The sequence below is a fragment of the Coregonus clupeaformis genome, unplaced genomic scaffold (assembly GCF_020615455.1).
Source record: "Coregonus clupeaformis isolate EN_2021a unplaced genomic scaffold, ASM2061545v1 scaf0159, whole genome shotgun sequence".
Lineage (NCBI taxonomy): Eukaryota > Metazoa > Chordata > Actinopteri > Salmoniformes > Salmonidae > Coregonus > Coregonus clupeaformis.
This window is the reverse complement of record NW_025533614.1, coordinates 194408-249962: the sequence shown is the minus strand read 5'-3', so window position 1 is coordinate 249962 and position 55555 is coordinate 194408. Positions and strand designations below refer to the sequence as shown.

Genomic DNA, 55555 nt, shown 5'->3' with positions numbered 1-55555 from the left:
GGGAGAGAGCCTAGGGGTATGCAGGGATAGGGTTCACATGGGGCGAATGAAAATAAATGCTTCAGTGATGCAGCAGGCCTCAAGTCAAGCTGGGACACAAGCACCTTTTCCAAGCAGCTGATACACTTTGAACTGATCTCCAGGTGCAGTTTAATATGTCATCATATTCCACAGTGCAGAGATCAAAGGAGAATCTGTGGATGTCAGTGGATACGCCAAACCAAATCTGTCATTTCTTAACAATTTCACAAGGACCACTGACCTGCCCATCTCCAATAGTCAGGCTAATTCTGCACCGGTCCGTCTGAAATGGAGACATATTTGGGGATTACCATACAAGAAGTCTACTGTAGTACCTGAGATCTGCCTAACACAATCCCCTATTATGTAAATTAAAATAGAGTATGTAAGCTTTTCTTTGACAGAAATCTCAACAAGCCTAAGAAAAAGTCATATTGCAATGCATCTGAAACCATCCTAAGGGAGCATGAAACATCTCTATTGCATTGGAATAGCCTATATATTCAAATAGCGTAGTTGTTTAAGGAGACAAAGCCAGCCATATATGTGTGTAAATGTGAAATTACAACTGGCCAATCTCTTCACATGTCTATAGGTTATACTCTGCTGCCAACCTGTGGTGGAAACATGAAATAGCCCTAAAGTTAAGAAAACCACCACTCATCAACATGTTATAAAACCATGCCAGATCTTTGAATATGCATTGTTTCTCTGTTTTTGGTAACATTTACTTTCCATGTTTCATCTGGTAGATATTTGTCTCGTATGTACTTGTCTTAGAATGTGATGTGGTAAGAATGCACTGTTTGTGGCTCATATTTCAATTATGCTGTTGGTATGGCAACACATTTTACTTAGACACAGGCAATGATGGTTCTTTATTAGATTAGATAGTTCATTACTTTCTGTTGATATTTGCTTTGTAACTACATTTAATTACAATGCTTTGGTTCATTGAAATTCTGTTTTCCAAGAATACACAAACATATTATTTCTGAATAATTGCATACTCACCAGATTGTTACAGAGTAGCATATCAAGTTATTCCTAAAGAAATAGAACAGTCATGATTAGGTCATTACTGTAACTAACTATTTCTAATAAAATGTCAAAGTAGATAGGCCTACAAGGTCATTAACAGACAGACTTCTTTGTGTTGATTGTTTGCTATGTGGTTAACATTCTTGACTTGGCACATTACAAGAGTTTCAAAGAGGAGTCCAGCAAAAAGATTCGAGTTTACTGCCCACATGTGTTGTGATACAAAATATCTTCCTGCTGACTCTATTCTATTTTGCCATTCTATTTTGCCATTGGCTGAATCGTTGCGTTATTCTGTAGCTTCCTTTGATGCTTCATGTAATTTCATTGGATATAGCCTATATTGTCTTCCCCATGTTCATTGGTCCATAAATGGAACCGAGTTATTCTATTTGCTAGAGGCTCAAAGCCTTGATCTCGAAAGCACCCAATTGGTTCAGAAACTGGGTTAGTGGTGCAACGATCATCACAGGAGGAGGAAAGTAGGTCAGTGTATTACTTCTGCCTACCGCTGTTCCTATCTGCCTCAGTACACATGTGCTGCCTTTCCACACGTAAGTAACATACTTTGTTATATGTTATGCAAAAGCCCTATAACATATTTCCTTTATTAAACATTGTGAATTTGGTATACTGTGTGCATTTCTTTACTCGTATTATGGGTCTCAATTGGCTGTCTATTGCCATTCCCGAGAGGCGCAGTCATCGGCTTACAGTGTAACTTAAAGGCACACAGTGTAATATAATGCAGTGAGCAAAATGCGATTTGTAGGTTTCTAACCTAATTTAAACATCTGAATGACCGTATGTAATTTTATTTGATTGGGAGGCTATTTTTGTCTATTTGTACATTGCGTGATTTGTCTGAACTTCCCTGCCACGGCTCGGGATTCAATGAGGTCATAGCTATGTTGCATAAAACAACTAGTGACGCGCTGTTGATTACCTGTTACAATCAGTTGCCTTTTATAGGCCTATATAGTCATCCTTTAATTAACAGCAACAATGTTTCTCCTCTATATGAGCAATGCAAGGCAGGTGTTGGGCTGATATTGATACAATGTAATGAAAATATCCTGCACTGGATTCTGTTCAGTTTCAGATTATATCAAGTCAATGTGACAGTCACTGACAGATTTCTTGCCATTTGGAAACGACTTGCGGTCCATTAGGACTGTATGTTTCATTATTGAATGACCATTGTCATTAGGCCTATATGCTCGACACGTCCTAGTGCAGAATAGTCTAATAATAGCCATATATTTCTACCAAGCTCCATTGTTAGTGAAACCAAATACTATTTTGCTATAATTTGAACAAATCCCTCTGCTCATAAAAGTAAGGCTGTAAAAAAAATCTATATTTGTGAAAGTTATGTTGGTCTATTCATTTAGCAGACAAGAGCGATTTACAGTTAGTGAGTGCATACATTATTTTTCATATTGGCCTCCCGTGGGAATCGACCCCACAACCCGACATTACTGCTCTACCAACTGAGCTACATCCCTGCCGGCCATTCCCTCCCCCTACCCTGGGCCAATTGTGCACCGCGACCAGGGACCCACAAATGGCTACGTACACATCCAGGGATTGCTCATTTCAACCTCACTTTTAAAACATTACTCTTCAGGCTATTCTTAAAATCTGAAACAGCTATTCCTAAAAAGTCAACAAGTGTATCATAATGTAACAGTAATAACATATATCTACTTTTTAATTTTACATATATACATGGGTAAATAGAGCCATTGTCAAAATTAAATTGTGATTGCTTGTCTTTACTAACTCCTTGATGACAGTAGTAGGCTATAAAGTCATTTTTTGTTTTATGAAATATTTACCTGTCATACTGCCACGTTAGGAAAGTGGATTCTATTGGCTACTTCATACCATTTAGTAATCATCCTTTACTTTAACCAGTTGCATCATGTCGCATTATGTGTGGCCTCGCTAGCTTTTTTTTTTGTTCTTTTTTCTTTTTTTTTGTCTTTCTTTCTTCATGTTGCCCTCATCCCAATAGCCATACTTTAGGTTTCAAGGAGGGATTCACAGAAAACATGGCATCAATTTAACACACTCCTATATATATTTTTTTTTATATCCTAATATCTCTCCCTCCATATATGCTCCTCTCAGTGTTTTCACTGGCTTTCTCTGCCTACAGTACTCTCAAAGAATATGCAAAAAATTCAAGCTGCTTTATGTCAGTCAGAATATTGTAAAACATGCTTAAAACCAACAGCAAATTTGCAAAAGAGCAGCATATGCCGAGGGAGAAGAAAGGAGAAATCTACCTTGAAATTCTATACATGGAGTGGTTTTATTTGCCCCCCAAGTTTTCTGAGCATAAAAAAATATATATATATATATATACAGTGCCCTTGGAAGTATTCAACCCCTTACTTTTTCCCTTTTGTTACATTACAGCCTTATTCTAAAATGATTAAATAAAACCAATTCCCTCAGCAATCTACAAAATACCTTATTTACATAATATTATTCTATGAGACTCAGTTGAGCTCAGATGCATCCTGTTTCCACTGCTCAATCCTTAATTTTCCAAGCATCACGTCCTGGAGGGAACTTGCACCATCCCTCGGTAACATGTGGTGGCACATCATACTGTGGATGTTTTCCAGCGACAGACTGGGATTGTTGATAGGCAAAGATAATGACAAAGTCACAGAGAGTTCCTTGATGAAAACCTGCTCCAAAGCGCGCTCAAACCTCAACTGGCGTTCTCCTTCCAACAGACAACACCCTCACACCAGTCAAGACCCCAGAGTGAAACTTGGACAAGTCTCTGAATGTCCTTGAGTGGCCCACCCAAGCCTGACTTAACCCGATCAAACATCTCTGGAGAACCTGATATCTGTGCAGCAACACTCCCCATCCACCTGACATTATAATTCTATTCATTAATCTTATGCCAGGCTGTGGTGTGATATTTCAGTTTTTAAATAAATTTAAAACATTCACGTCATGATGATATTTTGTGTAGATTGATAAAAAACATTTAATCAATTTTAATACCGTAACTAACAGAATGTGGAAAAATCAAGAGGTCTAATTTTCACTTATATTTTTTATTTTTTTTTATTATCAAAAGTTTGAAGAATGCCAAGAGTGTGCAAAGCTGTCAGTCAAGGCAAAGGTGTGGCTACTTTAAAATCTCAAATATAAAATATAGTTTGATGTTTAAGACTTTTTGGTACTACATATTCCTTTTTTTCTGTTTTATGTCTCCACTATTATTCTATTAAATTAATAACGAAAAACCCATGATTTAGAGTTTGTCCAAACTTTTATTCTTATATATATATATATATATATTACTTTTATCAATACCAATTTTCAAATTCTCCCACTTACAAAATAGAGGAGGGCCTGTAATTTTCATCATAGGTACACATCAACTTTACAACCAGACAAAATGAGAAAAAAATTCCAAAAATCACATTGTAGGATTTTTAATGAATTTATTTGCAAATTATGGTGGAAAATAAGTATTTGGTCAATAACAAAAAGTTTCTCAATACTTTGTTATATACCCTTTGTTAGCAATGACACAGGTCAAGCGTTTTCTGTAAGTCTTCACACTGTTGCATAGTATTTTGGCCCATTCCTCCATGCAGATCTCCTCTAGAGCAGTGATGTTTTGGGGCTGTGGCTGGGCAACACGACTTTCAACTCCTCCAAAGATTTTCTATGGGGTTGAGATCTGGAACTGCTTCTAAACTTCCACTCCAGGGCCTTGAAATGCTGCTTCTTCTGCAAGCCACTCTTACCGTTTATTGGTGTGTTTGGGATCATTGTCATGCTGAAAGGGCCAGCCACGTTTCATCTTCAATGCCCTTGCTGATGGAAGGAGGTTTTCTCTCAAAATCTCCACATTCTTTGTTACTGTTCATTCTTTCCTTTACAGGATCCATTGATCCTGGTCCTTTGCAGAAAAAACGCCCCAAAGCGTGATGTTTCCACCCCACGCTGCAGTGGGTATCAGTGAAGCTCATTCCTTCTTTGGATGCAACTCAGCATTCTTTGTCCTCCAAACCATACAGTTTTTACCAAACGGTTATATTTTGGTTTCATCTAGCCATATATGACATTCTCCCAATCCTCTTCTGGATCATCCAAATGCACTCTATTAGGCTTCAGATGGGCCTGGACATGTCTGTACTTAAGCGGACCACGTCTGGCACTGCAGGATCTCACAGATCCCTGGCGGCGTAGTGTGGTACTGATGGTAGGCTTTGTTGCTGGTCCCACTCTGCAGGTCATTCACTAGGTCCCCCCGTGTGGTTCTGGGATTTTTGCTCACCGTTCTTGTGATCATTTTGACTCCATGGGGTGAGATCTTGACGTGGAGCCCCAGATCGAGGGGAGATTATCAGTGGTCTTGTATGTCTTCCATTTCCTAATAATTGCTCCCACAGTTGATTTCTTCAAACCAAGCTGCTTACCTATTGCAGATTCAGTCTTCCCAGCCTGGTGCAGGTCTACAATTTTGTTTCTGGTGTCCTTTGACAGCTCTTTGGTCTTGGCCATAGTGGAGTTTGGAGTGTGACTGTTTGAGGTTGTGGACAGGAGTCTTTTATACTGATAACAAGTTCAAACAGGTGCCATTAATACAGGTAACGAGTGGAGGACAGAGGAGCCTCTTAAAGAAGAAGTTACAGGTCTGTGAGAGCCAGAAATCTTGCTTGTTTGTAGGTGACCAAATACTTATTTTCCACCATAATTTGCAAATAAATTCATAAAAAATCCTACAATGTGATTTTCTGGATTTTCTTTTCTCAATTTGTCTGTCATAGTTGACGTGTACCTATGATGAAAATTACAGAACTTGCACAATTGGTGGCTGACTAAATACTTTTTTTCCCCACTGTATGTATATTATATATATATATATATATATATATATATATATAATTTTATCTTTCATTGTTGGACATGAAATACTGTAAAAATCATCTCCAAGTGATTTCAATTGAGGAAATCTGTTCCCAAGTATTCCCACGCATAATAGAGAGAGCAGTTTGATATGATTATGTTTTAGTCAAATATTATATGTGTTTGGGCTTCTTGCGTTGAGATTTGCAGTCTACAAATTATTTGTAGCTTAAATATGTTCCGGCCCCCGAACAGCCGCTCAAGAAAAAATTGTCCAATCATTTGAGCATTAGCTTTTCTCAACCAATAATAGAGTAATAATACAGTAATAATAATTCACAAAGTCAAAGGATGACACGAGCGTAGTAGGCTAGGTAGTGCTATAGCTGCCACCTAAGCCTAGAGCTGACCGGTCAGAAATGTTGTATTTTGTTAGACTATTGTGAATGGTTGTCCAGCTGTCTGCTTTGTCCATTCCCTGAGGAACACACAGTGCTCGTTAATCTCTGTTGCTGATTTTCTTTAACCCAAAATGGTCTCACTCCCCTTGAGTTGTGCATGTGTTTTGTCCATTCTGCTGACATGCTTGTTATTTTCCTCTGGAGTTGTTTATGAGCGTAGCTGAGCGTAGCTATAGTTTGGATTTTTCTGACTCAGAACACTTGAAGGTGTAAACATTCCAAATTAAAAGAAGGCATTGCTCTTATCCATGTACTCCAATGATGATATGAGTAGGAAGGTTAAAAGTCGAAACAGAAAGTTGTTCTGTTTATGGTGCGGATAAGTGTGCATTTGTGTCACTGACCTATAAATAAGGGGTGTGTGTGTGGAGCAATTAGAGCACATGCTAAAATAAGTGGTCTCTTTTGTATACATTTCCCCAAAGAGCCGTGATAGTATGGTAAACATAAAGATAAATAGGCCTAGCTGTTCTGTGCCTAATTACAGGAATTACATCAGGTACTGGGCTGTCTGTTGTCCATATTTTACTGTGTGACATTCAAAATGTAGTACTTTGTGCAGAACTACTGCAGTATGATTAGTCTTATAGGCATGAGATATTGCATGGCAGTGATTATGATCCCATTGCTAATACTACCCTGTTGGGGCTAGGCATAGAGGAGAATCTGTGGACATCTCCTCTACTCACACTATCTCCAGATCACCTCCCATCTGTCGCCCATCTAAGCTTTCTGAACAAGCACTTAATCAGAGCACCACTCGCTGTTACTACATAGGCCTAGATGAGTCGCCACTCCCAGCTGGCCAGTGTGTTTTACACTGTGACCTGACCTCTTGTCCTATCTGATCCCTCTCTCTCCTCTCTAGGTACTGTGCCTGTCATTGCATCTGTGAGAAAAAGCCCAGCTCTGACATAAGGAAGCCAGGCCACTTCCTTCACCACCCATCCAGGTATGTGGACACACATGGTTCTGTGTGATTTCATAAGAATTGACAGCTGCTCTGAAATGAGTTCACAACCTTTGTTTGAAGTGAATCACCAATGACATTTGTGACGCACAGCTTCCTGCTGTTTCACTTCAAAATGCCCACATGAGCAGTTGGCGGGGAGAACAGTTAGGGATGAATTAAGTTATGAGCACAGTCAGTCAGTCATACATAAGCACAGTCATGTGTGAGGGCGATCTTCTCACCCACAGTTCCCAGCTATATTGTTTTCTTGCATCTTATTAACTTGAACTGGAGTCTTATTTCTGATTTTTTAACATGGCCTCTAACCATCTATTCCACCAACGCTTTAACATCTCCTTCTGTCTATCTTTCTAGCGTGGCTCTTAGAATGCTCTGTTCTGAGTAAAGGAGCATACTGAGAAACGGACAGCTTGACTTACATAGCACACATAGGCCATGTCATTACATGAGCCAAGCCTGAGCTTTCCAGAAAGGCACGCAACAGACTGGAATTACAGACAGCCTTACAGCGCTATGATAATGCTGCTGAGCGCACAGTACACTCTGTTTCATCTGACCGTGACAGAAGTATGGGATCACGTCAGGGGAGTGGCTTAAATAGGAACACATTTAGAACAGTGACATAGCATTGAGAACATTATGAAAGGGAGAAGTTCTTGCATGGCAGACAGTATCATAGTGCTGTGTAAGCTAACCATGCGTATCCAGCTGAGCTGACATACTGTAGTTTCATCCTGACCCTGTTACCAGGGGTTCTGCTTCTTCCCTGCTTCTCCTCATCTGATCAAGGTTTTTATTTCCGCACAGCTTAAATATAAACCTTTTTGTCACTTAGATACCATAGAGGTCATGTGCATGAAAACATTAGAAATGATCAGAATCCACCTTAGTGATCTTGTAGTGTTGTAAAATGGATAGTGTTGAGTGTTACTGAATATTATGTGAATGTCATGGAGATGGTAAAAGTATACACAAGTATTTTCATTAGACTTTGATGAGTGATGGTGTGAGGAGAGGTGTGACCTGCATGCTGTCAGTGGGTTCTGTGTAGCGGAAAAGGTTCCCTAATTGGCAAGCGTTCAAGAAGGTCCTGCTCCACTGTATCCGGGCAACCAGAGATGTGTTAAAACTAGCTAAGCTGACCTTAAAGCAGGGTTTCCTTTTTCTCCTTTTGTGTTTGAGTATACACTAAGTATGCCCTCAGAACAGCCTCAGTTCATTAGGGCATGGACTCCACAAGGTGTAGAAAGCATTCCACAGGGATGCTAGCCCATGTTTACTCCAATGCTTACCACAGTTGGCTGGATGTCGTTTGGGTGGTGGACCATTCTTGATACACACAGGAAACTGCGTGGAAAACCCAGCAGCGTTGCAGTTGTTGACACAAACTGGTGCGCCTGGCACCTACTACCATACCCCGTTCAAAGGCACTTACATATTCTGTCTTGACCATTCACCGTCTGAATGGCACACATACACAATCCATGTCTCAATTGTCTCAAGGCTTAAAAATCTCCTCACCTTCATCTACACTGATTGAAGTGGAATTAACAAGTGACACCAATAAGGGCTAACAAGTGACAATCAATCATAGCTTTCACCTGGATTCACCTGGTCAGTCAATGTAATGAAAATAGCAGGTGTTATTAATGTCTTGTACACTCAGTGTAGGTGTTTTAGCCTTCCTTTGGCTTATGTGACAAATGAACATTTACAAAAAGGCTTATTCTCAGGAGTATTGTTGTATGCAGCTTACAAAAAAACATGTAAAAAAACATTGCAAACACACAGTGATGAATGGTATAGAAGCAAGTCCTCTTTGCCCGGTGGATTACATAGTCAGCTCGGATGTCTGTTGTGACATATACCAGAGTGAGGGGTCAGGTTGTAGTGTAGTTGACTATGGTGACGGTGACAATAACAAAGTTCCTGGCTGCAGGCAAGAAATTATGGGGTGTAATTAAGGTTTTGTTCGATGTAATCACGCTCTGAAACTGTCACATCATACGGAGAGTGGAAAAGAGCTGGGGAAAAATAGGTCAGTGGAGAATCAAATTACAACGAGAAGACTTTCAGGCACAGTGGAGCAGAGCATTAGTTCTGGTCTGATTACAGGAGCAGGACAAGGCACAGTGACCTGAGGTGGCTGTGCTTTTTAAGGTATTTTTGTGCAACCTGGTCACAGAGCATTCCGTATTATTATGTACGTAAATCCATGACACTCCATTTAGTATGATATGTTAAGTTCCATATGGTATTAATTAATTTGTGGATGTCCATCACCCATTTCGTATGATATGTTACGAATTACAATTCGTATTATATGTTACGAATTAGCAAAATGTATAATATGTTACAAATTTGCTAAACATACAATATGTTACGAATTTGAAAAAGGCATGATATGTTACGAATTCTAGCAAGGTGGCTAGGTAGCTAACGTTAGCTAGCTGGCTAACGTTAGCTAGGCTAGGGGTTATGGTTCAGTTTAGGGTTAAGTTTAGGAGTTAGGTTAAGGTTAGGGTTAGGGGAAGGGTTAGCTAACATGTTAAGTAGTTGCGAAGTAGCTAAAAAGTAGTAAGTAGTTGCTAATTAGATAAAATGTTGAAGTTGTCCGTGATGAGATTCGAACTCGCAACCATTGGGTTGCTAGACGTTCGCATTAGACGTTCGCTTTATACTTTCGTTAGGAAAAGGCCATATTACTGGTTGGATTATATAAACAATGCAGATATGATCAATGCAGATATGGGTTCTTTATGAAATGTGACCCCTCCTGACAATCTGTCTTCCTCGGTAACATTGTCATTGTTTTATCTGAATTAGCCTTTTATATTAAGGACTAATCTCACTAAATTATGTCTCTGACTGACACCTAGGTTTTTGTAGCATATGCTACATTATGTTATGAACACTATTCCAAAGCATCCGTTTTTAGTAACCCAAGGTTTTCATTGACGACAAAATAATTCTGGTTCATTGTTGCTGGAGGTCAAGTGAATTATGCTTCTCAAAGACACTCTTGATTGTTGCCTAAGGGAGAGAGAGAGGCTTGAGCCTCAGCTATAGCTTTCACCTTATGTAAGACCTTATCATTTCAATCTCAAACCATAGAGATATGAATCGGTCCTCTTACATCACCTTTACTGAGTGGGCCATCTACAGTATACATCAGCACAAAGTCCAGGTTGTACGGCAGCTGCTCAGGTTCAGAGGGCTTTGTTATATGATGCTGCTGTGGTGTCCTCATGCCTTGGGTATATAAAGAGGACGTCTGACTCTTCGCTGAATTGCCTTTCAGATCTGGTTCACTGCTAGAAAGAAACCGAGTGAGATGTTTTGAGGATAACTGGCCTTATGAATATTTGTGGTGAGTGTCACACCTTCTTTAAAACAACCACAGTTAATTTCACTTTTTGATCAATTGTCTTTGTCTAGGAATTGAGATTTTTACGTCTATAGTGTCCTTTCATAGAAGTCGCTTTCACGTCAACTGACCTTTTATTGTGTGTTATGGAGTAAGTGCTGAAATCATTGTGTTTTCTCTCTATAGATGATCTAATGGCAGACCAAAGAATGGACATTTCCTCCACGATGAACGAGTTCATGTCTCCTGGCTCCACTGATCTAATCAGCTCGATCGGCACACCCGGCATGGACTACACACGCAAGAGAAAAAGCAGCACCACAGATTACCAGTAAGCCTGACTCCTATACTGCTTATAGACTTTGTTCTACTTGCCACCTGAAGATAGTGCATGTGCCAATCATCTTTATTATATTTCTATATTTCTTAAATCCATTCTTTTACTTTTAGATTTGTGTGTATTGTTGTGAATTATTAGATACAACTGCACTGTTGGAGCTAGGAACACACGCATATCGCTACACCCGCAATAACATCTGCTAAATATGTTTATGTGACCAATACAATTTGATTTCATTTGATATTCATGTCATGTTAGGTCTGGTTTAGTGTGATCACATTTTTCAGTTTTTCATTTATGCCATTTTGTGACAGATTTGTATGTTTGCATGCAGCTTTTTGATGAACTATATGGAAATATCTTCTTACTGTGTGTCAAAGGTTTCCACTTAAAGTTGACAAGATAACTACCTACCTAGAAATTAACAACCAATGGTAGCATAACCTTGATTTAGATTAGAATAATCAGTATACTTAATTTGAATTGTAATATACAAACTTCCTTGCTTTCACAGAATTGATGGATTTTCTTTTGAGTAAGTATCAAATCAAATTATTTTACATTTTAGTCATTTAGCAGACACTCTTATCCAGAGCGACTTAAAGTTAGTGAGTGCATACATTATTATTTTATATATTTTTATTTTTCATACTGGCCCCCCATGGGAATCGAACCCACAACCCTGGCGTTGCAAACGCCATGCTCTACCAACTGAGCTACATCCCTGCCGGCCATTCCCTCCCCTACCCTGGACGACGCTGGGCCAATTGTGCGCCGCCCCATAGGTCTCCCGGTCGCGGCCGGCTACGACAGAGTGGCACAGCTAGCACTGCGATGCAGTGCCTTAGACCACTGTGCCACTCAAATTATGAATGTTCAAGTACATTTGTAGTAGAGGAGCCAATCACATGTCTGATTAGTTGGCCCTCTGTGATCCTTGTTTGGTCGGGATTGGCCTGCAAATTGAGGTTAGACACTAATGTGTTCCCCATATCAGGTAGAGAAAAAACGAAAAAATGTATTGTGTATTGTGAAATTCCTCATCCCCAACTTAGGTCAATCAAAATGAATGTGTTATTATAATCAGTACCCTGAGAGTGACCGGTCAGTTAGTATGTACTGTATGGATCGCTGTGAATATGGGAGAGCCAGTCATGCTATAGTGTAGATTTTAATAGCTAGAATTAGGGTAAGCATCAAAGCATGAAGGGGTGCTACAGTAACAATCTTGAAGCAACAAGACTGTATTACAGTTGTGTTCAAAAATGTATTTGCTGGTATTTAGTTTGATGACAGGCCTTAATTTAATAGAGAGTGCACCCTGATTTGATGTATGATGGATGATACATTATATTGTTGTCTTTGTAACTCATTCACTAAAGGCACAGATTTGTTTTTACCTGCTTTAGTGAGACTTAAGCCAACAACTCTGTGGGAATACCTTTGGGTCAATTTTGTAGAGCCAATCATATTTTAAATAATCTTTATTTGAGGCTGTTGAATGCTATTATAGTATGGAGTGAACAAGTCTTGTAGTGACACAGGATATGTAATGGGTCATGACTTCATTTCTCTTTTGTGGTTTGTGAAAGGACAGTAGGGCTGAGTGGGATGACAGAGTAGATGTTCAGCTGTGAACAATATCAGAGGTATTAGTGGCACAAGGTCTTTCGCCTGAATCCACACAAGAATGGTCTCAAAGAAACCTTGTTCATAATTTTGTATTAACGTTTCTATAAACTATTCATATAGCTTTGGTAGAAGCTAATAGCTTGCATTAGTAATGTTGATGTTTCATGTCAATCAAAGGCTCTCCATGTTTTTTTAATTATTAAAAATTCAAATGACTTCTCACTTTAGTGTTTTGCTTTATTCATAATTACATTACATACTGTATTATCATTATTAAATAGTTGTTGTAAAATAATTGTTTTACTATATTTCTTTGTACTAATGTTATTGCTTCTCCTCAAAGGGATAGCATGGACACAGACAATGATAGACTTGGTGATCATCAAGGCCGGATTAAAAATGCCAGGTAACCAAATGTTTCTATCTTCCATAGGATGACATAAAAATATTTGTGTTTATATTAGAGATTAGTCTTGTTTCTGTAAATACAGGCAGACTATGGATGTGTTGATTCGTTTGTCTGTGTTAAATGCTCTTTGTATTGCTTGGATGGCAGGGAGGCCCACAGTCAGATTGAGAAGAGACGCAGGGACAAGATGAACAGCTTCATAGATGAGCTGGCCGCACTAGTGCCTACCTGCAACGCTATGTCCCGTAAACTGGACAAACTAACGGTCCTGCGCATGGCTGTCCAGCACATGAAGACCTTAAGAGGTGAGGCGAGAAGGATTTTAGTAGGACTGCTGCCAGAACAGTGCAATGATGACAACCACCACCATGCAGCTGATCAATAAAGAGAAATACAATAAATAAAAATTACATATTGATCCGGTTGTGTTACATATGAGCTTTTTCTGACTCACAGGTGCCGCTAACCCCTACACTGAAGCTAACTACAAACCAGCCTTCCTGTCAGACGACGAACTGAAGCACTTAATACTGAGGGTGGGTGTCCTTACTTCCATAGACTGTATGGTGTCCTCAGAGTGCGTTTCATGATGAGTATGCATGTGTGACTCAGTATTTATCTTTGTCTCTTCTTCTCTCTCTCATCTCTCCCTCTCCCTCTCCTCTCCACAGGCATCTGATGGCTTTCTGTTTGTTGTTGGCTGCGATCGAGGGAAGATACTGTTTGTTTCAGAGTCAGTCTACAAAATCCTAAACTACAGCCAAGTACGTCCTCTCCAATATGTTGCAGTTTTTTCCATTATCCAGAATGACTTACAGTTAGTGCATTCATCTTAAGATAAGTAGCTAAGACAACTACATATCAGTCAGTACATTTTCCCACAATAAAGTAGCTATCAGCGAAGTCGGTGCTAGTTGGAAAAAGTCAAGTACAAGTGTTAGTTCACGAAAGGCAAGGGTGTTATTTATTTATTTATTTTTTTATGGCGTCATTTATGTAACATGGACTTATCTTACAGTACTCTCTCCCTCTCTGTGCAGAATGACCTGATTGGCCAGAGCCTGTTTGATTACCTGCATCCTAAAGACATTGCCAAAGTCAAGGAGCAGCTGTCCTCGTCGGACACGGCGCCGCGGGAGCGCCTCATCGATTCCAAAAGTAATGCACCCTGGCCTCTAGTTACCCCTACACAGCTAGCACAGTGACACACCCCTCAATGTATCCCCCTGTACCGTGTGTTCCTCAGCATTTAAATGTCAGAAGCTAAATGTAGGGTAGTGCTATTTTTATATCAAGACACGCTGGATTTAGGGTAAATATAAACAGTCAAACAATTTCTGTAAATTCAACCAATTTTTTGTAATAGCAAAAAATTATGTATTGTAGCTTTATTTGCCAGAGTAGGACTTGATGCAGTATATATTTATAAAGGATCATGGGTGCTCTGTAGCTCAGCTGGTAGAGCACGGCGCTTGTAACGCCAAGGTAGTGGGTTCGATCCCCGGGACCACCCATACACAAAAAAAAATGTATGCACGCATGACTGTAAGTCGCTTTGGATAAAAGCGTCTGCTAAATGGCATATTATTATTATTATTATTATACTGTTCCTGTCGTTGCAGCATAGGTTAAATGCTATATTGTGTCTGGTCCCCAGCTGGCCTTCCAGTAAAGACAGACATCACCCCCGGCCCATCCAGACTCTGCTCTGGAGCCAGGCGATCCTTCTTCTGCAGGATGAAGTGCAATCGGCCCCTCATCAAAATGGAGGACAAGGACTTTCCTTCCACCTGCTCCAAGAAAAAAGGTACCTGTCTTTTCCTTAAATTTTTCATCTCCTGTGATTCATTTTAGTTAACAGTTCATTTGGTTTCGTACCAATAGACTACCTACTCATTGATGTCAGTGACAGCTCCAGAGTAGGGCTAGATGATGATGAGGATCTATTCCCTGTATCCGCAGCTGACCGTAAGAGCTTCTGCACAATACACAGTACTGGCTACCTGAAGAGCTGGCCGCCCACCAAGATGGGTCTGGATGACGACAATGAACCAGACAACGAGGGCTGCAACCTCAGTTGCCTGGTGGCCATTGGACGGCTGCATCCCCACATTGTCCCTCAGCCAATGAACAATGAGATCCGTGTCAAGCCCACTGAGTATGTCTCGCGCCATGCCATCGACGGGAAGTTTGTCTTTGTCGATCAGAGGTGAGATTTTTTAGGGCATGGATGCAGTCATACAAACATGTAGCAAAGGATGTACCAGTTGGCCGCTACACAGTGATGTCCTGACACCTGGCTGGACCTTGTGGGCAGTCCAGAGCTGGATTTACTGTAGAGTGACAGCTTGTGTGTGAGTGAGGTGATGTCCAAATATAGCATCAGTAAAATGTTCCAGATGGAGGTGTAATGGAGGCCCAGAGGGCAGACAGGATTCAGAGTAGATATGTTGACAACAAATACTCCACTGCCCCCTGACAAAACAATCCCATAACCTCGCCATGTCACTGATACTGTTTGGTACACTAGGAAGTTCTAGATAATGTCACAGGGTGCTATGTGATTGTCATAGGGCTGGGCAATATGGACAAAATATCATATCATTACAAAAAAAAATAACAATGACGGTATTTGATGTTTTTGAAGAATAAAAGTTCTAAATATGCTTTCTGAGTAATTCATGACCCTAGGATGGAAACACATAAATTATAAGTGATTTCAATGGGGCTTTCTCCATTTATACGGTTCAATCCAACTCCAAACAAAAATCATTTTCAGCATTTTCATCCATTTCTGCATTTCCTGCACTTTTATGATAATTTCCACACTGTGACACGCAGCATGATCTGGGCAAAAAAATCTAGGCCTAGTTAATTGTACTGTTAGAATCATGGAAATATAATGATTATTCGAATTCTATAGTTGGTATATAGTGGGCAGAACCTTGAATACATTGTTGTTTGACATGACAACAAATTAATAAGCCAGTGAGGAATTATCGATAGGTTAAGAACCAAAGTTTTCATCAGTGTTTCCAGGTGACTCTAATTAGATGTTACATGACATGTTTTCATACTTCATGTAGCTAGCTAGCTAGCCAACATATTATTTACCATCCCACTGCTACTGTTCTAGATGACTGTTGGGAATATACTAGTAGACAAGGCAGTGGTTTTGGTTGGGCACTTGGAAAGCTTGCTGATGAGAGTGGTTTGAGGGAGTTGGAGGTTGGCCCTTCTGTGTTGATAGGGGATGTTCCTCCATGGTTACTCCCAGATCCTGTTGTTGATCTAACCTTGGTAGAGAAAAGGAAAGATTGGTCAGAAGTCAGTGATATAGGGAAACTGGTTGACAATTACATTGGTAGAAGTTTTTATGCATTTTTACCGCTTTTCACAGGTGGATCCAAGAACCCAGATAGTGGGCGCACAGGAGCAGGCGTTTACGTTCCTGAATTTGATGTGCAGATATGTAGAAGACTAACAGATTAACTGTCAGTATACTCAGTTGAACTGTTGGTGATAGTAGTTGCCCTCCAGAGGGTGGAGGACGTACAACCTGTCAGAATTATAGTGTGCTCAGATTCCCTATCTGTACTGAATAGTTAATCATCTGGAAAATCTAATAGGAGTGACCTTCTATTGGAGGTATTCATGTTATTATGGAGAATTGAGAGACTGGGTGTAGTAGTGAGATTCTGCTGGGTTCCAGCACATTTGGGTGTGGAAGGAAATTACATTGTAGACCAGTTAGCCAAAAGAGCTTTAAATTGAGATATAATTGATATTAATGTTCCACTGGGTAGAGGTGAGGCCAAATGTAAGATCAGAGCCATTTTGATAGATGTGTGGTAGAAGGGATGGGACTCTGAGCCCAAGGGCCGGCATTTATATGCCTTTCAAAGAAAGGTCGATGGACCAAGTTTCAAAGGTCAGATTAGGAAGGAAGAGGTGGTGTTTGCTCGATTGTGCCTATGACATTGTACATCGAACTCGTCATTACATCTGGTTGACAAGCATGTGAATGGTTTGTGTCTGGAGTGTATGGTCGATGAAACGGTGGAGCATGTGTTGTTATATTGTTGTAAGTATATTGAAGAGAGGGTTATTGAGGTTGGATGGGGTTGGAAGGGATTTGGGGGAGGGTCTATTAGAAGTTAGTAGGATTCTTTTTTATTTTCTCAGAAGTACTGAGTTAGGTAGGAGGATTTAGAAATGTGGAGCTAATGTTGTAAACCGTGATTGACCACACACTCCAGCATAGTAGGTGGCGGCATCCACCTTTAACGTTTGTTTGCGGAACGCCATTATATCATAGAAGGAGAAGCCAACATATATTCATACTTCACCTATTTCTCTCTGATAACATACCGTTGCACAAACATGCTTATCTTGGCTTACACCGGCACTGGTACCAGGCGGTGTTAGCTAACTAGCTAAGTTTGCTCTGACTCTTAGTACATTTAGCTAGCTAGCCACTAGCCAGCTAACTAGCGATAAGCATTAACAGCTAACACAAATTATTTTAGCAACACCTTGCTAAGAAAAGACAAACTAGCAAACAGTAGTTTGCAGACAGCAAGATACACAAACAAATTGAGTAAATATAGAACGCTTGTGGAAAGTAGCATGTCACCAACATTGTTGCATCCATCTGACCATGCAGAGTGAAAAACAGACATTATACGCACCAGAGTTGCGTATTACATTTAACAAACCAAACATTGAAATACCGTTATAGAAGTTAAAGTAAAAACTCAAACCGGTCCGTGCATCAATACCGGTATATATTCAAATATGGTATACCGCCCAGCCCTAGAATGTCATGGCATTGGTTATGATCAAACAAGCAAAGCAGGGGGGAGAATATTATTTTATTTGTATACAATAAAAAAAGATGTGAGCTTCTCTTAAAGATGTCCTAAATACCACCGGCCTGCATTGATAGTCAGTACTTGTGATTAATACTGTTCTCTTTTGTAGGGCCACTGCCATTTTGGCTTATCTACCCCAAGAGTTGCTGGGTACTTCGTTTTATGAGTACTTTCATCAAGATGACATTGGGCACCTTGCAGAATGTCATAGACAAGGTATGTATCAGATTGAACAAGGACACCAATATAACACCAAAGAGCAAAGTATTAGACTCAGTGATACATCCCTGAGTCTTAGGCCTTACATGAGTAATTTTGTAATGGCTGGTAATTTTGTCATAAAAAAATGATTGCGCTAATAAGCCTGTGGCGAGTAGACTGTGATATGAATGAATCTAGAACCTGGCAGGCTACCATTTGGCATGTCACAGAGGTCAAGTGTGCAGATATCATGCCTTATTGAGCTCACCCCCTGGCTGCCGGCTCTGTTCTCAGTGCTCCAGATGAGGGAGAAGATCAATACAAACTGCTACAAGTTCAAAATAAAAGACGGCTCCTTTATCACGCTGAGGAGTCGCTGGTTCAGTTTTATGAACCCTTGGACCAAAGAGGTGGAGTACATTGTCTCCACCAACACTGTTGTCTGGTAAGTAGCTACACACATCTGTTTCTGCTAGGACTTTCTTCCATAGCCTTCATTTAACTAGTCAATGCATAATATTACACTGTATTCATTTTATTAGGGTCATATAAATGTAAGATTTCATACAGCTGATTTACATTTACAATGCATTATTGGAACACTTGCATCTTTATTACTGTGTCTTTCTACAGCTGTAGGGTTATCTATGCAATGGATGTTAATAAACTGCCCAATGAGGTGTGAAGTGACGAGCATGCTCAGTGATGATGCTCACTCTCTCTTCTCTCTCGCTTTCATTGTCTCACAGCGGCAGTGTGCCTGAAGGATCTGATGGCATCTATCCTCAGCTCGCCGCCTCCCCCCAGAGCATGGACAGTGTACTCACAGACGGTAAGCCTGCCCTCCTGTGCTCTCACGAAGCAGTTCACCTGCTTGGATGAAGTGTGACTGTACTTTGATAAGTTGACATACATTTTTTTGTGCCTGGTATGACTAAGTAATTGTTTTGTTTCGGAAATGTGACTGAGCTTTTGCGTTTGTTGGTTGCAGGAACCGGGAAGCGGGCCCTTCAGACCGTGCCTGGCATCCCCGGTGGCACAAGGGCAGGGGCGGGCAAGATCGGCCGGATGATCGCAGAGGAGGTGATGGAGATCCAGAGGTGAGAGGAACCATGTGGATTGTGTTTTGATTGTATTGTCAAACAGAAATTGACATGTCTGTATGGTCATAACCATACCATGATCATTGACCCCCAGTGCATAATGGAAACGTCTGTGTGTGACTGAGACTGTATGGGGCTGTGTCCTGCTGTTTTTACCCTGTATTTTTACTCTTCCAGGATAAGAGGCTCCTCGCCCTCCAGCTGTGGCTCTAGTCCTCACAACTTCACCAGCACTCCACCCCCAGACATGTCGTCCCCAGGGGGAAAGAAGGTAAGAGCTCCCACCTGTCCTTCCCACTCTCCTCCACCTCAACCCCTCCCATCTGGGAGGAAGTCTCCTATTCACTCCACTGCTCATCCATGTGAAGTCAGTAATGAGCACATCGGGTGGATATCTTTAGTGTCTGTTGGTGGCTCATACTTGAGGATGCAATGGTGATTCCTTAATGTCAATTCTATCTTGATTCTTTCACAGATACAAAACAGTGGAACTCCAGAACATCCCTCAGCAGGGATGATACCGGGACCAGACTCCATAGGCTATCCATACTCCAACAACTCCAATCTAAGTATGTATTTTTCCCCGCTCTGAACTCTAATCTCGATTACAGTTAATGAAACTATCCACATAAAATCTTTAATATTTAACCCCTGTCCTTACCCTGTTTAGGTGATAATGCTCACATTGGCATTGACATCATGGATGAGCCAGGCTCCAGCAGCCCGAGTAATGACGAGGCAGCCATGGCTGTGATCATGAGCCTCCTGGAGGCAGACGCAGGGCTGGGAGGCCCAGTGGACTTCAGTGACCTGCCCTGGCCACTGTGAGGACTGTCAGGCTTAGGCAAGGCCTCCTAAATGGGATGAACATGGTGGAGTAAGGGCTGGGTGTTACAGTATTCACATTGTGTCAGTTTGTGACCAGTACCAGAGAGCCATATCAACAGGGCTAATGCAACTGTAGCCTCACAGTAAGGCTGAATGCAGGCGGGCCCTGAAAAGGAAGGAATACTAGGCCTGGGATCGGCCATGGTGTACAGTCCGCCTCAGTGTGGTTTGGAAAAGTGAAACTGCCTCATTACTCCTGTAGTATTATTGTACCAGTTATCTGGGTTTTTCTATGTCCATTCACCCTCACAGGCATTGAACCCAGCTCTTTTATAATGGCATTAGTCTGTTTTTGTGTGTTTTCACAGAAAATTGTATCATACATGTTTATTCTATGAGAATAATTTTATCTAAATATATGTACGTTAAAGTGTATTGTATCAGCAGTGAATTATTTTTAAAAGAAAACTTCCTCTATTGTTTATCTCCATTTTTGAAAATACGAAACAGGGCAGTATGTAGCCATCAAGTTACCATCCCGTGGCATATCACTGCTAAATCAGCTGTAGGGATTTTACGTTGTTGCTACAACGTGGAAATCCAAGGTGCTACAATATGTTGTGTGGGAATACAGTGAGTAATCTGTTTGCTTGCCAACAATAGATGAAACGTAACAAAATCAGAGACTAGTTCCTGTGCCAGAGTTGCTAGGAGACTGGTTGGTATTGTCCACACGACTTGTGATGTTTGCATATTGTGGGGGCACACCATTTCTCATCACCCACTCACCTTCCTGGACCATCTCACAGCCAGAGGCGTCCACCCCCACACAGGATGTGCTTTACTACTGAACCCCGGTAAATATTATGGTTCCCTAGCAACAGGCAGACTATCCAAATGACCCATAAAAGGAAAACTTTCCTCCTGATCTGAAATCAGGTCAACTCAAACCACATAATTGCAGGCTAGGTATTGCACATGTATTAGGCTACTTTTTCAACTTTCAGTTTGAAAGTCTAAGGGCTCTATTCAAATCTGTATCGCTGAAGCGTTACAGATCGCGCGATAGAAATGTAAAGGTAATTTAATTGAGCCAACGTATGCAGCGTTTACCATGAATTCAGTGTCCGCTAATGCAGGAACATTTCCTTTAAATTTCAATCACGCTGTAAAGATGAACTTCCACGATACGGATTGAATAGAGCCCTAGGTTAGGAAGTCAAGTCTCTGAAATGATAAACAAATGGTTTAAAAATAACCTCTACGTCAGGGATCATCATCTAGACTCAGACGCCAGTTTGGTAACCCTGCTCTACGTAGAGGGATAAGAAGGTGAAAGTAACACCACTTTCAACTCAAGTGCTATTAATGGTTAATAAGCATAATGATAGCAATAAAAACTCCATACAATGTAGTGATTTTAATGTCTTTATGTCATGCTGAATATCCAGGGAGCACAGAGCACAGCATCCCATTACCAATCCTATGACGTCAACCAACCCAACCGTTACATGTTTCAAAGGATATCTGAGGGGAATTCAACAGTATTTTGCACTGAGTGGCGATGAAATCAAAGGCTTTGCCCCATTCCCCAAACAGTTACAGTATTCACTAGTCTTGCCATCCAGGAAGTATGCCCAGAACCGCACGTGAAATAAAAGGGGGAGAACACAGTAACACCACACAGTGCACAGCCCAAACTCATCAAATGAGGTACAATAACCATTGTAAATAATAATAATATTATTAATAATAATTACAAAAGTGGGTTTGCTAAATTTATTTCAAACAATTAACAGAAAAATAAACTCCTTTGGTCAAGTAAAAAAAAATAAAAGAGGAGAAATATGCCCTTTTGCCAGTCTAGTTTTTACAGTCGACCAGGTCCTTGAGGCTCTAAGGCTGCGGAGGAGGTGCCAAGGCAATATGGTTATGATGCGCCTCTCGCTCCATGCTGCAGTACGCTGGGGAGGGAGGTGTCAGGGAGGGGGCAGTCCTTAGACTGCGGGCGAGGGGGCGTCTGGGTCGCCGGGATCGTTGTTGTAGTTGTTGCTGTATTGGGGTCCACTGGGGGGCTGGTTGGGGAGGATGTCCAGCTCGTCCACCTGAGGGCCAGGGTGCATGTTGACCAGCTGGTCCTGGGGGATATCTGCAGCAGCTGCAGCCAGGTTAGTGATGGACTTGCTTTTGACACACTGGAAGTCAACATGGCGGCTCTTGCCCTCCTCCTTCTCCCAGGACATGCGGATGAAGGGCCTCTGGACGTAGTTGTAGATGACCTCAGGACGGCCACCAGGACGCTTTTTCACCTTCTCTTTATACGTGGGGTAACCTACCAATACATGGTGCAGACAACAGAGCCAGTGAGTTCACAATGCTGAATCGAAATATAAATGTTTTGCTCTGAACCCCAGCAAATACATGATAAAACCATCATCTTACCTTCAATGCCTAATCTTATTTTCTTCAGTCCTCTCTCCTTTAAAACTGATTTGGCAACATCTCGATTTTCTATATACTTGAAGAACCGGTATAGTTTTGTACTGTATATTACTGCAGAGGAGAGAGAAAATAAAATGTTGTGAAACACAAAGCAACTCATTATCAACAATTGGTTTTTAAGCAGTGTCAATTAAGTTTGTCACTTTAGGTAAATGTACAGTCTAAATCCACGGCAGGGATTACTAATTAGCGAGAACAAATTTTTGGTATCTTATTAGGATCCCCATTAGCTGTTGCGAAAGCCACAACTACTCTTCCTGGGGTCCACACAAAAACATGACATAATACAGAACATTAATGGACAAGAACAGCTCAAGGACAGAACAGTACCAGTCAAAAGTTTAGACACACCTACTCGTTCAAGGGTTTTTCTTTTTCTTTATTTTTACTATTTTCTACATTGTAGAATAATAGTGAAGACATCAAAACTATGAAATAACACACATGGAATCATGTAGTAACCAAAGAAGTGTTAAACAAATCAAAATATATTTTATATATGGGAGAAGAAAAATAAATGTATGCACTCAATAACTGTAAGTCGCTCTGGATAAGAGCGTCTGCTAAATGACTAAAATGTAAAAATGTAAAATATTTGAGATTCTTCAAATAGCCACCCTTTGCCTTGATGACAGCTTTGCACACTCTTGGCATTCCCTCAACCGGCTTCACCTGGAATGCTTTTCCAACAGTCTAAAAAAAAAAAAAAAAAAAAAGTGTTCCCACATATGCTGAGCACATGTTGGCTGCTTTTCCTTCACTCTGTGGTCCGACTCATCCCAAACCATCTCAATTGGGTTGAGGTTGGGGGATTGTGGAGGCCAGGTCGTCTGATGCAGCACTCCATCACTCTCCTTCTTGGTCAAATAGCCCTTACACAGCCTGGAGGTGTGTTGGGTCATTGTCCATTTGAAAAACAAATGATAGTCCCACTAAGCCCAAACCAGATGGGATGGCGTACCACTGCAGAATGCTGTGGTAGCCATGCTGGTTAAGTGTGCCTTGAATTCTAAATAAATAACAGACAGTGTCACCAGCAAAGCACCCCCACACCATAACTCCTCCATGTTTTACGGTGGGAAATACACATGTGGAGATCATCCATTCACCCACACCGCGTCTCACAAAGCCACGGCGGTTGGAACCAAAAATCTCCAATTTGGAGACCAGACCAAAAGGACAGATTTCCACCGGTCTAATGTCCATTGCTCGTGTTTCTTGGCCCAAGCAAGTCTCTTCTTCTTATTGGTGTCCTTTAGTAGTGGTTTCTTTGCAGCAATTTGATCATGAAAAAATTTTAATAATGTATGCACTCACTAACTGTAAGTCGCTCTGGATAAGCGTCTGCTAAATGACTAAAATGTAAATGTGTTGAAGGCCTGATTCACACGGTCTCCTCTGAACAGTTGATGTGGAGATGTGTCTGTTACTTGAACTCTGAAGCATTTATTTGGGCTGAAATTTCTGAGGCTGGTAACTCTAATGAATTTATCCTCTGCAGCAGAGGTAACTCTGGGTCTTCCATTCCTGTGGCGGTCCTCATGAGAGCCAGTTTCATCATGGCGCTTGATGGTTTTTGCAACTGCACTTCAAGAAAATGTTCCATATTGACTGACCTTCATGTCCTAAAGTAATGATGGACTGTTGTTTCTCTTTGCTTATTTGAGCTGTTCTTGTCATAATATGGACTTGGTCTTTTACCAAATAGGGCTATCTTCTGTATACCCCCGCCTACCTTGTCACAACACAACTGATTGGCTCAAACGCATTAAGAAGAAAATAAATTCCACAAATTAACTTTTAAGAAGGCACACCTGTTAATTGAAATCATTCCAGGTGACTATTTCATGAAGCTGGTTGAGAGAATGCCAAGAGTGTGCAAAGCTTTCATCAAGGCAAAGGGTGGCTAATTTGAAGAATCTATTTTGATTTGTTTAACAATTTTTTGGTTACTACATGATTCCATATGTGTTTTTCATAGTTTTGATGTCTTCACTATTATTCTACAATGTAAAAAATAGTAAAAATAAAGAAAAACCCTTGAATGAGTAGGCGTGTCCAAACTTTTGACTGGTAGTGTACATTTAAAAACAGCACACATAGCCTAGATATCAATACATACATACCTAGATATCAATACATACACACAAAATATCTAGGTCATAGGGTGGGTGGAGAGTGTGTGTGTATTCGCTCACTCTGTGAGTACTCTTCTCCCATCTGTGGTGGGTACTCTTCGTCCCAGTCCACTACGTCATCATCAGTGAGCACTACGATGTGGCATTCTCTCTCTCCACTCTGGGCGCTGGCGACCATCAGTGGTACAACCATCTCCTCCAGGTAGAACTCAAACTGACGCCGTGCACCGTCGTTAGACAGCTCATGCATGAGGGCACCTGGGTCAGTCAGGAGACAGCAGTTCAGAGACGCAAACCAGCACACTAACTTCCCAGAACATCTTCATCAGTCGAATAGAAACCAGATTAACCACTAATAAGGGAAGGGATATGAAAACCCAGGGCTCATGATTTATGTTCACGGAGCCAACCAGGTCAAGTAGGGTAAAAAGGGGGTATACTCACTGAGGTCTCTGCACTTGATGGTGCTGTAGTCGAAGGTGATGCACAGATAGTCACATGCCTCCCTCAGCTCAGGGATGGAGATTCCATCGGGGCAACGGATTATCCCAGATTTGTAGTAATCCTGCCAGTTAAGAGAGTGAACAGAGAAAACACAAAGGCAGCCATTACAGAGACTGCCTCACTCACAGACATCAGCCCCCCTTCCTAAAATGGTCAAAATGGCCAACGCCATCTCCCCTAAGTGCAGATTCCAGTTTACTGCCAGTTGAGCTGGGCATGAATATAGCTTTGCAAATGTAAAAATAAAAAGTTGCAACTTTCAAAACAAGTGCTGTGCCTCTGAGGCCAGAGTGATCCCTGTTTGTCAACAACAGCCCACATTTGAATCAATCCCATGGTATTGATTATTGTACTTGTTCTCAGGACACTCAAAGCCTCTGTGGACAACTCATGGCATCTACTCTATTCTACTCTTTAATAACAGTCCGAGGTCGACTCTATAGCCTTAAGTAAATGTTTTTGGTGTCTTTATAATTAAGCTACAAAGTTTCAGACAATCAACAAATAAGTTCATCAATTCAGGATTACTATGAGTAGCAGGCTCCCCCTCCCCTTGTGGCTCAGAAGAGCAAAGGTTAGCAACAGCTACCCTTGATCAAGGAATTATTTTTACAAAAGTAAAAACAGTCAATAATTGACCAAGCTAGTAAAAGGGAATGTTATACTTGGTAATACAGTGCTATTGACTGACCAGGATGGCTCGGAACACTGTAGAGCTGATGCCCTCGGCGACCTCATACTCTCCTTTTTCATTGGGCCGTGTGAAATTGTGTTCCCTTCCAGATCCAAACATTCTGCAAGAAACCACAAAACAGGTCACATTTCCAAGTGGTCACATTTCAGTGTTGTTCAGCATTCATACAATATAAAAGCTAAAGGAAAGAACCCATGGAGGGGACTTCCTCCTCATATAATCATACTGGTAAAACAAAAATTGATACGGATTGATGATTTTATCATAACAAAGTAGAACAATGAGGTCAGCCCTACCTGCCCAGCATGGTGTTGGGCTGTGCTGTGAAGATTGAAGGGTCCACCACGAAGCGTGTGTTATCTACAATAAGAGTGACCCTCTCGGAGCCTGAGGTCCGGATGCTGCGGGTACACAGGCCCGTGCCCAGTCCCTCCTTGCTATTCTCATAGACAAACACCATCTCTCCCACCCCCAGGCTCTTAAAGCAGCCCTCAGTGCTGGACAGGCTGCTGTTACGGCTGCTGACCACCCCGCTGCTACTGGAGCCGCTGGGGGAAATCCTCTGAGGACGGGGGCTGCTGGGCCTGGAGCCACCGTCCCGCTCACGCTCTGGAGGTGGAGGGAGAGAGGCACAAATCACTCACTGGCATAATGACGACTGACTTTTTTCACAGACTACTATTACTACTATTACATATCAACATTAGAATACAACATGTTCCCTTATAAATCTTATTTTAGGAGACTGTGTGAAAGTGTTCTGAGTATGTTCTACTCACCACTGTTGTGCTGGCGGGTGGGCGAGGTGACATTTCTGATGCAGGGGGTGAGCTGGCCCTCTCCCCTCTCGTGCGATGAGTCCCGGGAGCGGTCGATGGAGCGCCGGCGGTCGCGTGAGCGGTCACAGCCCCCGCTAGCGCCATGCAGGCTCATCTTCACCAGGTCTGCCTCCAGTCGAGATGCACGCGACTGAGCGCTGGCCAGAGCAGAAAGCACACTAAATACTAATTGCAGTTAAACTCTACACAGACAACACACACTCTCCCTCTGTTGTCCTTCTTCCCCTAATGTATTATTACAGATTGCAGGTGTCTGCTGTAATCGTAGAGACACTCAGGACCTCTGTCAGCAGTGACAGTATGGTCCAGGGCTAGAGCTTTACTAGAACCAGTATTTACCTCTAGAGGTAATTATAACACCGCCCTGACCTGACACACTGCCTGGAGCTAAAGAAACAATGTAGTCACACACTCAATGCAATGAGTAACAATGCATCTATACTGTGGAAAGTCGATATTTAGAAAGACAGACAGCATAGAAGCCAGCATAGAAATAAGGACTGTTTTTGCAAGAATTTGCTTTGCAAGTTAGGTAGCTAGTCTCTCTAGGGGCTCTTAAATAACAACTACAACGACCCAAGAAATTCCAGACTTTCTGTTCGCCAAAACAACAGCCAGTAAAGGGCATAGACCATTAGCAAACACTTCACTTCAACTTTTAGTTATGAAGTGTACATAGCGCTGCCATGCTGTCATGACAGTGGACTTTTCAAATAATTACTACTGGGAGCGTTATGCCAGCCCAACTGAATTTACAGTCATGATAAAAACAGTAGCTTTTTATGATGTTGGGCTCAAGAGTAACCAGGCCTTCATTGGAAATCACAATGGACAATGTCAACATGATGAAATCAAATTGTATTTGTCACATGCGCCGAATACAATAGGTGTAGACCTTACCGTGAAATGCTTACTTACAAGCCCTTAACCAACAATGCAGAGATTTATTTTTTATTTTAAAGTAAGAAAATATTTTTAAAATAATATTATTTATTTTTACAAAAATGCACATCAGTGTGTGACTATGCTGAAAAACATATGTCTAGCCTATAATACCTATAGCTCTATACACATGATAGTGTATGTGAAATGGCTCTACAGAAATGCCAACTATCTTGGTTTGTCACTTCTTTCTGACCTTACACAGTATCAAATACAAAGTAATTGCCTCACCTCGAGTGCTTGCAAAGCTTGCGAGGTCGGTTGGTTGTTTTTCGTTCCCAGTTGTCAGTGTCACTGGAGTTGCTATCATATGACTGTGGACGTGCTGCCATCACCCGTGCACAGAGACATCCAGCCCGGATTCTTCACCATTCATAATCTAACATGACGAAGGGAGTAGAGTTAGATATTAATTCACCGGGTTGATTCAGGAGAGCAAAACTAGCTGTAACTATTAACATAAATGATAGTTATACATTCAGTGAATACGAAACAAAAACTCAATTCCCCTTCGCATTCCAACTCTTGACAACTGCTCGCCAGCTAATGTTATGATGATCCCGAATAATACGAGCTAGCTAATGGTGGCTAACTAGCTAGCTAACCATGTTGACACTGGCACCCAAGCCAACTAATGTGATCACAACATAGCCAGCAGTAAGTTAACTAGTCACCAATCCCAGCTAGGTAGCTAGCTAGTAAATTGCAGAGATGGTTTGGAATGCTTGTAAAAAAAATAATAAAAATAAATAAATCTATATATAGCTAGCCAGGCAGTGGCTACATACGTGAGGCGGGCCACAATAAGGATTAGCCACAATAGTGGAATTTGCAGTTTGCCTTCAAAATAAAAGTCCCCCATCGAAAGCGACGCAAACGGATACAAAGAACGGAATCAAGCCATATTTGGACTAGATAATGCTAAACAAGTTCCACATTTTGTTATATAAATTCTACAAAAGACAATCATTTGTTCATTTGACGAAATAAAGTAATAATCAGTTGAAATCGCACTGTGGCTGTATTATACTTCAGAATTGTAATTGGGGCATACTTATAAAGTCTGCACCCCCCTTGGATTTCTTCACATTTTGTGTTACAAAGTGGGATTAAAATGGATTTGTCCTTTTTTTGTCAACGATTTACACAAAATACTCTAATGTCAAAGTGGAAGAAGAATCTTTAAAAAAAAATTTGAATTTATGAAAATGTTAACACTAATATACCTTCATTAGATAAGTATTCACCCCCCTGAGTCAATACATGTTAGAAACTCCTTTGGCATTGATTACAGCTATGAGTCTTCTTGGGTACGTCTCATAAGAGCTTTGCACACCTGTATTGTGCAATATTTCCCCATTATTCTTTTCAAAATTATTCAAGCTCTGTCAAGGTGTTGGGGGATCATGGTAAGACAGCAATTTTCAAGTCTTGCCATAGATTTTCAAGCAGATTTAGGTCAAAACTGTAACTTGGCCATTCAGGAACATTCACTTCTTCTTGGTAAGCAACTCCAGTGCAGATTTGGCTTATTGTCCTGCTGAAAGGTGAATTCCCCTCCCAGTGTCTGGTGTAAAGCAGACAAGCAGGTTTTCCTCTAGGATTTTGCCTGTGCTTACCTCCATCCCATTTATTTTCATCTTGAAAAACTCCCCAGTCTTTGCCAATGGCAAGCATACCCATACCATGATGTAGTTTTTTTGCAGTATTACTTTAGTGCCTTGATACATAGAGTGGGGAGAACAAGTATTTGATACACTGCCGATTTTGCAGGTTTTCCTACTTACAAAGCATGTAGAGGTCTGTAATTTTTTTATCATAGGTACACTTCAACTGTGAGAGACGGAATCTAAAACAAAAATCCAGAAAATCACATTGTATGATTTTTAAGTAATTAATTTGCATTTTATTACATGATATAAGTATTTGATCACCTACCAACCAGTAAGAATTCCGGCTCTCACAGACCTGTTAGTTTTTCTTTAAGAAGCCCTCCTGTTCTCCACTCATTACCTGTATTAACTGCACCTGTTTGAACTCGTTACCTGTATAAAAGACACCTGTCCACACACTCAATCAAACAGACTCCAACCTCTCCACAATGGCCAAGACCAGAGAGCTGTGTAAGGACATCAGGGATAAAATTGTAGACCTGCACAAGGCTGGGATGGGCTACAGGACAATAGGCAAGCAGCTTGGTGAGAAGGCAACAACTGTTGGCGCAATTATTAGAAAATGGAAGAAGGTCAAGATGACGGTCAATCACCCTCGGTCTGGGGCTCCATGCAAGATCTCACCTCGTGGGGCATCAATGATCATGAGGAAGGTGAGGGATCAGCCCAGAACTACACGGCAGGACCTGGTCAATGACCTGAAGAGAGCTGGGACCACAGTCTCAAAGCAAACCATTAGTAACACACTACGCCGTCATGGATTAAAATCCTGCAGCGCACGCAAGGTCCCCCTGCTCAAGCCAACGCATGTCCAGGCCCGTCTGAAGTTTGCCAATGACCATCTGGATGATCCAGAGGAGGAATGGGAGAAGGTCATGTGGTCTGATGAGACAAAAATAGAGCTTTTTGGTCTAAACTCCACTCGCCGTGTTTGGAGGAAGGAGGAGGATGAGTACAACCCCAAGAACACCATCCCAACCATGAAGCATGGAGGTGGAAACATCATTCTTTGGGGATGCTTTTCTGCAAAGGGGACAGGACGACTGCACCATATTGAGGGGAGGATGGATGGGGCCATGTATTGCGAGATCTTGGCCAACAACCTCCTTCCCTCAGTAAGAGCACTGAAGATGGGTCGTGGCTGGGTCTTCCAGCATGACAACGATCCGAAACACACAGCCAGGGCAACTAAGGAGTGGCTCCGTAAGAAGCATCTCAAGGTCCTGGAGTGGCCTAGCCAGTCTCCAGACCTGAACCCAATATAAAATCTTTGGAGGGAGCTGAAAGTCCGTATTGCCCAGCGACAGCCCCGAAACCTGAAGGATCTGGAGAAGGTCTGTATGGAGGAGTGGGCCAAAATCCCTGCTGCAGTGTGTGCAAACCTGGTCAAGACCTACAGGAAACGTATGATCTCTGTAATTGCAGACAAAGGTTTCTGTACCAAATATTAAGTTCTGCTTTTCTGATGTATCAAATACTTATGTCATGCAATAAAATGCAAATTAATTACTTAAAAATCATACAATGTGATTTTCTGGATTTTTGTTTTAGATTCCGTCTCTCACAGTTGAAGTGTACCTATGATAAAAATGACAGACCTCTACATGCTTTGTAAGCAGAAAAACCTGGAAAATCGGCAGTGTATCAAATACTTGTTCTCCCCACTGTACATGTTTTGGAATATTTTTATTCTGTATATTTAATTATTTTTACGCTGCCATTTAGGTCATTATTGTAGAGTCACTACAATGTTGTTGATCCATCCTCAGTTTTCTCCGATCACAGCCATTGAACTCTGTGCCCGTTTTAAAATCACTAATGGCCTCATGGTGACATCCCTAAGCAGTTTCCTTCCTGTCATGCAGCTCAGTTCAGAACAACAACTTAGTCTATGATGTGTCTGGATGGTTTAGTATATCATCCATAGCATAATTATTAACTTGACCATGCTTAAAGATATATTCAATGTCTGATTTGTTATTGTTACCCATCACTGCCCTTCCTTATCATGTCAACCCCTATTATTTCACACCGAGTGAGTCCATATAACTTATTGTGTGATTTGTTAAGCCAGATGTTACTTCTGAACTAATTTAGTTTTGCCTAAACAAAGGTGGTGAATACTTATGCAACGACTATATTTTAGTTATAAACATTTTGTAAATTTGTAAAAATGTGTAGAATTTGTGTAGAGTATTTTGTGTAGATCAATTACAACAAATTACAATTAAATATTTAAATCCCACTTTGTAATGCAACAAAATGTGAAAAAAGTTCAAGGGGGTGTATGTAGATATTCTATAGGTACTGAGTGTACAAAACATTAGGAACACCGGCTCTTTCCATGACAGACTGACCAGGTGAATCCAGGTGAAAGCTATGATCACTTATTGATGTCACTTGTTAAATCCACTTCAATCAGTGTAGATGAAGGGGAGGACACAGGTTAAAGAAGGCTATTTAAGCCTTGAGACATGGATTGTGTATGTGTGCCATTCAGAGGGTGAATGGGCAAGACAAAATATTTAAGTGCCTTTGAACGGGGTATGGTAGTAGGTGCCAGGCACACCGGTTTGAGTGTGTCAAGAACTGCAACGATACTGGGTTTTTCACACTCAACAGTTTCCCGTGTGTATCAAGAATGGTGCACCACCCAAAGGACTTCCTGCCAACTTGACACAACCGTGGGAAGCATTGGAGCCCACATGGGCCAGCATCCCTGTGGAACACTTGACAGAATTGTAATCTGTGGGTGTCAACGAGTAGGCTGATACCTATGGATCTTGGACCATGAAATGTGGTATCAGTCTACTCAGTGACACTCACAGATTACAATTCTTAAGAGTTTACACAAATATTAGCATCGTAGCTCACATTAGTGAACTTTAACTGTGGGAAATCACCTCACTAGCCTATTGTGCATATGACATTCATATTGCAAAGTACAACCTTACCTATGGATCTTGGGTCCACGAAATGAGGTAAGGCTGTACAGTGCATGTTAGTATGCCCCCAATGCAAATCTGAAGTCTAACACATCCACAGTGCGATTTCAACCATTTTCTTTCTTTGATCAAATCAACTAATAATTGTATTTTGTTTAATTTATACAACATTTCGACCTTGTTTAGAATTATCTATCTAGTCCACATATGTCATGTTTCCACTATTTGTATCCGTTTGCATCACTTTCAAAGGGGAACTTTTATTTTGAAGGCATTCAGCAAATTACACTATCGTGGCTAAACATTACTGTGGCTAGCTTCACATAGGTGCAGTGGCTAACCTGAGCAAACATGTCATGATGTGCTAACAGTTGGCTAGCTAACTAACGTTAACTGGACAAAACCTAGCTAGTTTAATTTCAAGTTAGCTAGCTAGCTGCATTAGTTCGGGGTATTGATCAATAATCAATCACTAGTTACGTTAGCTACAACACGCTATGTATGCAGAGGAACTACCAGTAAACTAGCTAGCTAGCTAGCTGTCTAACGTTAGCTAGCAAGCGCAGATATTTGAACACTTACATACACCAAAATAACTCTTACCTTTTAAATGTCAAATATTCTCGCATTAATATCATATAGCCTATACAAAACATCATATACATGGAATTCAAAGGATCAGTCCAATGCGTCCTGGTTTCACATTTTCCCCTAAAAGGCAAAAGTGATGTTGTCCCTGCTACTCAGACGCTCTCGCGAGATTTGGCAAACAAACGTCATAGGTGCATGCCGCCACCTACTGTATTGGCTGTGTATCAGCCTACTATTCTGTAGTATGAATTCATTACACTTTGTGAAAAATAAATAACATTGCCCTACCAACTAACCCTGCACCCATTAAAGCCTCACCACTATTACACTACTTTGGCCCGCATCTGATCCTACTCCAGGCCAGCAGTCTGGGAGGACGGGACACTATAGTTCAAAACATATTGGAACGCGTCGGTAGTAAATTCTTGTACACCCAAGTACTTCTCTGTGATTTACATTCCATCCCTGCAATACAATTGACAACCATGGCCTTGAAAGCCAAAAAAAACCTTACTGAAGCATGTTATTCCTATCACTCGATTTGCCTTATCCTACTCACAGGGATCCTCTTAGGATCCCTCACCCTGGACCCATCTTCCTCTACTACTCGCTTCACTGCCTCAGCATATGACACCTTCTGCACTGCTCTGATCCTGGCAACCTCAACCTGCATTTCTCTGACCGAACACCTCTGATCTCCAGCACCATGGGTACCCCTACAGTTTACACAACTTGTTCCACTGATACTACACATTCATTTGTCTCATGTCCTCCTGCAGACTTCTCACATCTAGGAATCTCCCTCCTACACACTGCTTCTGAGGTTTATGGTGGACTACATCCTATAAGGTGTATTGCCGCCACCTACTGCACGGGGTAGAGAACCATAGATATATCTTTTTAAACATTGCAGAAAAAAACAGACATAATATCAAACACAAAATAAATACTCCTTCAGTCACAATCCAATTCAAATCCCTACAGGCTCTGGGGCCTGTGATGGTGGAACATTCTTCGACAGGATTCCCTGCAGAACTCTGCAAAAAGCGTTCAGCTGCACTCACAATGATGCCAATTCTCTCAGATTTCTTCTCCGTTTGTGGTGAGCAGTTCATGACCATTGCAATAAATGATACAAAGTCCACCTTTTCTACATGCAATATATATCATGATCCCTCAGTTGCCAAGAAACATTGGCCGTGTTCGAGAGAATGAAAAATGGTGATGTGTCAGGGGTAAATTGTGACTCACTGATCTACAAATAATAATGAGTAGTTATTTATGATGCAAGGTTCTTTGCAGATCAGTCGGCAGCACTGTCGGATGCAACGTCGAATAAGCCCATTCACTGGTGCAGGATTTACTAAAGCTTACCATGCGGTAGGATTTTAAACAGTGAGGAGGCATACGAGGAAGATGTGCATTTTCTGGCCAATGTGAGGCTTTTTATTTCCAAGTGGATAAAATGTACAAGTATTTACAAAAATAATAAACTGGACAAGGAACCAAGGGTAGACCTAATAATCAAAGAGTGCTCTAACCAACGAAAATCCAGGCTTCAATCATCCTGTAAACCCGGCAGGATGCCTACCTGTTACCGGGCTGTCTTGTCTCCTAAACAAAGCAAAGACCTGCTTCTTGTAGCAACACCCACTACCCAGAACGCATCACAAACCCTAACAATTACCTAATTGACAATCAACTTCAATAAAGGTATGCCAATGGTATACAAACACATTCAGGTAATATATTCACAAGCTAAATATCCCCACATCACTAACAGTCAATAAATGTGCTTCTCCTAATAAACAGGTGTTAATCAATATCTGGACATACATATTCAGGCAACACTATAGATTATGTGACGTATAACATTATGCCAATCGTCACATTTCCTCCCCCTTCTCCTTGACGCACGAAGTGCAGAGAAAAAGCATTAAACAGTTATAGGTTTACCACCTCCCTTGAAATTAAGGCTCTCAAAAGCATTTAAACACAAACACAGGGGTTTTGCATCAGTATAACAAGGCTGAATGTTCTCAGGTACAGGAACCATAATAGGAGCTTGGAGGCATTTTACCTGACCAGAGTACTGACATTGTATTGCAGTAGGCCTACACAGGTAGAACTCAAGAATGAGCAACATCACCTGAAGCAATGAGAACTTGCACTCTGTATGATCATTCTCCACTAACATTAAAGCGGTGACCCGATCCTGCAGGTTCATGCTCTACAACATTTGCAGAGTACGACCCTACCTTACACAGAAAGCGTCACAGGTCCTAATCCAGGCACTTGTCATCTCCCGTCTGGATTACTGCAACTTGCTGTTGGCTGGGCTCCCTGCCTGTGCCATTAAACCCCTACAACTTATCCAGAACAATGCAGCCCGTCTGGTGTTCAACCTTCCCAAGTTCTCTCATGTCACCCCACTCCTCCGCACACACCACTGGCTTCCAGTTGAAGCTCACATCTACTACAAAACCATGGTGCTTGCCTACGGAGCTGTGAGGGGAACGGCACCTCCTTACCTTCAGACTCTGATCAGACCCTACACTCAAACAAGGGCACTACGTTCATCCACCTCTGGCCTGCTAGCCCCCCTACCTCTACGGAAGCACAGTTCCCGCTCAGCCCAGTCAAAGCTATTCGCTGCTCTGTCACCCCAATGGTGGAACAAGCTCCCCCACGACGCCAGGACAGCGGAGTCACTGACCACCTTCCGGAGACACTTGAAACCCTATCTCTTCAAGGAATACCTGGAATAGTATAACAGTAATCCTTCTACCCCCCCCCCACCCCCCCATTCAAAAAAAAGGGGTGTGGTTGTCCTACTGGCTATCCTAAGTTGAATGCATCAATTTGTAAGTCGCTCTGGATAAGAGCGTCTGCTAAATGACTTAAATGTAAAAAAAAGTAATTGTTCATTTTGAACTACAGTCCCGGGTCAGAAATCAGACCTTCACTGACCTGCTTGGTTGTTGAGGGCGTGTCCACCCTTCTTGGCACAGTCACCTTTTGTAGAGAAGGTGAGTCAGGTGAATCAGGAAAGCAGTGTTCAGTTGAGACCGCCAGTACCCCAGAAGAACCAAAGGCAGGATCAGACTCCTACCCAGCTTCAGGCCTAGGGCACAGCTCAGTATTGTCAGTCTCAGGAGATAGCGTGTGAGAGGCACTTCACTCTTACCAGCAACCGGCAGAGACTCCTCCCCACCGCCATCCATCCATCAGCCCAGCAGTATTGGCCATGGGCATCTGGCTAGCCACCAGCTCATCAACAGCATCAGAAACCTGCATCTCCACTGGAGTCTCGGGCACCCCAGCATGCAGCTTGGACTCACCCCCAGCAGGGAGAAGAAGATCAGGGACAGGTACAGGAGACAACCGAGAGGGCAGCTCCTCGTCGATAACAGGGCTTGACTGTGGGGCCTCTACAGCAGGCGGCGAATCAGCAGACGCCTCGGACCTCCATGGCTGGTGGAACACGCAGGTAGCCAGTACGTGCCCGTGCTTGTCGTAGTGATAACACCAGTCCTTGCCACCAGTCCTTGCCACCATGGCCAACTTCCCAGCCATGGCCACAGCCACATGCACAGCGTCTCTTAGGTGTGCGGGTATCACAGTCGCACAGCTCCTTCCCCGGAGACATTCCTTGCCCCATCACCTCCAGTAGAAACCGTTGCACCTTGAAGAGCTGCTCCAGTGGTGAGTCGGCCATGTACGCGTCCGCCCTGTGCTGCCAGGCCTGTGGGAATTCATGGATAGATGCCCTGATGACCTCTGCAGCCCCTTCAAAACAGGTAACCCTCCGTGTTCAGACACCAGAACCAGTGTTAAGCAGTGTTCAACTCAAGCGTCACGTCATCTTCCTCCATCTTATAGCGTGCCTGCACTCCTCACTGTGGCAGGGTTTTCCGGAACTTCTGACACCCTTTGTGAGGTTGACCATGCTGTTGGATTGGAACAGTGAGGAGGCATAAGAGGAAGATGTGGTTCTGCCAAAGTGTGGCTTTTTATTAGCAGGTGAAGAATTAATATAGCCGGCAACTGTACAAGTATTTCCAAAAACAAATAAACAGGACGATTAACAAAAAGTAGGCCTAATAAACTTGAAAGAAAAGCCAGGCTTCAATCATTCCTGTACCAGGCAGCATGCCAATCTTACCCTGTCTGTTCCCTGTCTGTCTCTCAAATGCAGAAATGACTAGGTTTAAATACCAATTCCCACAATGCTTCAGCCAATGGAAGGAAGACCTGACACAATGATCAATTAATATTCATAATGAAATAAATTCAATACATGTTCAGTTCATAAACATATATGTATTAATACCAGCACACATATCAATAAATATGCTTCTTAAAAATCATTAACCATTTGCAATGACTGGTTATTTAGAATACGGCCTGGTTTTAGATCAGGTGACGGAGGACATAGGGAGACCGTCACAGAGCACACACATTTTTTTCTAGAGGCTTGTCGAAGTTCTGTAGCCGAAGTTTACGCCCCTTCGTCAGTGATTGGTCAACAGTAGGGATTCTTCAATTAAGTGTTTTTTCTCATTCAACGACAGACGACTAGATTTCATGCACATTTTTTCACTTGAGAAATACTGCACCAAACATCATAGGCAAAATCTTCAAAACTAATTACAGATTTCTTGTGTTATCTTATTAATTCAGATTATTTTGAAGAAGTGTAGTTGTCTCAAGAGGGCCAAACTTTTTTCTGTTTTTTCAAGCCAAGGTATTCCCTTCGCTTATCTGAGTTCTGCTAGGAGCAAACCGAACCTATGTATGAGGATGACTTTAGCCTGACTGATGCGACTCACGTGACTCACAGCGAGGGAGAGCTGTGACACACTGGTCTGGACAGGAGGCTGTTGTTTGAAGTCAAGAGGACTTTGAGTCAGGTGTTAGCCAGACTCTACTACCATTACCTCTTCAACGCCACTCGCTCCTTCAACTCTTCTCACCGCCTCCAGGAGACACGCTGGACAGCCCTTATTCTTGCCACCTCTGTCTCCTTTACCCTAACAGGGTAATCCAGGAATTTGAGCTCATGTTCGCCACCACGATTGCAGCAGCGTTCAACACCATTGTGCCCTCCAAGCTCATCGCTAAACTCAGGACCCTGGGACTGAATACCTCCCACTACAACTGGATCCTGGACTTCTTGATGGGCCGCCCTCAGGTGGTGAGGGTAGGCAACAACACATCCGCCACGTTGACCTTCAACACAGGGGCCCCTCAGGGGTGCGTGCTTAGTCCCCTCCTGTACTTGCTGCTCACCCACGACTGCGTGGCTGCGCACGACTCCAACACCATCATTACGTTTGTTGATGACACAACGGTGGTAGGCCTGATCACCAACTACGATGAGACAGCTTACAGGGAGGAGGTCGGTAACCTGGCAGTGTGGTGCCAGAACAACAACCTCTCCCTAAGCATCAGCAAGACAAAGGAGCTGATTGTGGACTACAGGAAATGGAGGGCCAAGCACGCCCCCATTTCCAAGCACGCCTCCATCCACAGGGCTGTAGTGGAGCGGGTCAAGAGCTACCCATACAGTGCATTCAGAAAGTATTCAGACCCCTTTACTTTTTCCACATTCTGTTACGTTATTCTAAAATGGATTAAATAGTTTTTTCCTCTCATCAATCTACACACAATACCCCATAATTACAAAGCAAAAACAGGTTTATAGAAATGTTTGCAATCGGTTGGGTTTATCGTTACTCGTTGTGTATTTATTCCTCGTGTTATTATCTTTCTATTATTAAGTAAGCATCTCACTGTTAGTCTACACACATTTTATTGGATTTGAGCATATAACCTCAGCATACGATACTCTTCCCTTCTGCATACACTTGACACATTACCAAATCTTTAGCATTCATGCCACTGAAGGGGTTTGTGCACATAAGCTCTTATAGGGTATCTCACAAAGCCTAACTTTACATGAGAAGGGAGAGACTCTTCATCTTCCACCAGTGTGTCAACTCCTTTATCTTCCTCCTTTGCTAAATAGCTTCCTTGTCTTACTTCCACCCAGAGTGCAAATTATACCGTAACATTCAGTCCTCCAATGTGTGCACACACTTCAAGTGCACACATCTTTTTTATGGGCTTAATATTAAAGACGTCATTTAACGTATTTATTTTTTATTACCTTTTAATGTGTCATGAACACATTCTGCGAATGTCATTGGGTCTACACTCTTGTAGCCTTGATTAATTGATGTGTCTTGCTGACAAAACAATTTTTTTTGTAAAAAGAAAGGTTAGGACACCTGAAAAGGGGCTGAGACACGGGACTGTCCCAGGATGACAAGCGCAGATAAATTGAAGAAATGTGTTACAACCATGACACAGAGGTGGGGGTGTTCATTTAATTTGGAATAAGCTTTTATTTTACTATATACCACTGTAGAAGTACAAATTGCATTAAAAAAAATAGGAGAATGCTTAAATTAGCATTATTTAGATATCCCCTCCAAAGTTAGACTTTGTTGCATTTAGGGGGACTCATGTCTCATTCAGGGGGTCCCTGAGCCCCCCGTAACTCTGCTTCCATCCCATAAATTTTAGACCTGCACAACGTTTTGCAAATAGTCTATTTATTAATGCATATAAAAATAATCTCACATGTTCACATTGAAATCTATTTTATTTATTTATTTTATTTTTTATTTTTACATTTTGTGCTTTTCATGAATTATTATTTTGAAATGACAAAGCATCTGTGAGAGTAGTAAACAGTGATATCATTATGATTTAAAAGGTACAAACAGTAACCAAGTTGGTCCTCATTGTGAACATTATTTAAAGTAAACTGTGCTTTACACTGAAATAAAGCAATGTCAAAGAGATGGACATATCAAAGACAATAACAAACCTTTTTTGACACTGCTAACGGTGATCTGACACATACAACGTGGTAAAGCAATATAAAAAAGATATACTGTTCTGTGTGCTTTAGTCCAGGTAGTGGTCATAAATAAAATGTGTTGTTAATTCAAATGCAGTAAAACCAGGAAATAAATATAAAATATAAATAAATATATAAATAGTAAATACATTAATAAATACATAATTAAACTAATAATTTAAAAAATGTCTAAAACTAAAATGACATTTACAGTGAAAACTTGAAGTTTCATTGTGAGAGTTCAACTGTTTTTTTTTATGAGGTATCACTTGTGTAAGACTGAAGAGAAGACAAACCCTGAGGACTGAGGCTTAACTTGTATACAGGCCCAGTCCTGTGAGGTCATCAGGAAGCAGACTCCGGATCTTCCCTGATTGTCCATGTTGTTGTGCTTTGGCGTGTGAGGCTGCAATTATATCCTTTAACTTCAGCTGAAGCCAGTCTTGTCTCTCCCCGACCTGCTTGTGTACTCCCACGTTGTGCATGAGCTGGACCTCACTGATGGACCTCTTTCTGTTGGCCAGAGAATAACCATTGCAACCCAATTAGATCGAGGTGACTTAGAATACAGGATACAACAAAGCAATGAAATGCCATTGAGAAATAAACCATGGTATGAAATGCAATACACAAAATTACATTTTGACAGTTAAGTTGGTCAACCTACCTCATTGGTCTCGCCTCTGTGTGTAAATTGCAGAGGACAATTATCAAAACAATTTTGTCCAAAGATCTGATGGAAAGCATATTGATTGCCTGAAAAATTAAGAACTTGTCTCAGCAATCTTGTATGAACTAATTTAACTCATTATTACTAATAATCCGTTTTCAATAAAGGTCAGTAACATGTCTATATCTTTAACTCTGTAGTAAGACAATGCTTCACATTTAACATAACGTTAAGACAGTTATTAAATGTATCTTAGATTATCAATATCAGATTACAACATTTATTGTAAACCTTTACTTACCAGTTTCTCCCTGAGTTTATTCCACAAAGTTTAGATATGTTTTTCTGTAATGCTTTGGAGGGGCCAGTCTAGCTGGTTGATCAGTCTATTATAAGTGCTTAGAGTAACTCTCCCTCCTTTTTATACAGTAGCCCTCCCCTGGTCATTGATGAGCCACTTTCATTATTGATGTTGATGTCACCCCTTCAGTGCAGGCATCTGCATGACGACACCTCGACCAACACTCACCACTAATTCAGCTTTCAGCACCTCTGCCAAGAGCCCCGCTGGTCACACTGCTTTTGAACCTATTCCATGGTCGTCCATGACATGACACTGAACAAGAGGGCCTACTTCAATTAAATCTATATCTATCCATCTAATAAACTGCAGAAACTTGGGATGTGATGAAAGTTTTTGATATTGATGTCTGTATTTGTTTGTTGTACGTAACAGAGCTTTGCTATCCTCAAATTACCCAGAGTTACTGTCTCTGGCTGTCATCTAAATATAGAAACAAGGCTGTTTATTTATTGTTCATGTCTTGCAAGCATGTAAAGGGTATATGAAGTGAAAAAGTGCTGTTGGACCACCACAAAAGCAAAAGCTCAATGGAACCCATCCACAGACTATTTATTGGTAGCTTTGGCAAGGAGAACATTTCCTTGGAGACAGTCGTTGGTATTTCAACACATTAGAAAGCTAAATGTGCTTAGAGAGATGTGCCCAGGCAGTGACGTCTAAATTGCACTCTGACTTCAGACTTAGACGTTGGACCAGTCAAGAGAGTTCCGTCACTCTCTACACACTTCCTGTAAAGGTAGCATTGTGAGGGTGAAAGAGCAAAGCATCCACTTACATTTACTCATGGTATTCACAGCATCAGGTTAATCTATCTTGCAGCAAGCTATTATACAGTGCGTTCAGAAAACATTAATACACCTTGACTTTTTCTACATTTTATTGTGTTTCAGCCTGTATATCTGGTCACTGGCCTACACACAATACCCCATAATGTCAAAGTGGAATTATTTTTTTCAAACTTTGAAAAACATCTGAAATCTGAAATGTCTTGAGTCAATAAGTATTCAACCCCTTTGTTATGGCAAGCCTAAATAAGTTCAGGAGTAAACATTTGCTTAACAAGTCACATAATACGTTGCCTGGACTCCCTCTGTGTGCAATAATAGTGTTTAACATGATTTTTGAATGACTACCTCATGTCTGTACCCCACACATACAATTATCTGCAAAGGTCCCTCAGTCGAATAGTGAATTTCAAACACATATTCAACCACAAATACCAGGGAGGTTTTCCAATGCCTCTCAAAGAAGGGCACCTATTGGTAGATAGGTAAAAGAAAAAAAGCAGACATTGAATATCCCTTTGAGCACGGTGAAGTTATTAATTACACTTTGTATGATGTATCAATACACCCAGTCACTACAAAGATGCAGGTGTCCTTCCTAACTCAGTTGCCGGAGAGGAAGGAAACCGCTCAGGGATTTCACCATGAGGCCAATGGTGACCTTAAAACAGTTACAGAGTTTAATGGCTGTGATAGGAGAAAACTGAGGATGGATCAACAACATTGTAGTTAGTCCACAATTAGAACCTAATTGAAAAGAAGGAAGCCTGTACAGAATAAATATATCCCAAAACATGCATCCTCTTTGCAATAAGGCACTAAAGTAATACTGCAAAAAATGTGGCAAAGCAATTCACTTTCTGTTCTGAACACAAAGTATTATGTTTGGGGCAAATCCAATACAACACATTATTGAGTACCACTCTCCATATTCTCAAACATAGTGGTGGCTGCATCATGTTATGAGTATGCTTGTAATAGTTAAGGACTGGGGAGTTTTTCAGGATAAAAAAGAAACGAAATGGAGCTAAGAACAGGCAAAATCCTAGAGAAAAACCTGTTTCAGTCTGCTTTCCACCAGAAACAGCATACATTTATAAAAACATGTTTTCATTTTGTCATTATGGGTTATTGTGTGCAGATGGGTGAGAACAAAAATCTATTTAATCAATTTTGAATTCAGGCTGTAACACAACAAAATCTGTTAGAAATATATTTCTATATATTATATTATATTATATATATTATAAGCACAAGATATTTAGCTACATTGAACACCACTGTTATATCGAGGTCTTTAGTTGGGCCTACCTGTGCCTTACATGATCTATGGGTAGTGGATAACCTTGTAATACTTTCACAGGACACATTAGGTAACCATGAGATAGGTTTTCTAAATGTGGAAGAGGAATGACTATGCCATGACAGAAGGACCAGAAGAAGTAGGTCCCACAAAAAGAACAATATCTAGCTGTCACAAGATGACCTCTTTACAGTAGCCTTGTGTGCAATGGGTGGATCTCTTACAATGTATTGTTATATATTCTCATAACATATTATGTTTAATAGGAGTACTAATTTTAATAGGACACCTGCTCCACCCCTCATGATTCCAGTCACTGTTTGGTATTGTTGTACAGATAAAAGTTCTGGATCCTACTCAAAGGTCAAAGGTTGATTTATGTGATGGCTGTCATTTAAGTGGGCGGTGCCTTGCCGGCAGGGCCCTAGGCATAAGCTACATATGCGACCGCTTCGGGCCCCGCGGCCACTAGAGGGACCCCAAACCCCCCCCCCCCCCAAAATGTTTAGATATATTTTTAAAAGAACTCTGTCGGGTCTCAACTTACTGTTGAGAGTTAGAATAGTAGAATACACAAGGTGCAATTTAGAAATGTTGTTGTGCATCACCAGATTTGATCTTGTTATGTCATTCACTGACAGTCACTCAATTAGCCCATGTCAGCTAACATTTTTAGATTGCTAATTTAGTCTAGCCAGCTATCTAAACTTGGATGGGTGCAACAAAACTTCACTTAGGGTCCCCAAAAGGCAAGGGCTATGGGTCAGTGTGGTGTGATGTGAGAGGTAGAGGAGGAGGAGAAGGAGGAAGAGGAGGAGGTGGGGAACAATACTGTTGACTAATTCTGACTTAGTTTGTCCATAAATCCTATACATCTTGCATGTAAACAGCTTAAAGTGCTCTCCACCTGTGTGCTCTACTGGAAAGGATAGGCTTGAACACGTGTGCTATACCCAACCAACTTGCTCTCATTACCTCATGTGGGCACAATGTGAACCATCCTACTGATGGTATGCCCCTGCAGTGGTGTGCAGGGGGACTCGACAGGGATTAAGGTGAAGAATTGCTTACAAACCATTAACTTGGGTCACCCCATGTCACAATGACAGTAACGCTTACGAAAATCACCCAGGGTTCCTTTCTATATTTGTATATTTTAACCAGATAAGTAGAACAAAAGGAATCTATATTTAACTGTTTGTGTATATTGTTTTCACTAAGGATGCATACATTATCATTCCATAACATGGTATGAAAAAAATGTGGAAGGAAAAGTCTATATAAGTCAAATGTACTATAATATGGTAGTTTTTAGCTTATGTCAAAATATATATTGTTTTGTATAATTGATGTGCTGTTCATACTGCATGTCCCCAGCAGGGGACTGAAACAGGTCTCTCACCTCTGCATTGTTTCTCCAAGGCTATGGGAAGCCATACCAGCTATCCTCGCTTTCCCTGAAATCTATAAATGGACCTCTATTTTTCAAGAAATGAGGTCACTAAACTAGTATTTATAATTTGACAAAATATGATATATTTAGATGGTCTACAGCATCTTTAATCATTATATGTGCTACCAAGACAAACACATTGAAAGTTTACTGAATCTGCAGTATTAAGATACAACGATTTAGTGATAAAACGATGTATCACGTTTGAACATGTTAGAATGCTGTGATCAGCCACGAGCTATACATGTTTCAAAGGGTGTATATCAAAGCTCTCTGGGGCCAGCCAACAGCATGTCAAGCCTGCCCTCCTTCCTTCAGTGTGAAACTGTTTTGCTCACTGAATTGTCTGATACACAATGTAGATATGTTCCTACATATCCATCCATCACATACTGTACATTTGCCATGTTCTGTCTGACTGCTCTGCACAGGTGTTAAGAGAGTCACGTTGGGATCTCTGGGTTGTTGTTCACAGAGTGCATGGTAGCCTACATATACTCCAAGAACTAGAAAATGAACTCAAATGACAACTAGAGAAATGGCTCAAAGTTTGCATTATGTCCTCCCTGTCTATACTAACAGTTTCTCTAAACATCACCATTACCTTTCTAAACATAAATATTACAGTGCTATCACTGTAAATGTCAAAAGGGAGAAGCATTAAGACTATGTTAACATTTGTGATTCATTATGCCTGTTGACATGATGATTTTCATGCAATTGCAATGAAAAAACAAAATCTATTTTAGATTAGGAAAACACAACGAGAGGTGATATTACAGTGTGAGGGACAGTAAATATCCACCAGCAAAATTACTCAGACCTTGAGTGACACTTTTATTGCTTTTGAATTCATATTTCATCGTCTGAAAGGAATTGGAGGCTGCTGCTGTGTGCTCATGATGGACTAATGCATGTTTTATAAGTGTGTCTGTGTGTCTGTGTGTAAACATCCCAAACGCCTCTGCAACATCTGAAAAAGGTTTCAACCTGTCCAGTATTCCCCGCAATAGCCACCATTAGCCATGGACAGGATATCAAACAGATGCCTGGGGCAATGTTTCTCTGCCATGCCATCCTGTCTGTCTGCTCTTTCTTAGGCACAAAACTTGCTTCCCTCTCCATTTCGATTGACGCCTGAGTCTAGCATCATTCTCTGCTTTCTATTCTCGGCACATAGTTACTCCCTTCGTTGCTCCTTGCATTTCAGCGACCATAATAATTAGATTATGTTAAATTCTGCTTCGGCTGTGAAAATTTGAAGAGGCAACAACTAGAACAATGAAAAAGAAAACACTAACATTCCAGCACTAATTTGAACAGAAGGGCTATGATCACAGGGCAGCTTCTCAAAATGCAACACCTTCTGTGGACATATACAGTTATACCAGCAGTACAGTGTGATGCTACAGAGACTACTGTCAACTCTTGTGAGTGTATCCCGCTGTGAGGGATATCTCAAATTTCACTCTGATAATTTATGCAGTGTTAAGATTAGTCAAAATCAGCCATAAGTCTGCTCCATAAACACGTTCTGTAGAAACTGAAGGTGCCTGCCAGCTCTGAGGATGAGCTTTTACCTGGAACATGGAAAGCGAAGACAAGTTTTCAGCTTCCTTCAGTAGATTGTCAAAAAACTATGAAAATACATTTAAAGATGAATTACATATTCAAAAACATTGATCAAAGTTACCAATTGAATGTGCCATCAATATGGATGTACATTTGCATGGAGAAAGGGAATTCCCAAATATCTCTGCTTGTGATCAGAACACGGTCTTCATTATGGAACTACGCAGTATTGAAAAGAAACATGAGAAGGAGTCATTGAGGAGTTCATCCCCAGGACTGTCCCAACTCAGCCCCTGATTAAGTTACACATCCATCTAGTTATTTCCCGTGCCACCTAAACAAGTCTGAATTCATTTCACTGGATTCAGACAACTTGAAACTTAAAAGCAGGGGAACGAAAAAGCATTACTCAAATGTTTTCAGATATACATTTCATTTGATGGGACAATTAAAAAAACATTAACATTCGGATAACTAAAAGAGCTAATTAGTGTTGATAAAAAAATGTATGAGCTGTGTGTGTGTGTAAGTCAGATAAATTGAGATTTTCCCTTGATCATTACTAAATAATGAATCCAAAGTTTAGACACTCAATCTTTCATGGAAGTTTCTCATTGACATCAATGAAAGGCTTTAGTGAAAATTTAGTTGCATGCAAGTTTCTAAAGTTAGGATTCAGCCCTAAATGAACTGACTAGTAAGGTTCACCTTGCCCTTGTCATGGTCTCAATCGCATCCTGTGGCAGTACTGAGGAGAGGGTGAAACTCCTTAAAGCTGCTTTTGTGTGAAGGAATCAGACCTGTCTGTTACAGGTGAACTCTATGCCATGCATGTCTCTTTGTTGTCTGATCCCTGTGCCTGAGCTGGAACATCATTCAAAATGAACTGCTCCACAGGGAGTCAAAGCAGGAACAAAGATTCCCAGAGATAGAGGAAAGTCCTCTGAGCTGTGAGAGGATAGACAAGACTTGCCGTCCATAGTATCTCCAGCAGAGAGACTGTGGAATACTGAATGCTCTGTATTCAAACAAAAGGCTAGAAGCTTGACATCAGAAGTATTTTTCCTGCATGCGAATCACTACCCAGGACGTGTGGAGGAAAAGGAGTGCCAGGAAAGAGACTAGAGATTTTAACTGCTGTTAACTGCTGCACTGTTCTCTTGGTTTATAATGTCCACAACACTTGACATAAAATACGTAACTCCATTCTTCAGCCACAAGAGGTCAGTATTCTTCCACACAGTTTAGTGGAATCAAATTCACTGGCAAGTTCCATTATTTGACAGTGATACATGTTATTTCAACAAGATTTTAAATCCTATCTGTCGCAATGCCTTTTTGTCAATATCTAGAATCCTGTCTTAACCCCATCGCACATGCTTACAGCATAACTTTGGAGCCCTTTGTCAATGTAATGGGGAGGTGCTAGTGATCAATAGGTGTCCAGTAATTGGATTTCTGCTGGCGAGGAGAATGGCCCCGGCTGGTTTCGATTGGGATTTCAGGCATTATGTTGCTTCGAGATTTATGATCTTATCCCCCCTCTAGAACTTTTCTCATCCCTCCAATGAATTAGCAGTCTTACTGTCTGGTCAGTAGCCAATGTACTGAAGTGGTCCTATAACTTCTGAACTATTTCAACTATGTCACAGCCTATTGGTTTTCATATGAATTTCTGAACTTTACTATTTTCCATGTTCTACAATGTTGCAGAGCTGGTAAAGTGTAACAGATATAGGCAACGGACTGCAACAGGTACATCAAAATGTGTGTACACTTCAAGAACACATTTGCAGCTGTGAGAAAGAATGTTCTGTGGAGAAACTGGTTTATTTCTGCACCTCTGGGAGTCTGCTCTGCCCGGATGATTCCAGTATGGTTCTTCCAAGATGAAGTGTTGCAGTGTGGTATGCCTGTGGAGGACTGAGGCACACCGGTTGATGATTGATAGACAGGCTCTCTGACAAGCTGCACTCTGAGAGATGGAGGTCCAGCCTCCACAGTAATGGCCTGTCAACCACCTGACAGCATGACCCACCCTCTTAATATTGGGTCTCATACTCCAAACCAAACCTTATAACCAAAATACAGTTGTGGGGTAAGTAGAAGGACCCTGCCCACCCTCTTCCAAATCTGTACTGTATGGAATCTCCATCCCCTTTCTCTGACCTCATAAATTACCATGCAGACGCTTGTACATGCACACACGCTCATTTCAGAGTGTTACAGTAAGCTCTAAATTACGGTCTATAGTGTATGGGTCAAAGAGTTCAGAAATCATCCATTAGGAAAGGAAGAGTAGAAAAAACCCTCTTTAGAATGCAAATGTAATTGACTGAACCCTCAGCATGAATAACATGAATTACATTCAGAACAAAGGCTAGCTGTGCTGAATAATTCATATCAACCAGCTTATTGAAGCCCCCCAATTTTGGTCCTTAATAAATGAATTTCAGCTGTCTGAAGTGGCCAAACCTAGCCAATAGAACCATCCACACTAAGTGGTTCCTATAGGTGGTATCTCCAGGGAGTTTCCTATCAGCTCGGCCCAGCGCACAGCATGTCTCTCTGGTATTGGACGTTTATTTTCTGGGTCACCTTGCAGGGCATCTAATTGTCTCTCCTGCAATGTGCAGGGAATTGTGCAAACATGTTCTCCTGTATGGCGGTTTGGGGGTCACAGGGTCAAAGCTGATGGACAGGGGGAGTCCTGACCCAGCTCCAACCGCTTAACATTCCACGCACATACACCTGCCCGGATCTGATGAGACACAGCAATGGCGGACGTAGAGATCTACAAATTGTGTGGGGGTTCAGGGACCATCAGAGCCATCATCCTGAAGCTGATTCCTGTGGCTGATTCCTGTGGTGAGCCCTGTGGTTGATTCCTACTCCGCTCACACATCCAGGGCTCCCCACCTGATAGGCCAGCCTGTCTGCAGGAGGAATTTGCTGGCCGCTGGCACATTTTGAGATTAGAGGCGGACCCTCTTTCTCTGAGGGGTCTCCATGGACTGAGGTTAAAGTGTTCTGTTTGAAGAGGGATGGAGAAAATGGAAAGGAGAAAGAGCCCATATCAAATACTCTAGTAGCATTGCTAGTATGGAAATGTTAGAGTTTAACCAACTGAGGCAGTTGGGATATTCTTTATTGTAACAATAAGACAAACTTTTACATTGGCATTATGCCATTAATACACACTTAACACATCACATTAGCATGAACACCAAATACAAGGCTGGTATCTACAGATATGTGACTGGCTGCTCATTTGATCAACCCTGAGAGAGGTGTGCAGGGGCGTCATGCACCCCAAAATCGGAGGGTGCACAAAGTACGTGACGATGGCTTCCCTGTCCGGAAGTTGGATAATTTTGCATTTTCAAACACCTGAAACAGCTTTTTCCTGCAATCCAGAGCCATAATCATTATGCTTAATTCTATGTAAACAATACGTTTCTTTTTCTGCATATTTAAGCGTACCTCTGACTGGTGGTTATTTTAGGTGGTAATTTTTTTAAAGAAACTAAATATGCTTCCCTGCATCTCTGCTAAAATCTGGGTAAAAAATGTAAAGGAATGTCAGTCTTATTCAGTACATTTAGTCATTGCTTGCCAGCAAAGATAGTTGAAAAACTGGCTACTCTAACTTGATTTATAGCCTGAAATGGCTTCTTTGGTAGCTAGTTATGAGGTTGGGAGATTGGGAACCTATCTGGGCTAGCTAAAACCAAGTTCATAAAATTGCTAGGTGGCTAGTAGTATTACAGAGAAACAACAACAACAAATTTAACAAAAAAATTCTCTATATATTTTTTAAACAGGAAAAATCTGAGGGAGCACCTGCCCCCGTGGCCCCTATGAGCATGACGCCTCTGGATGGGTGGGTGTATTCCCAGTTTCCCAGAACAGCATAATTACCCACTGATCCAGTCTATAGTGAAACACACAGTTCCCCCAGTCACCTCTCTACAAGGACTCAGAACAACAGAAGTTGTGTTACACCATCCTCTGTGAGAGAAATCAGTAAATGAAATCATGCTCTCTGCCTGCCTTGGGGGTGGTGAAGGTGTTACAGACACAAACACGCTGTAAGGACAAACAAGTTGTACTGTGCCATTACAAAACATCTCCTCTAGACCGCAGGAAAAGTAATGAAGCCATGTATCAAATATCACCCAATAACAGCAGCAGTGAACTATAAGCTACATTTTGAACCTGCACAAGAGCAACAAATAAAGCAGGCAATTCAGGTGTGTTATCAAATGTTTAAGGCTGATAGATATAAAGGAAGGCTACTGCCTATGTTCATGAAACGGTTGAATAGAGGTATGGCATTATTTGTGTAAAAGTAGACATGTCATATAGTCCAAGGTTCCACATTCTCTACTGTACTCTCTGTGCACCACATACTCTGCAGTCTCTGTGTTTGTTTTATTCCCCAAGCATCTCAATCTGTGAGGAGGCTGGGGAGAGATCAGCCTGATCATGTTATTGACCTCCAAGAAGTGAGTCATCACGAGCAGAGTCGGGAATTTCAACAGTGCAGTTCACATAGGTCTAGGTCACTATTCATTTTTTGTTGGTTTAAGAAGCTTTTTTAGGCCTAAACTTATTTTATGAAGGTGGTTTATTGACACCTGTCTGATGTATGTAATAAAAACGAAAGTGGTCTCTTGGCACAACTTACCCCAGGTAAGTTAAGCCACCTACACATTTCTGTACTGAATGAAATTTACCACTACCTTTTTAAAACCATGTCTTTATTTCCAAAACACAATTCAACACAGTCACAAAAGCTTTTTGTCTTTTAATCATTTGTAGCATATTTTAACACATGCTTAACACCTAACAAACACTTTGTACTTGTTTAAACACTTTTAACATACCTCATATCCCAGCGATAATGCCTTGCATTATGCCTGGGGAGAAAACAATTATACTGGTTCAACTTGCCATTAGCTCAACTTAGCCCAAGGCAAACATTTTGACTATTAGCCCACACAGCTACAAGGATGTACTTTCATGCTAGGTTTAGGACCTCATATTGATGCTTATAGAGACCCCAACTGATGTATAGAACAATCTTAAAATGATGTACTTTGCATCATGAAACATCTAACACAATAAATGAATTAGACTGGGTGAAAATCTATTTTTTGGACCTAACTTTCTTACCACTTTTTCCATGTGGTATCTTCCTTCACAGACTTCATGGAATGATGACCATTTGGTCAAATTATTCATTTTATATATGTTTTCCTAGAAACAAGGAAGGCTCAACTTGCCCCTTTGGCTAAACTTACCCCACTCTCCCCTACGATATACACTACCATTCAAAAGTTTGGGGTCACTTAGAAATATCCTTGTTTTTAGAAAGAAAAGCAATTTTTTTGTCCATTAAAATAACATCAAATTGATCAGAAATACAGTGTAGACATTGTTAATGTTGTAAATGGCTATTGTAGCTGGAAATGGCTGGAATATCTACATAGGCGTACAGAGGCCCATTATCAGCAACCATCAGTCCTGTGTTCCGATGGCACGTTGTGTTTGCTAATCCAAGTTTATTATTTTAAAACGCTAATTGATCATTAGAAAACCCTTTTGCAATTATGTTAGCACAGCTGAAAACTGTTGTGCTGATTAAAGAAGCTGTCACGCTCATGTGATTTTCTATGTGGTGTAGATCTATGTTTATAGTCTAGTATGTCTAGATCAATGTTGGCCGGTGTGGTTCCCAATCAGAGGCAGCTGTCGCTCGTTGTCTCTGATTGGGGACCATACTTAGGCAGCCTATTGGCACTAGTGGGTTGTGGGATCTTGTTCCGTGTGAGGTTTGTTGTGTGAACCTTAGGACGTCACGTATCGTTGGTTTATTGTTTTGTCGTTGTGTTTATTTAAGTTTAAAATAAACATGCATGCATATCACGCTGCGCCTTGGTCTGACCCGTCTATGAACGAACGTGACAGAAGATCCCACCAAACACGGACCAAGCAGCGTGCCCAGGCGGAGAGAGTAGCCATGTCACAGGTGGGCAATTGGTGGTCATGGGAGGAGATATTTGCGGGGAAAGGGCCATGGGCGAAAGTAGATGCCCAGGCAGGAGAGGAGCAACGGCAACACAGAGGACGCCGGACGAGGAAGAAGCCCGAGAGACAGCCCCAATAAAAAAAATGTGGGGGGCTAAAAGGGTGGTTGGCGGAGCCTAGTGTTAGAGCAGAGCCAACTCCCCGTACTCATGCGAGGAAGCGTGTGACTGGGCAGGCTCAGTGTTATGCGGAGCTACGTACTGTGTCGCCAGTGTGCCGGCACAGTCCTGTACGTCCTGTGCTAGCACCACGCACGTGCCGTGCGAAGATGGGCATCCAGCCAGGACGGGGTGTGCCGGCTCAACGCTCCTGGTCTCCAGTACGCCTCCTCGGTCCCGCATATCCTGCGCCGGTTCTACGTACTGTATCGCCAGTACGCGTGCACAGCCCTGTGCGTCCTGTGCTAATGCCTCACACATACTGTGCGGAAGTAGGCATCCAGCCAGGACGGGTTGTGCCAGCTCTCCACTTCAGATCTCCAGTCCGCCTCCACAGTCCGGTACGGCCCGTTCCTGCTCCTCGCACCAAGCCAGTGGTGCGCGTCGCCAGCCCGGTCCGGCCTGTTCCTGCTCCTCGCACCAAACCAGTGGTGCGTGTTCCCAGCCCGGCCCGGCCTGTTCCTGCTCCTCGCACCAAGCCAGTGGTGCGCGTCGCCAGCCCGGCCCAGCCTGTTCCTGCTCCTCGCACCAAGCCAGTGGTGTGCGTCGCCAGCCCGGCCCGGCCTGTTCCTGCTCCTCGCACCAAGCCAGTGGTGCGCATCGCCAGCCCGGCCCGGCCTGTTCCTGCTCCTCGCACCAAACCAGTGGTGCGTGTTCCCAGCCCGGCCCGGCCTGTTCCTGCTCCTCGCACCAAGCCAGTGGTGTGCGTCGCCAGCCCGGCCCGGCCTGTTCCTGCTCCTCGCACCAAGCCAGTGGTGCACGTCGCCAGTCCGGCCCGGCCTGTTCCTGCTCCTCGCACCAAACCAGTGGTGCGTGTTCCCAGCCCGGCCCGGCCTGTTCCTGCTCCTCGCACCAAGCCAGTGGTGCGCGTCGCCAGCCCGGCCCGGCCTGTTCCTGCTCCTCGCACCAAGCCAGTGGTGCGCATCGCCAGTCTGGCCCGGCCTGTTCCCGCTCCTCGCACCAAGCCAGTGGTGCGTGTCGCCAGTCCGGCCCGGCCTGTTCCTGCTCCTCGCACCAAGCCAGTGGTGCATGTTCCTAGTCCGGTTCGGCCCGTGCCTGCTCCTCGCACCAGACCAGTGGTGAGTGTGTCCAGTCCGGCACGGCCCATGCCCGTTCCACCGGTGCCTGGTCCGGCACCAGTCAGCAGCTCCAGTCCGGAGCCAGAGCAGTCCGCTCCACCGGTGCCTGATCCAGCTCCGGTCAGCTGCTCTAGTCCGGAGCCAGAGCAGTCCGCTCCACCGGTGCCTGATCCAGCTCCGGTCAGCTGCTCCAATCCGGAGCCAGAGTAGTCCACTCCACCGGGGTCCAGTCCAGCTCCGGTCAGCGGCTCCACTCCGGAGCCAGAGCAGTCCGCTCCACCGGTGCCTGATCCAGCTCCGGTCAGCGGCTCCACTCCGGAGCCAGAGCAGTCCGCTCCACCGGGGTCCAGTCCAGATCCTGTCAGAGGCTCCACTCCGGAGCCAGAGCAGTCCGCTCCACCGGTGCCCAATCCAGCTCCGGTCAGCGGCTCCAGTCCGGAGCCTGAGCAGTCCTCTCCACCGGTGCCCGGTCCAGCTCCGGTCAGCGGCTCCAGTCCAGACCCAGACGTCAGCCCCTCTCCAGGTTCGGGGTCTCCCACACCAGGGTCCAGACAGGGCTTGGAGTATAGTGGGAGGAAGGAGAGGGGAAGCAGCGCGCCGAGGTCCAGACCAGACCAGGGGCGCAACAGGGAGGCGGAGAATAGGTGGTTGTCACGCCCGGAGCCGGATCCGCCTCCGAGGCGGAATGCCCACCCGGCCCCTACCCTGTTAAGTAAAGGTTGTGCGGTCGGAGTCCGCACCTTTGGGGAGGGGGGGGGTACTGTCACGCTCATGTGATTTTCTATGTGGTGTAGATCTATGTTTATAGTCTAGTATGTCTAGATCTATGTTGGCCGGTGTGGTTCCCAATCAGAGGCAGCATTACATTGTTAGATTATAGGAGTAACTCTGGTTGGCCTGAAACAAACTGTCACTGCCTTCATATCATAGGCCTGCGATAGCTAAAGCTTAATAATATGCACACCATACCAAACCTTCACAAAAGTTTCTTTATTAGGGTAATATCAAAAGTAAGTCAAGACATTGTTTATAGGGAAAATACGAGCAGAAGAGCAAATGTAAACCAGGGAAAAAATGAACTATCCTCCCCAGTGCCCCCCCCAAAAACCACACAACCGTCCGCAAAGCAAAACAAATTGTTTGACAACCTTCTTCTTTTTTTTGGGACCAGCCCTCCACCCCAGTAAATTTCAATCTGTCCCTTAGAATTACCTTTGACATTGATTACAGCTGTGAGTCTTTCTGGGTAAGTCTCTAAGAGCTTTGCACACCTGGATTGTACAATATTTGCACATTATTATTTTAAAAATTCATCAATCTCAGTCAAATTGGTTGTTGATCATTGCTAGATCATTGCCATTTTCAAGTCTTGCCATAGATTTTCAAGACGATTTAAGTCAAGACTGTAACTAGACCACTCAGGAACATTCAATGTCGTCTTGGGAAGCAACTCCAGTGTATATTTGGCCTTGCGTTTTAGGTTATTGTCCTGCTGAAAGGTGAATTTGTCTCCTAGTATCTGTTGGAAGGCAGACCTCTATGATTTTGCCTGTGCTTAGCTCCATTCCGTTTATTTTTATCCTAAAAGACTCCTTAGTCCTTGCCGATGTCAAGCATACCCATAACAGCCATCAACATGCTTGAAAATATGAAGAGTGGTACTCAGTGATGTGTTGTGTTGGATTTGCCCCAAACATAACACTTTGTATTCAAGCCACATTTTTTTGCAATTTAACTTTAGTGCCTTATTGCAAACAGGATCCATGTTTTGGAATATTTTTATTCTGTACAGGCTTTCATCTTTTCACTCTGTCATTTAGGTTAGTATTGTGGAGTAACTACAATGTTGTTGATCCATCTAGAGTTTTCTCCTATCACAGCCATTGAACTCTGTAACTGTTTTAAAGTCACAATTGACCTCATGGTGAAATCTCTGAGTGGTTTCCTTCCTCTCTGGCAACTGAGTTAGGAAGGACACCTATATCTTTGCAGTGACTGAGTGTATTGATACACCATCCAAAGTGTAATTAATAACTTCACCATGCTCAAAGGGATATTCAATGTCTGTTAGGTGCCCTTCTTTGCGAGCCATTGAAAAGCCTCCCTGGTCTCTGTGGTTGAATCTGTGTTTTAAATTCACTGCTCGACTCAGGGACCTTACAGATAATTGTATGTG

At 42.2% G+C, this 55555-nt stretch overlaps 2 protein-coding genes across 5 annotated transcripts; one reads left to right on the top strand and one right to left on the bottom strand.

Moving 5' to 3' along the window:
* Positions 1 to 1519: 1519 nt before the first annotated feature.
* On the top strand, positions 1520 to 20576 carry LOC121559475 (aryl hydrocarbon receptor nuclear translocator-like protein 1). Of its 2 annotated transcripts, XM_041872716.2 has the most exons (19): positions 1520 to 1616; positions 7285 to 7368; positions 10691 to 10759; positions 10943 to 11087; positions 11611 to 11631; positions 13072 to 13134; positions 13285 to 13442; positions 13594 to 13673; positions 13809 to 13901; positions 14178 to 14295; positions 14795 to 14944; positions 15100 to 15346; positions 18121 to 18227; positions 18507 to 18657; positions 18962 to 19044; positions 19204 to 19312; positions 19493 to 19586; positions 19791 to 19884; positions 19986 to 20576. In XM_041872716.2, the coding sequence occupies exons 3-19, from the start codon at positions 10747 to 10749 to the stop codon at positions 20141 to 20143; spliced, it is 1884 nt and encodes a 627-aa protein (XP_041728650.1). In that variant the 5' UTR covers positions 1520 to 1616; positions 7285 to 7368; positions 10691 to 10746; the 3' UTR covers positions 20144 to 20576. The 2 variants fall into 2 exon arrangements, with proteins under 2 accessions (XP_041728650.1, XP_041728651.1); XM_041872717.2 differs by lacking the exon at positions 10691 to 10759.
* A 982-nt stretch (positions 20577 to 21558) lies between these two features.
* Positions 21559 to 33150, bottom strand: LOC123483875 (BTB/POZ domain-containing protein 10-like). Of its 3 annotated transcripts, none has more exons than XM_045213829.1 (9): positions 32984 to 33150; positions 27994 to 28141; positions 26761 to 26985; positions 26278 to 26590; positions 25979 to 26081; positions 25228 to 25348; positions 24844 to 25041; positions 22586 to 22696; positions 21559 to 22475 (listed from the first exon to the last, which is right to left on the bottom strand). In XM_045213829.1, exons 2-9 carry the CDS (start codon positions 28070 to 28072, stop codon positions 22141 to 22143), a joined length of 1485 nt encoding a protein of 494 aa, XP_045069764.1. In that variant the 5' UTR covers positions 28073 to 28141; positions 32984 to 33150; the 3' UTR covers positions 21559 to 22140. The 3 variants fall into 3 exon arrangements, with proteins under 3 accessions (XP_045069764.1, XP_045069763.1, XP_045069765.1); XM_045213828.1 differs by having other exon boundaries at positions 26761 to 26978; XM_045213830.1 differs by having other exon boundaries at positions 26761 to 26957.
* Between the last annotated feature and the right edge of the window lie 22405 nt (positions 33151 to 55555).

What these genes read in the sequence shown, in the direction of transcription:
- LOC121559475 (XM_041872716.2), top strand. An exon ending in ATTGATGGATTTTCTTTTGA is followed by an intron (nt 11,632 to 13,071) that starts GTAAGTATCAAA and finishes TTCTCCTCAAAG; the next exon opens with GGATAGCATGGACACAGACA. An exon ending in CTCCAACAACTCCAATCTAA is followed by an intron (nt 19,885 to 19,985) that starts GTATGTATTTTT and finishes TACCCTGTTTAG; the next exon opens with GTGATAATGCTCACATTGGC.
- LOC123483875 (XM_045213828.1), bottom strand. Translation starts at nt 28,094, where the DNA reads ATGGCAGCACGTCCACAGTCATATGATAGCAACTCCAGTGACACTGAC. An exon ending in AAGCTTTGCAAGCACTCGAG is followed by an intron (nt 26,979 to 27,993) that starts GTGAGGCAATTA and finishes ATTAGTATTTAG; the next exon opens with TGTGCTTTCTGCTCTGGCCA. An exon ending in CATCAAGTGCAGAGACCTCA is followed by an intron (nt 25,042 to 25,227) that starts GTGAGTATACCC and finishes TGACTGACCCAG; the next exon opens with GTGCCCTCATGCATGAGCTG.